General features: G+C 43.8%; 2 protein-coding genes across 7 annotated transcripts; both read left to right on the plus strand.

Annotated features, from left to right (window-relative positions):
- The first annotated feature begins 613 nt into the window (after positions 1-613).
- On the plus strand, positions 614-24,593 carry HAS2 (hyaluronan synthase 2). Its single transcript, XM_069959834.1, has 4 exons — positions 614-702; positions 16,508-17,134; positions 21,447-21,548; positions 23,145-24,593. The coding sequence occupies exons 2-4, from the start codon at positions 16,508-16,510 to the stop codon at positions 24,072-24,074; spliced, it is 1,659 nt and encodes a 552-aa protein (XP_069815935.1). The 5' UTR covers positions 614-702; the 3' UTR covers positions 24,075-24,593.
- Positions 24,594-51,318: 26,725 nt separating this feature from the next.
- LOC138783022 (uncharacterized) lies at positions 51,319-57,422 on the plus strand. Of its 6 annotated transcripts, none has more exons than XM_069957143.1 (5): positions 51,319-51,696; positions 52,219-52,557; positions 54,886-55,017; positions 55,871-56,089; positions 57,162-57,422. In XM_069957143.1, the coding sequence occupies exons 1-5, from the start codon at positions 51,588-51,590 to the stop codon at positions 57,218-57,220; spliced, it is 858 nt and encodes a 285-aa protein (XP_069813244.1). In that variant the 5' UTR covers positions 51,319-51,587; the 3' UTR covers positions 57,221-57,422. The 6 variants fall into 6 exon arrangements, 4 of the variants coding, with proteins under 4 accessions (XP_069813244.1, XP_069813245.1, XP_069813243.1 ...); XM_069957144.1 differs by having other exon boundaries at positions 57,168-57,422; XR_011361615.1 differs by having other exon boundaries at positions 54,886-56,089.
- The last annotated feature ends 14,667 nt before the right edge of the window (positions 57,423-72,089 follow it).

Raw genomic sequence — 72,089 nt, forward strand, 5'->3', positions numbered from 1 at the left:
GAAATCAGGTGGTGACAACATATGTGTATTGCCTGGTTGCAATTATGTTAATGGAATTGGGAGTCAAGAAAATCTTTGAATGAGCGACTTTTTTTTTTTTTTTTTTTTTTTCCTTCTTCACAAGGCAAGAAAGTCCCCACCTCCTAAAAGCCTGGTCCCTCCGCCCCTATTAAAGACAGCATCCCCACCAGCATTTGCACTGGTTTAAAGACCCCCTTAACTTGAAGGAGGAAGAAAGCCTACAGAGCAAAGAGAAAGAGAAGGGGGGAAACGTCAGAAAGGAGGTCTGGAAAAAATTACATCTACTTCAAGCGGAGTCCGGAGCAGCAGCAGCAGAGAGTGCAGGGCTCCCACTGATGCTCCAGCACATCTGGATTGGCCACTTGGATCCAGGCTCTCCCTCCACCAGCACTGGCCAATGACAAACAATAAGCTCCTTTAAGACACTCATTTTCTACTTATTTTTATTTTTACATTTTTTTTTACAGAACTTGGACACAAGTGGAAACATTTCTATTTTTTGTGACTTTTTTACCACTTGAAGTGATTTTTGCATTGATTTTTTTATTATTATTATTATTTTTAATTATTATTACTGCCTCAACATTGCTGACCAAAAGCTGATCACTTCCTATTACCTCAGTGTTGGAAACTGAAGACCACCCAGCAGACTGCAGCTCACAGGACCCTGGGTGCCTCAAGGTAAGAAGAGAAAAAAAAACTCCTGCAAAAGTTTTTTTTTAAAGTTTCTTAAGATGCTTGTTAAGCTGTTTGCTGAGTGACAAGTCTTAGCCTGCCATGTAAATAGTGGTGGTCAGGACAGGCTGAGATGTGTAGTACTATAGGGGGGAACTACAAGTCCCAGCATGCTCTGACAGCCTGCAGCTAAGAGTTGTCCATGCACTGCAACTGGTGATCAGGGCTGGCTGAGATTTGTAGTTCTCTAGGATTGAGCACTAATCCCCTGCTGTTGCAAAACTACAACTCCCAACATGCTGCTGCAGGGCAGGCTGAGATTTGCAGTACTATAGAAAAGACCTGTGAAGCTGTTGAAAAAGTAAATGATGGGAGTTGTAGTTTTTTAACACTGAAGAGCCACTGCTTGAGGGGGGCACTTCTGTGATAGGATGGGAGTTGTAGTTTTGTAACATGGAAGAGCCTCAGCTTGGGGAAGATTGCTCTCTAATATGATGGGAGTTGTAGTTTTGCACACAGCTGCAGAGGGACAACTTAAGGAACACTGTTCTAATATATGATGAGAGTTGTAGTTTTCTAACAGTTACAGAGGAACAGTTTTTGGAACACTGCTTTAATATATGATGAGAGTTGTAGTTCTGGAGCTTGGAGAACACAGCTCTATGATATGATCTCACATAGTATTATACAGGGTAATAATATAATGTAATAGGGAAGGTGCTGCCTGCCCTCATACACTGCTATATTGTATGATGAGAGTTGTAGTTAGGATGACATATAGTATTATATAGGGTAATATTATAATGTAATAGGGAAGGTGCTGCCTGCCCTCATACACTGCTATATTATATGATGAGAGTTGTAGTTAGGATGACATATAGTATTATATAAGGAAGGTTCTGCCCTCATACACTGCTATATTATAAGATGAGAGTTGTAGTTAGGATGACATATAGTATTATATAAGGAAGGTGCTGCCCTCATACACTGCTATATTATATGATGAGAGTTGTAGTTAGGATGACATATAGTATTATATAGGGAAGGTGCTGCCCTCATACACTGCTAGAATACATCCATTCATTGTACTCCATGTCTTCCGTTAGAAGTGGGAAGTTGCAGGAGGGGAGGAGGGGGCTGTGGCCACTTATAGCCTGCAGGGATAGAGGAGTACGTGCCAGGGTCTTGTCTAAGCATGGGGGGTGTCAAGTCCAACCTCAGAGACAATGACAAAAGGGGTTAGGGTGAAGTGACACAGACACCTCCACTGCACAGGGTGGGCTCTGTCAGGGGGTCTGTGGATTGGGCAGCAGCCACTTCACACCTCACCAGCTCAGCATTTCAATGAGAGAGGTGATGGCTGTGACACCATTCTATCTGAAGGGGATGGGGAGACATGATCACATGGTGGGGAATCTGCAGGGGGACACTGTATAAGTGCTGGGGGCAGGCTGGGATACAATGTGCAAGACAGTGGATACATCTTATTGCATCATGCATGAAGGAGATACTGGATACTACATGCACCAAGTGTTAAATACATGAGATACTGGATACTACATGCACCAAGTGTTAGATACATGAGATACTGCATACTACATGCACCAAGTGTTAGATACATGAGAAATTGGATACATCTTTATGAATTGTATAAAAAATGCATGGTGTTAGATACACTGTATGAAGTATGCACTATTGGATACATCTGTATGAACGGTTAGATACCTCTGTATACACCTATTAAGTATGCAATATTGGATATATATTTGTATGAATTGTATCAAACATGCATAGTGTTAGATACACTGCATGAAGCATGCAATATTGGATACATCTTTATATTCTCTTTATAACTACTGGATACATCTTTGCATTTATTATTAAATATTAAGCATGCATGAACTGTTAGATACAACTTTATACACTGTATCTTAGTGGATGTATCCTTGTATAGATTGCATGAAGCAGACACTAGATGACAGATACATTCTAGGATACAATTCTTGTCCATTGGATACATCTTTGTATAAATTGTATCAGTCGTGCATGGCCTACTGGATACATAGTGGTATACACTGTATCAGTCTTGCATGGCCTATTGGATACATAGTGGTATACACTGTATCAGTCGTGCATGGCCTATTGGATACATAGTGGTATACACTGTATCAGTCGTGCATGGCCTATTGGATACATAGTTTTATATACTGTATCAGTCGTGCATGGCCTATTGGATACATAGTGGTATACACTATATCAGTCATGCATGGCCTATTGGATACATAGTGGTATACACTGTATCAGTCATGCATGGCCTATTGGATACATAGTGGTATACACTGTATCAGTGATGCATGGCCTATTGGATACATAGTGGTATATACTGTATCAGTCATGCATGGCCTATTGGATACATAGTGGTATACACTATATCAGTCATGCATGGCCTATTGGATACATAGTGGTATACACTGTATCAGTGATGCATGGCCTATTGGATACATAGTGGTATACACTATATCAGTCATGCATGGCCTATTGGATACATAGTGGTATACACTGTATCAGTCATGCATTGCCTATTGGATACATAGTGGTATACACTGTATCAGTGATGCATGGCCTATTGGATACATAGTGGTATACACTATATCAGTCATGCATGGCCTATTGGATACATAGTGGTATACACTGTATCAGGACTGTAGCTTACATTGTATCCAGCATGGTAATCCCTAGATTACATTGTATCAATCCTGTGTCCTAGTATCTATCATGCAGGGGTAGGGAACCTTGGCTCTCCAGCTGTTACAAAACTACAACCCCCATCATGCCTGGCTTTAGCTTTGGCTGTCCAGGCATGATGGGAGTTGTAGTTTTGCAACAGCTTTAAGGCCACAGGTTCCATACCCCTATTCTAATGTATTCCTCCTTGCTGGGTTAGGATACATTGTATCAGGCATCCCAGCTGATGTTGCTACAGCTCCTTGTCATGTTCTCCAGTATCACATGACCTGAAAAAGTTGGATACAGCCTTGCTTTGGCTGAGATACAGCTCATGTAGGATTTGTGCAGATGTTGCTGGGAGACGTGGCAGATGTTGTACCCACTTCTTCATGTGGACCAGGGAGAGGTTCCTGGCAGATCCTCAGCCTCTTAGATAGTCCCAGTGTATTAGAAAACCTCATGGCTACTCCCTCCCTGCTGGGCTCAGAACCAGACCTGGGCTGAGGATGTAACATTGTGCTGATCCAGTGTGCTGGGCCTGGATGTCCCTGTCACCTAGGCCTGGATGTCCCTGTCACCTAGGCCTGGATGTCCCCGTCACCTAGGCCTGGATATCCCTGTCACCTAGGCCCAGATGTCCCTGTCACCTAGGCCTGGATGTCCCTGTCACCTTGGCCTGGATGTCCCTGTCACCTAGGCCTGGATGTCCCCGTCACCTAGGCCTGGATGTCCCCGTCACCTTGGCCTGGATGTCACCGTCACCTAGGCCTGGATATCCCCGTCACCTAGGCCTGAATGTCCCTGTCACCTAGGCCTGGATATCCCGTCACCTAGGCCTGGATATCCCCGTCACCTAGGCCTGGATGTCCCCGTCACCTAGGCCTGGATGTCCCCGTCACCTAGGCCTGGATGTCCCCGTCACCTAGGCCTGGATGTCCCTGTCACCTAGGCCTGGATGTCCCCGTCACCTAGGCCTGGATGTCACCGTCACCTAGGCCTGGATGTCCCCGTCACCTAGGCCTGGATGTCCCTGTCACCTAGGCCCGGCTCCCAGCACATTGGCCTCTGTGCACTCAGCCCTGTGCTCCTCGCTGTTTGCTCAGCTCAGCACTGACTTGGACCATTTAATGCTGATATTCACTATACACAGAGGCCAGTGTATGAGACTTGGCTCCGCTCCTGCATTGCAAGCAATGAAGTTGCCTCTTGTCCTCCCTCATCCATGTGATCCATGTGGGGAAATACCTTTGACGTCAGGGGGGTGTAGACTTCTGGCAGTGACGCAATAGCCCCGCTGCCTGGGATTGGATGGAGGGCTGTAGGCCGGGGTTCCCTCTCCTTTCTAGGTCTGCAGCTGCAGGCAGAGATAGTAGAGGAGCACGGAGAGCCCTCCTATAGTGATGACAGCTCCCAGGGGCCCCTCAGCCTGGGGACGGCTCTTATCTGGACACACAGTTTCCATTAGACATTTGTGGGACATTTTCCTGAGCTGTGAAGGCGTCATGGCGGCCTCTCCTGTTATCTGTCACCTGGCTAGGAATAGAACTTGTCTGGGTGATTTCCTTCTATAGACTCCAGGCAGGAAGATAGTGATGGAGAATGTATGGACCAGAGGGGTGCAAGATATAGCAGGCCATCTGTCATCTATGTACTAATCCATCCGTATCTCATCCATCTACAGTATCTATCTATCTATCTATCTATCTATCTATCTATCTATCTATCTATCTATATCATATCATATCATATCTATCAGGGGCGTAACTAGAAATGGCTGGGCCCCATAGCAAACTTGATTGGGGCCTTCCATTCTTGAATGACCACTAAGCCGTCACGTTTATTCAAAACTGCAAGGGCTTGTCAGGAGTGGTTGCAGTTAAACAGACATTTGAAGAACCTGGGAGGCCCACTTGGCCACCTAATGCTTCAAATGATGACAGCTCAGGGGGCCCAGTGTACTGCAGGAGCAGGCAACAGGGCCCCCTGATGTGTTGGGCCCCATAGCAACTGCTATGGCTGCTACAGTGGTAGTTACGCCTCTGCTATCTATCTATCTATCTATCTATCTATCTATCTATCTATCTATCTATCTATCTATCTATCTATCTATTTATCTATCTCCTATTATCTATCTATCTATCTCCTATCTATCTATCTATCTATCTATCTATCTATCTATCTATCTATCTCCCTATCTATCTATCTATCTATCTATCTATCTATCTATCTATCTATCTATCTCCCTATCTCCTATTATCTATCTGTCTATCTATCTATCTGTCTATCTGTCTGTCTGTCTGTCTATCTATCTCCTATCTATCTATCTATCTATCTATCTCCTATCTATCTATCTATCTATCTATCTATCTGTCTGTCTGTCTGTCTGTCTGTCTGTCTGTCTATCCATCCATCCATCCATCCATCTATCTATCTATCCATCCATCCCTCTTATATTTTTCTATAAACAATGTTATCCATCCATCTGTATCTCTTCTATGTTTCTATCTTTGTATCCGCCTCCTCTGTATCTAACTCTGTTCCATCTTTCTATTTTCTATCGATATATTCATCCTTCCTTCCACCTCTTTCTTCTCTCTCTCTATATATATATTGCCTATAGGTACTTTAGTGACTTGATAGATGTAACATCACTTTGCTATATTAATATATATGTTACAGTATAACGCTTAGATCCATGCATAACACGCCAGTTCAGCGACTTATAATAAATAAACACTAAATAACCGACTCAGCTCTGCTACACTAGATATTGTAGACACATTTGTTATATTACCAGGACTGATGAGTCTCAGAGCCCAAAGCCCCACCGTCAGCTCCATTGCTTATTTATCAGCCCTCCCATCCCCCAACCGCATCATTGATCATCTCTCATCAGTTCCTTTAGTGCTTGGCTTTTATTATCTCTCAGTATATTACAGCTCTGCTATTCGGCTACCATCATCGCTATTACTGCTGGTGTTACCACACTCCGCATAGTCAGGTTAGGATCCTGTATATTGTATTACATTCTCTCTCTAGTTGTCATGTCCTTTGCCAAGCCACAATATGCAGCTACTCCCCTAGTGGTCACTTGGGACAATTACAATTTGAGGGTGGTCCGTTGTCTGTTTCCAAGGAGAGTAAATGGAAGCTTATTATTTTTAAGGCTTTTTTAATTTTTATTTTGGAAAAGGAAATGTTTTACATTTTTTGGAGATGGGAAACTCGCTAGACGGCCGCAATGACGTTTTCTATGTTTTTCCCATGTAACCAGCTCTAAGAATCAATTTATTACACATTGGGGGAGATTCATCAAACATGGTGTAAAGTAGAATTGGCCCAGTTGCCCCTAGCAACCAATCAGATTCTACCTTTCATTTTCCAAAGAGTCTGTGAGGAATGAGAAGTGGAATCTGATTGGTTTCTAGGGGCAACTGGACTAGTTTCACTTTACACCATGTTTGATCAATCTCCCCCATTGAGTCTTACAAACCCCAAAGTGGACGTGAAGAACGGGAGAACATGTCAGCTCAATTATTATACACATAGGGGGAGATTTATCAAACATGGTGTAAAGTGAAACTGTCTCAGTTGCCCCTAGCAACCAATCAGATTCCAGATTTCTCACAGACTCTTTGGAAAATGAAAGGTGGAATCTGATTGGTTGCTAGGGGCAACTGAGCCAGGTTCACTTTACACCATGTTTGATTAATCTCCCCCATAATATACAGTAGTTATAGGGCCGATGTAGCAAAGCTGAGTTTGTCAATGATGTAGAGTCAAGTTTGAACTCCTGATATCTAGTTATACATCGCTCCTTCTTATGGCAGAATATATATATATATATATATATATATATATATATATATATATGCCCAATATGGAGGGCATCTCCCATATTACGTATTCTAGGACTGGTATTACTTTCTGGGGTTACCAGCGTGAAATGCGTTGACAGGTTTACAGGCCAGCCATAGCCCTCTAAGAAACATGTGCGGAGCAGTTGAGTGATGTAACATATGGCTGACACTCCTTAACTGTCACGTCCTCCTCGTCACCTCTTTGACCTAGGAAAACTCTTACTTGTCAGCGGGGGTCATTAGTCGTTGTGTCATAGCCAGCTGTAGAAGTCAACGCATCTGTATGCTCAATGGCAAAAGTTTTAAAGGGATTCTCCTCTTTCGACAATTCCTACAAGTTATAAGAATCTCTGAGTGTATTCCTGATCCTCTGCGATCAGCTGTAATCTGTGGCAGTAAGAGTTTGATTTCCCTGCAGCTCCCCCACAGGTGAAATGAAGCATTACACATTAAAATTAATGGGTTGTCTGTGTAATGCAGGACGGACAGGTCCTCCAAGGTGGGAGACACTCTATTGTGCTCGTTTTAGAAACCGGTGGGAGACTGATCGAAAATTTGGATACATCTCTGCGATACGTCAAAAGTTTTTTTCTAATGACAGGGACACATTTAAAGTCACTGTAAAAAAGTTGACATGACTGTCAGGAACTGGACAGCAGGACAAGACAAGACAGTGAGCCCTAAGCTCAGCCCCGCCCACTGTCCTCTACCTACTTGCCCCCCTAGGCTAAACCCTAGGGCAGCAACTGGGCGGCGGTCCCTGTACTGGCTTGGTGGGACACAAAGACAAGACAGACAGACAAAACACAATAAAGAATAGTCAACAGTCCGGGTCACAACAATCGGGCAGAAAAGTACAAAATCACAATCCAAGAAGCGAGGTCAATAAACAGGCAATATGGTCAGGGGCAGGCAGCAAGCAGGGATAGTCAGAATACAAGGCAAAATTGTCAGAATAAACAGAGCTAAACAGAGGCAGAAGCAGGCTGAGACAAGCTCAATAACCGGCACCAGAATGAGCCTCAGCCAAACACTTATAGGGAATAAGGAGAAACTCCCAGCCCCTATTGGACAAGGCTCCTGGTATCAACTAAATCACCTGTGCACAGAACTGGAGCAGTGTAACTCCTACATGGCCAGAGCACACAGCAAACAGGTGGGGCTGAACATCCTGATAGAAACAGGCCAGTGTTCAGACAGGGTTCAGGTTACAGCACAACACATACAAAACACTGAGTATCAGCGCCATCTTAGTCGCACAGTACCAGCCGAGGGGCGCACGGAACTCAGCACAGGCACATTCATGACAATGACATGTCATAAGTAATAATCAATCGGGTCTGGGTGTTTAGAACCCCACTACTCACTAGAAGAGCAGGGAGAAGAGCTCAGCTTAGCACTTCTGTCTCTGCATGAATGACACAAGATAGTCCCATAGAGTAACATTAGGAATCCGTCTGGGTTATGTGCACAGAGCGGCGGAGAGAATGGACATAGCCCGCTCTTCTAGCTTTATGAAATCTAAACACCCAAATTCTGACCAATCAAAACTTTTGACATGTTCATCCACTGTTGACAGCACCCTTTTAAATGTTATGCTCCTTGTGCATTGTGTCATATGTAGTACTTGTTTTTGGACAACACTTGACTCTAATGAGCAAAGCCCCTATGGCCCCCATACACATTAGTTACAAGTCATCCAACCATGCTGGACCAGCTAATATGCATGAACAGGGCCGGCTCCAGGTTTTTGTGGGCCCTTGGGCGACAGAGCCTTAGCGGGCCCCTCATCCATCCACTATGTAAAATTACCTGAGACACCACTAACATACACACTTACTCATTGACACACATTACTTACAAACATCACTGACTGACACACACACACACAAAAACTTACTGACACACCCATTACTGATTGACAGAAATTTCTGACTGACACACACACAAATTGTTGACTCACACACACACACACACACACACATTACTGACTGACAGGCATTACTGACTGACACATACACTTACTGACTGACTGACACACACACACACACACGAACGCACGTACTGTACAGCTCAGTCTTCTCCCTCTCTGCCCAGCTGATCACTACACTGTAGTATTGAGAACTTGCGGGATATGTGATCATGTCCTTCATCTCTATAAAGTTGGGAGGTCTCCCAACTTTACAGAACAGAGGATGTTGGAGGAGAGTAGCATCACACATTGAACTTCAAGTGTACTTCATTTTTCGGGGAAATAAGCCACTATCAGTGGAGTCTGGCAGGGTTTTAGACACCCGCTCTGCATTTATAACATATGAGTGTATTCAGTTGAATTGACTGTTCATGTGGGGGGGGGGGGGGGATCAGTTGAGATACCAATTAGTTGAATGAACATCCGACCAACTACTATTGAAGGTCTATGAGCCTTTAGATTGGTCATACATGAGTAGTGTTGAGTGGACTTGCCAAACTGTTTGGGTTCGGCCACATTCTCTGAACTCAAACTCTTGGCAATTGACTTCTGGTGGCTAAAGAAGATGGATGTCACCTCAGGACGTCCTGGAAAACATGGATACAGCTATCGTGAAATGCAGAACGTTCGTAGAATGTTACCAAACCCAAACAATTTGGCAAGTCCGCTCAACACTATACATGGGTACCAGTGGTTATTGATGTTCTTGTCCATTTGTAAATCATATGCTATCTTATCACTATCATTCACAATGCAATTCAATCCCAGGACATCCATATTCAACCTAATTGTGGTCACTCGTGGCCCATGCATGTCTGGTCTTTTTGAATTGCTTTGTAGAACGAGGAAGAACACAATGAAGCCCAATAGATTAAGCAATAATGGCATCTATAGGATTTAGGGAAACCCCCAGCTTGGTCCTTAGTTGAACCAATAACCCGCGGTGGCTTTGCCTACAGTCATAGACTACTATCGGAGAAGAGTTTAGTTCTTGTCTTGCTCATCTCTATTGGGCAGTTCCCTTCATTCCCAGACCTTTCTGTTTTAATCCTAATTCTATAATTCCTGGCCTCTATAACACTTGGCAGGCGAAGGATCTTTGGGACCACTGCAGACATGATATAATTTTCCACAGTGAGATTGTGCATGTATCCAGCCCCACAGGCTCTGGTGGGTAATCAAGTTAAGTCTACATTCTTTATATTAATCCATCCCTTCCTATTCATTTTATGGGTTTGCGCTCTACAAGGATTATCGCCTAACCTCTTTCACTGAAAACAGTGCAGCATTGTTTCGAACCAAGGCAACGAAAAACGGAACTCTTTAGCTCTCTGTGGCTAGAGGTGTGGTTAGTGGTCTACGTTTTAGGGGTGTGGGAAATGTGGGGAAAGTTCTCTCTCCCGATGCTGGTCTATCTGTACCCCAAGCCTAGAATGGGAAGGTCCTTCCATACTTTATACAAGAGAAAAGGGATGTGACCATTACCCTGATCCTATCTGCCTTGCTGTCTCATTGCCGAAGAGGATAAGGCCAATCCGAGGTGGGCCCTATCTTCTTATGGCCAATCTCATCCCCAAGGGGATGAATGCCATGTGGTTCTCTAAGTTTTACGTCTTCATGGTTCAAGTAACTCTCAGTAGATATGATTAACTGACAACATAGCACTAGTCTAGTGGCAGCTTACCCTTCTACATACCCCAGGCTGGGGATGTGAAGGTCCACTAGGCATTTATTGAACTACGCCTTCCGAGACAGATATATTTGGCTCTGTTCCTTCTTTCATGATAAGAGAATGGGGTCAATCTTAGCTTGATTCATCCATTCTTGGGCCCAACCATAGCCATGAATTCCCTTTGGGTGCTCTAAGTTCCAGATCTTCATATAGTAGAGGTAATGGAAAGCAGTTTATGGGAAAGGATAGAAAGTCTTAGCAAATCTTCGCACAGACCCAGGGAAAGTCCCCTTTTTTTAATAGCAGGAAAGCACCCCCAACCCCTGACTGAATGTGTTAATTGTGCAAAAATGTATTAAGCCTCGAGTGCCATCCTACACGTCAATATTTCTGGACATATTGTCATTTGCAATGGTGACACTTGTCCAGCTGCCCATTACAACCTGCTCAGTAAGGAGCCATAATGGTTCGAAGTGTTGTCTTCTATGATATCAAGGGGACCAAATTAAATTTTATTATAAAGTTTATTCTGATTGCAATCATAAAAGGAAAAGTTTTGGACCAATATGGTCCTTTATGAAGCAGGTTGCAAAGTGTTTACGAGACAAGAACCTTCATGAGAGACAACCAGTATGTCCCAAAATCTTGGCTTCTATGATGGCTTCTATGATTTTGCATTCAATTGGGTGAGGTTTGTCCCGTTGTTACAAAATTGATCTATCTTAGAGACTGTGACTATCCTTTCTAGTCAGCATCCTTCTTGAGTGTGTCCTGTCAATATAGAAGAGATCGCCCTGTTGAGTGATGAACCAGTACAAGACGTCAGCCTTCACATGAGTGGGGCTATTGTCGATCCTATCCCCAGACATGTAACAGTCCTGAATACCGCGTCGCTGGATTTATTTACTCCAATGAATAAGGGAGAAATAGCTGAGTATGTCGGGAATTACACAATTTTACGAGTCCATTAATGGCAATGTTGGTGGCAAGATCAATTCCCGGCTGTTTTTCCATAATCACCTTGTGGGTGACTGGATACCAGCGCAGTCGTGAGGTCATAGTCTGAGACCTGTCAGCTGTGTTTTTGATTTAAGTAAATATTACACCTCCATTACAGCTCCCTCGGGGGTTGTCACCTAGCTTTCATGGATATTATCTAATGATCCCTCCTGCAGGGTATATGGGTTATTTGGGATCTGGAAAACCTCTGTTGGAGCTGTAGTGGTGGCCATATTGACTTCAGTCATGTCTCTTCTGGGACTAGAGAGACATTTATCATAGGTGTATGTCAAGTCCAGTTGTGGAGAATTGGAACCAACATGGCTGACCCCTTTCAAAAACAGCACCATACCGGTCATTGGGGTATGTTTCTTATTACAGCATGACTTATAGCACTGAGTTGCAGTACTTCACATGCCCTGTGCATGGGGTGGCAGTGTTTTGGGCTTGCCGAACTGTTCGGGATGTGACAACATTCTCCAAACCCGAACACTCAACATTTGACTTGCGGCAGCTGGAGAAGTTGGATGCCACCCTAGGAAAGCATATATACAGCTGTTTCCAAACAGTTCGGCAAGTCGATTACAGTATCGGACAAGTACAAGGGGACAAGTGAACTCAGTTTGTTCTATTTTGCTCTATTTTTCGCCCAGATGTGGTCTGACTAGAGACTGTGTTCCATAACATAACATCTCCCAGCCCCGATGTTAATGACATTATATTAGTGTATGGCACACCGGCTCTTTGATGGATGACCCTGCCCAGCTCTAATGTTTACTATAACCATACCTTTGATATACATTGGGCACTTTCCATAACAGGGGCCGGTCTTGTGGCCGCTCCGTTCTTTTTCCCAGGATTATAGCTTATCCTGAAAGGCTATTTTGTCATATTCAATGAAAGTACAGGCCTTTTTTTGTGAAAAAACATGTGCTACTTGAGGTAAATTCATCACATTCCAGTAACACAGTGAGGCCTTTAAATATCCTGGCGTTCTGGCACAGAACAAGTCATATGTGTACGGTTCCTTCTTCTCAGCCCTTAGGAAGGCTTCTGTAATGTACTGTACGGAGCAGCTGCAACTCACGGTTACCAAACAACGCCACCAAAGAGTAACAACTAATGTTTGTGCAATGCCCTGCAAGCCTCCCTGTCCCAGATAGCTCATTGGTGCCTTAGAGAGTCTTTGGTGGCTTTACGAATGCCTTCTGCTTGCATGGGAAGAAAGTCGGGTAGATTCCAGGATGCTTTCCTAACTCCCTATGACCTCATCATGTGTCCACCTGTAGTGGTCGTACACATCTGACCAGGAAAATGTATTTGAGTTTGTCATGTGTTCCCTATGGTTAAGTGTAAGCTGGACCCCAGACAACCATGGTGGTGGTGGTCTATTCCTCTGGGAATATAAGGGTAAGACATTGATCTCATTGATATCATTTGTCGGTGGAGAGTTGGGAGGCCTCCATACACTTTACTCTGTCGACTGTGGCGGGTTCTAGTATTAAGTGTATGGGGGCCTTAAAGGTGCCCATCAACATAACAGAGGAGTAGAACCCATTGGTGGGACTGGCTAACTATTTTTTCCATAAAGTGTTTGCTCGCTCTTCCCCAAGACATTATATTGAGAAAAAGAAGGATCAGCAATAACAATGTTTACCATCTCTGATCCTTTTTACTGTTAGATATGTCTAAACACATGGGAGAAAACTCATGTCCAACGTTGGAACATTGTCCAACCCAACTGTTCCGGTGGGGCTGACAGGTTTGTCTTATAGGGGTTATCCTGCACTACAAAAACATAGCCACTTTCTTCCAGAGACAACACAACTCTGGTCTCCAATTCAGGTGTGGTCTGCAATTAAAGGGGTACTCCTGCCCGGACGTATTTTTCCGATATGGCCGGGAAGGGGGTGCTTATGGATGGAGGTCACTTACCTACCCGGTTCCAGCGCCGGGTCCTGGATTGCGGCGCCCAGTACCCCCGTCGCTTCCTGGTCTGAGCTGCCGCACGAGACGTGACGTGTCAAGGCAGCCGATTGGCTGAGCTGCCTTGAGATGTTACGTCTCGTGCAGCAGCTCAGACCAGGAAGCAGCCACAGGATGGGGCTACGGGGCGCCGCAATCCGGGACCCGGCGCTGGAACGGGAAGGTAAGTGATCTCCGCCATCCATAACCACCCCCTCCCCGGCCATATCTGAAAAATACAGCCAGGCCGGAGTACCCCTTTAAGCTCTATTCACTTCAATAGAACTGAGTTACAAAACCTGCACCCAAACTGGAGACAAGAGTGGTGTTGTCTCTGGAAGAAAGTGGTCATGTTTTTGTAGTGGTGGATAACCCCTTTAAGTGTACGGAGGTGTGCTGCCTTTCACTTGACAGATCATTTTGAAGGATTAAGGTTGTTGAATTTCAGGAAGTGTTTGGCAGCAGTGTATTGGTCTCTTCCCACTGAGAACCTGCGCACACCCAGCTGAACCGTACATCATGACTGTGTGAGAGAAAGATGGAAGAGGTAGTTGTTGGTCAAACAACTGTTTGACCATCAGCTATTGAAAGTGTTTATCAATATTGGCTCATGTATATGGGGTGGTCAGGAATGGTAGTGAAGAATGGTAGTGGAATAAGAGTAAACATCTTTGAGCAATTGAATGAAGCATTTGTCCACTATTTTTCTGCAGTCTCAAGTGAGGAACTTCAGAAAACGTAATGAATTTTCCTACGTAAGGTTAATGGTAATAATAAGATACAATTTAATACAGGACACAACTTTGATTCTTCCATTTCGAGTCACGTGACTAGCTATTAAATATGCATTGACGTCTCTCTCTTCCGGCATTCAAACGACTTCAGCATGTGCTTCGAGCTGGAAGAAGTCGTCTCGAGTCAAAGCTAATCCTACGAAGGACATTGTAACACTCCAGTCAGCCTGCGTCTAAGTAATGTTTGGGCTGGTTCTAGCTGTACAGGAAAGGCAGAATTTGCAGTTGCATGATGTAACAGGGTGGTGTTCCAAAATCCAGATGAAGCCAAGAGATGATGTGAGGGGAGAGAAATCAGCGAATGCTCGGTTAGCTGATACAACACAAAGGAAAGAAAGGCCAGAGGCAGTTTATCATACCGTTCCCAGGACCTTAATCTTTACCCGTGAATAAAAACAAACTGGCACCTAAGCCTATAATCTGGGCTGTCCCAGAGTTCTTGAGACTGGTGGAAAGAATTACCTATCAGATCTTTGTTAGGTCAGCAACCCTTGTACATGGAGGCTACACCCAATTTTAACAACTAGAATGGATATTTATTGGACGCCGTAACACGGTGATTTGTAAAGTAAGGTCAGATAGACATGGAACAGCCAAACACGTAACTGTGCGCCAATGGAAGATCTGTAAAGTTGCCCATACACAGGCAAAAGTCTGAGCAGGTTTGGCCCCCATACCGTGTACTGTATACTAGAGTTGGCAAGAGCCGCCATTGGCAGGTGGCCTCTCGAGAGTAGTGTTTTGCGGATCTTTTAAAATGTTTGTGTTCGGCAATGTTATCTGAACCCAAATGCTCAACGTTTAATTTCCCACAGCTAAAAAAAAGTTGGATGCCGCCCTGTGGCTGCCAGGAACACATGGATACAGCCTATGGCTGTGTTCACCTTTTCTATGACTCCTTAGGGCTGCATCCAACTTCTGCAGCCACGGGGATTCAGACACCAAATGATCACGTTCAGATAACGTTGCCGGAACTGAAAACTTTGACAGATCCGCTCAACGCTACTCTTGAGACTCCAACAACGGATGATGTTGGTGCAGAAAGGGGTCAGGTGTGATGGATTATCACTGCTTAACTCCTTTGTTCTCAGAAGGAGTAGCCATTTCAGAAAAAGGGTTTGCTGTGGCTTAACAGTGTCAACATCACTCTACTAGGATGTTAACAAAGATATGTCTTCCTCATGTTGCTACAGGACTGAAGCTGGCCAAATGTTTGTTTTGTGTGTACTCCATATCCACCTATTGCTGTTGGTGGTATTTCGTCACCTGCCCAAATCTTAATCTGATGGGTTGGATGTTTTTGGTCATTGGTTTTTACGTTAGACGTACAGTATTTGCTAAAGAATAGAAGAGCAACACTAAGTGCTGTTATAGTCCTTACATATAGTCATAAGGAAGTTCTACCCTACGACATGTAATCTATCTAGACGTCAATCCATGGTCTTTTAGTGGAGGACATGGTCTACCAACTTCATACCTGATTAATGTACATTGGTCCCTCTCTGCCATTGACCTAGACAGATATCAACGTTGTTCTTTGACCTTGAGTCAGATTGACTATGAAAAACTAGTTGTACACTTCTAAATCACGATTGTATGGCTGACTTAAGTCCTGAAGCCTTCCTGAAAAATCAATTTTTAATGATTGTTTTCTATGGTCATAAGTGTTTGTAACATTGTCTCTTGTTGATTGATACTAGAAGCCACCATGTATTGATATCCCAATGTAGGGTCGTGGATCTATATGGTGGCTTCTGGTATCCATATATTCGAGAATAAGCCATATGACTTACACTTTCTGTATTTTTTTTTTTCATTTCAGATGCATTGTGAACGATTTATATGTATCCTACGAATACTTGGAACTACCCTCTTCGGAGTGTCCCTCTTACTAGGAATCACAGCTGCTTATATTGTAGGGTATCAGTTTATCCAAACGGACAACTACTACTTTTCTTTTGGACTATACGGTGCCATATTAGCACTACATCTTCTCATCCAAAGCCTCTTTGCTTACCTAGAGCACAGGAAGATGAGGAGATCTCTTGAAACCCCTATCAAACTGAATAAATCAGTTGCCCTTTGTATTGCTGCATATCAAGAGGACCCTGACTACTTACGAAAATGTTTACTGTCTGTGAAACGGTTGACCTATCCCGGAATGAAGGTCATCATGGTCATCGATGGTAACGCCGACGATGACCTCTACATGATGGATATATTTAGCGAGATTATGGGGAACGATCGAAGTGCCACTTATGTTTGGAAAAATAACTTCCACGAAAAAGGACCCGGGGAAACCGATGAGTCGCACAAAGAGACTATACAACAAGTCACTCAGTTGGTTCTTAACAACAGATACGTGTGTATCATGCAAAAATGGGGAGGAAAACGTGAAGTGATGTACACCGCCTTCAAAGCTCTGGGGCGAAGCGTGGATTATGTGCAGGTAAGTAATAAGTCGCTGCATGTTCGCCAACACAAACATGTCCTAAATAAAGGGCCCTTTGTAGAAAGTGCGGAGAGTGTTATAGGATATGCCAGGCTCTCGTCGAAACAGTGAACCATTCAGACTATTTAAAACATCATGCTCCATGAAAGTTGATTTCTCCCTTGTATAAAGAGGCCGAAGAAACTGTAAAGTGAAATGAAAGTGGATAACGTCATCCAGAGAACTGACAGGGTGTCACCTTTAACCATAGTCCTCCCTCTCCTCCCCCTCCAAGCACATGTGTTCCTAGAAAGCCATGACACTCCTAGAAGGTGCAGAAGAGTATGTATGCCTTCACTCTATTATAGCTAGAATGAACCAACCGAATAGTCACCTGTAGTCTGACCAGGTTAAAATAATACTTACGTGGGGGGGGGGGGGTACTTTATTTTTAATATCCTGATGGCAAGTGGGCCATTGGCCTTATAAAAAAACAAAATGACCTATAGTGGTACAATGTGAGCTCAGACATAACACAGCTGGTTGGCAGCATTAGGTAATGGTGGAAAATACATCATCAAATACAAGTTTAGAACCATCTTGTAGACCCCCCCCCCCCTCTTTAATTTTCCTTAAAATATAATTAATCATTTCTAAAGTAAAACATAAAAAAATAAAAAATCATACAGAACTATATCACACCTATGGACTCATTATACCATATGTTAGTTGTCCTTGGATAATTTGTTTTATCCCTTATTCAATGATAGCCTTGTTTTTAGGGAACTGTATTTTTTAAGCTTTTTCCAAAAAGTTTTTTTTTTTAAATATATGTACGCACTGTGAATAAAAGACAGGCCACCAAGAGAGTCTCCTTCAACTCAATGATGCAAGGGTATAGCCTTAGGGGATGGAAAGGCAGCAGTCTCTCCAAAGCCTTGTGGTGCCTAAACACCTTCTATAACTGTCGACTGACTGATCGTTTAGCTGAAAGTTGTCTTTCTAGTCATATCCATACACAGGTATGGTTCAACGTTTATGTGTTCCCTATGGAGAAGAGGGGGAGTAATCCACAGGTAGACGGTTCTGGCACGGGCCTTTTCCTCTGAGAACAAAAAGGGACAGGCAGAGACATTCCAACATGCGGAGAAACAGGAGACCCCCATACACTTTATATTGTTGGCCAAGGGGGCCAAAGACCCCTTTGCTACCATGTAATAAATACGACAGAGTAAGTGGAGGCTCTATACTAGATTTTGCACTAGGGCCCAGAAGCTTCACAATACCACTTAGCTATGATGAATACACTAAAGAAGTCCATACACCTTAGAGCAAAGTTGGTCGAACCATCCACCTTTGGCAAGATCAGCGAACTAACTAACCTACTGATTCTCCACTGACAGGTGTTGTTAGTGGGGGTGAAGGGTTCAGAGTGTTTGATTTTCACGATTGACCCTATGGTTCTATTGTCTGGCTGTGCCTTACTCCTCTTCTTCCCATAGAGAAAACATGAACACTTGGCCATGTCAAACATTCATGTGTATGAGAAGGCCGGAAGAGACAACTGTCAGTAATTGAAAATCTATGCTCATCTTTAATGGCCTTAAAATATCAGTAAGGGTTTCTCATAAAGCAAACCTTTCCTCCATTTTCAGCACTGCTGAAAAGTTTGTACCATACCTAAACATGATCGAATTGATAAGGTGTGATTTGCTTTGGTTGAATCCACTCCAGTGATTCTTTTGACAGGAGTCCTTGTCCCGTCCTTATCCAAGTAAATTCTCCTCAAAATACATTTTTGGTAGATTCACTTGTCTCTTAATACACCCATCTTTGTCCTATTAGATAGCCAAGCAGGCTTACATACAGGTTATTGTTTATGTTGTTGGGGGGGTGTAACTTATATTAGCTGCATGCTGATAAGATTGCAAAACTTTTTCAAAACTATGGCTTTCCATGGACCTCAACGGGAATGTGTCAAGAGATCAGATCCAGAAATGCTGCAGTCGGCATTTTTGGCTAGACTACCATACTAGTCCAACATGTGCTGAAAACAAAAACCAGATATATGAGACTAGGGGTACTCTTAAATGGGCACTGTCACTTTAAAAAACTTTTGACAAGTCAAAAAGTTTTGATTGGTCAGGGTCTAAATATTCTGACCACAACCAATCTCAAAAACAAGCCAAGAGAAGTGTGCGGTAAGCGCATTTTCTTCCAGCTTTTGACCCATGACCAAGACAACCCCAATGTAAGTCTATGGGATTGACAAGACCCCCCCCCCCCCCATTGTAAAGCCCCCATTTTCTATTGATTTAAAATATTTCTTATAATTTATTCCTTGTTGATATTAATATTTTACTTATAGCCTTTCACTAGGTTAATATTTCAGTTCCTCGCCTCACCTCGGCTTACTCTTGGCCCACGAGACTAAACCTCCAGCTCCAGTTGTAGAAATTAGACAAAAATATTTTCCCACATTTGCAACAAAGCTGTCCTTATATTTCACCAAAAAAAAAGAAAAAACTCTGCAAAGACGAAACACATGTAGGGAATGTTTTCCTGCGCTATACATATGGCCTCCACTCTTCTCTTTTAACTCCTCGACACCTGAGGTTTGGCTGCATCTTGTAATGTAAATTAAGGTCAAGTCGATTTAACCCCATAAACCCCGGAGCCTAGAGCTTCTGCAGCCACAACTAGAACACGACACGGTAGATTTGCCGGTTGTTGGCAGCGGTGTAATAGAAAATATCTTCTCCTGAGAAAGTCATCACTCTAGAATTCCCCGGCGTGTATCACCTTCCAAATCCATTTGACTGTCTCTTAACTATGAGTCAGGCGGGTCTTCTTATCCCCTAGGATCCCGTTGTATAGGGAGGGTCTCCTTGCCCCAGCACACAGAGTACATCTGGTGAAAGTTTTTTCAGTCTTTGACGTTAAATCTGTGAGTTTTCTAATCCCAAAACAGTCTAGTGGCATTCTTCCAGGAAAACTAGGTTTCTCGATGTAAGGCAGGTTTTGATTATTCTTTTTTCTTTTCCTGCCTCAACAGCTGATCATCTCATGAATAGTTATGTGTAAGAGTGACTTTTTGAGCGAAAAATTTTGGAATTACCCATGAAAAGTTATAGAATTTAAGACCTGTGGTTAAATCCTTCCATAAAATTAGGACATGAAGAAAATTTGCAAAATGTTTTGATGAAAAGTCTTGTTTTGTGTATGCAGCTACCATGCAGATTTATAAATGTCTCTTGGTTACAAGTTATAAAGTAATTGTGTTGAGTCCCAATCCCTGACCAATTAGAAGTACCATGAGTAGAGATGAGCGCAACTGGAGCATGCTCGAGTCTGATACAATTGATTGTTTATCCTCAAGAGAGGTCGTCAATCTCTGTTCAGCCAAATTCTGGCATCTGATCAACAGCAACACTAACAAACGCAGTAAACAGGGCCACGATCAGTTGGCAACTAACCAACTCTTGTTATTTTGAGGCCACCACTACTCAGTGAATGAAGCCAAAGTCTTCTGGCCCCATTAACTGTGTATTGTGAGCGCCAATCTGCTGATCCATGGGGATACCTTGCTGATCAGTGATTAATGGCCCATCCTGGGCATAGATAATCATTCATTTTTGCCTTGAAAATCCCTTTAAATTACATGGAAGATTGGTCCTTGGGTTCTCATAGTTCCCATAATTAAGACCTTACTGTTTGGTTGCAAATTTTACCAAAATTTAGTTAATTTGAGAGTTTTGGGTTTTTTTTGTCTTCTTTTACTGCTCATTTCTGCTTTCTGTCCCTGGCCGGGACTGACTGATTTCATTTATTTATTACAACTCGATATTCTGTTCCTTTCAGCCAACAGCTGCAAATATTCTATTTGCTGAGCAATAAAAGTGATACAATAAGAGCCTGTTGCTGAAAGCCGAGTTATCCCATCAGAGAAACGAGTCATAGAGACCGATGTAAAAGTTTGTGTTTGTGTTCATCTTCCACTGCGACGCGGAGATGTTCCCACAATACGCAGCACCTGCGGCGTCCAAGTGTCTGTGTCATAGCTGGAGTGTTTTTGGGCTTCGGCCATACTTAACTCTTTAGAGCCTGGCACATCAGAAATAAAGGGAAAACTACTTCCAGCAAAAAGAAAAAAGAGAAAAAAAACCCTATCATATAAATTTAAACAAAAAAGTAATAAACAATAAATTAAACTATGACGTAAAAATGTAACCTTTAAATATTTTTTGTATATTTCTTTACTTTTTGTTTTTATGGATTAATTTTTTTTTTAATCATTACTTATATGTGTTCTCTCTTTTTTTTTAATCAGGTGTGCGATTCTGATACTGTGCTAGATCCAGCTTCATCTGTCGAGATGGTTAAAGTTCTGGAAGAAGACCACATGGTCGGAGGAGTGGGTGGAGATGTGCAGGTAAATGAATAGTCTGGGTGTTTTTCACCAAAAATTGATATTTCTGTATATATGTATACACATGCATAGTACCTCCATCTGGGACAAGGATTCAGTTTGCTGCCCTTGCCCCATATCTAAGTACTCTAGCCAAGTAAAAGTGACTTCCCAGGAGGGACAAGGCTAGGAAGGGGAATTGATGATCCTAAGTCTTGGATACCAGTAGTGGTGACAACAAGCTACTTGTCTTGATCAGAGTATCAAGGATACAATAGATTGGCATCCAATGTCTTGGCAAAAAGAGAACCATGATGGCTTGTGGTGCCCCCCTAGCACTTGGTCCTTGCCAGATACCCAGCTATGCCACTGTACATCCTAACTGTTTAGCAAGAACATTAGGTAAGGCAAAGCTTGGATGGCAAGACATGCATGGGGCCAGTGGAGGTGACAACAAGCCATGTTCCCATAGCCAGGATATTTATATACAGTGCTAGGGCATTAAATTTATTCTTAACTTAACTTACCTGTTAGGCTCCCAACAATGCCCCAGTATGCCGGTACGCCCCGGAACATATTCCTAAATTTGGAGACAAGTTGGGTTTCATCAAGGAGGAGAGAGTAAAGCATAGTACATCATACAGCGACGGCCTGTTTCACGCCTATCCCGCTCTTTGTCTGGCTGCATCACGCTTACAAAGGGCAAACTAGTGCTTTAAAGGGCCCATAATAATCAAAGAGGCCTGTTCTAAAGTTGGGCCTTTGGTCCAATCAAATTCCACAGCACATTCTCAACATCTCAATGATGCGATTCTTAGCTGTCTAGAATAACATGGTCTGATATAGATTTATACGTCTTCTTACCAAACAAAAAGCTGCCAGCTGTCTATTGCCTATGGAGATGTCTGAGCGTAACCCCAGCCAGACTGTAGCCTGTCATTTCCAGGAGCTCCTTGCTGGTTTTGGCTAGCTCTATCCCTTTGAAAGCAATACTGCTTGTAGTCACTTGGATGACATGGGGCTTGCTGAAATTCTAATTTATGATTATCCTGAGGACTGGCAGGAAGTCCAAGCCCCGCTAGACAAGCGTTTGTGCTTTTACAATTACAATAAAATATGACCAACGAACGAGAAACACTTAGATGTTCCTTTTGATGTTCAGCTCACTGCCCTATTGTTCCTTCGCTTCATACGTATAATTTAGTCTGATGTCGTTTTCAACCGGAGTCATTATTTCTGTATTAAATCCCATCCATGTATTTAGATAGGATACTGATGTATACCGCCTTTGTGTATTTTTAGATATCTTTTAGTTTAATTTGCAAATTATACCTTTCAACTTTTTCATAGTTTTTGTATCATGGATACCAGTCAAACACTATGTAAAACTAAGAAAAAAAAATTAAAGGGCAGGATAACAAAAAAAAGTGTGGCTCTTCCTACCGACACGTAGGTTATCTCTAGTATTCAACTCAATTCAATGTACTTTAAGAGTTGCAATACCACAATCAACTTGTGGTAAGGAGGCGCTGTTTTAGAAGACTATAGTTATATTTTTTCGAATCTGACACAATCCCTGATCTTCCCATATATTAATAATTTTTATCTTCTGCCATACAGATTTTGAATAAATACGACTCATGGATCTCCTTTCTAAGTAGCGTGAGATATTGGATGGCCTTCAACATCGAGAGAGCCTGCCAGTCCTACTTTGGCTGTGTCCAGTGCATTAGCGGACCTCTTGGGATGTACAGAAACTCGTTGCTTCATGAATTCTTAGAAGATTGGTACAATCAAGAATTTTTGGGTTCCCAGTGTAGCTTTGGAGATGACAGGCATCTAACCAACCGAGTTTTGAGTCTTGGCTATGCAACCAAATACACAGCACGATCCAAATGCCTTACCGAAACCCCCATTGAGTATCTACGGTGGCTTAATCAGCAGACACGATGGAGCAAGTCCTACTTCCGTGAGTGGTTATACAATGCCATGTGGTTCCACAAACACCATCTATGGATGACCTATGAAGCTGTGATCACCGGATTCTTCCCATTTTTCCTTATAGCCACTGTAATCCAATTATTCTACCGAGGACGCATTTGGAACATCTTGCTCTTTTTGTTGACTGTACAATTTGTTGGCCTCATCAAGTCTTCTTTCGCTAGCGCCCTTCGGGGGAATATTGTTATGGTTTTTATGTCGCTCTACTCAGTGCTTTACATGTCCAGTTTACTACCTGCCAAGATGTTTGCCATCGCGACCATCAACAAAGCAGGTTGGGGCACATCGGGAAGAAAAACTATCGTCGTCAACTTTATAGGGTTGATTCCTATAACCGTTTGGTTTACAATCCTTTTAGGTGGTGTCATTTACACCATATGGAGGGAAACAAAAAAGCCATTTGCAGAATCTGAACAGACAGTTCTCATAATCGGTGCAATACTTTACGCCTGCTACTGGGTGATGCTATTGACTTTGTACGTGGCGCTAATCACCAAATGTGGCAGGCGGAAGAAGGAACAGCAATACGACTTGGTGCTTGACGTATGATGATACTCAAGAGTATGCAAACTTATCAGAAATGATCGAAAAAGCCTTAAGAGACTTATATTTCTCTAGGAGTATTACGGACATGGATTCATGTCTTTAAGGGAATTGCAATACTGCTGCTGGGACTTGAACAAACACTATTTGTGGCTCGTTTTCACTTATCCAATGCCAAATAGATGAACACTTTCGCGAAAATGAAACACAGGCTTATCCTCGATTTTCGAGGCAGGGCTAATTTTGTGCACTTTTTAAATTGTGCATATGCCTGACAGTGTTATGTTCTATATACCTCACTGGTCATGCTTATGTCTGGGTGGTCAAGGTGGAAAGGAGTCGGAAAGATTTCTAGGCCTCATACACTATAGGATCTTTTCTATTTTTTTTTTTCCTCTGGAAAAGTTCCTAGTAAGTGGGCCAATCGGCTCGAGCAATACAATACAACTTTATTTATAAACTTCCTTTTTTATTTTATTTTAGTGATGGCTCTTTGGTCATCAATTTTAAATGCCAGGTGGGCTTTAGATAAAGCCTAATGGCTATGCTGTATTTTTATATTATTGTATTAATTATGGTTTTTTTATTTGTATGCCAATGTTTAAAGTTTTTACATATTTTATATTTTACATATCTGATAAATCAATTGGTTCTTTATTCGTTTTTTTATGTGTTTTTTTTTTTTAACTGATACTGGCCAAAATGTGAAACTTTATAATAGTTCATATTGTTCACCAAGAAAAGAATAAAATAATTATTTGTACATTTATGTCTGATTGTATTTATGATGTCAAATACGATTTAGCTACACGTTAAGGGGTCCTTAGTAGAGATGAGCGGAACTAGAGCATGCTCGAGTTGGATCGCTCGGTATTCGAATACCAGTGCAGATGAAGTTGGAAGCAGTCCTGAAAAACATAGATACAGCATATGGCCTATGGCTATATCCATGTTTTCCCGGACTTTCTAGGGCTGCATCCAACTTCTCCAGGCACTGGTATTTAAATGCTGAGTGACCCAACCCAAGCTGCTCATCTTTAGTCCTTAGATATATATTATTTCTGTTTTGTCAGTTACAGGGAAACTAACAGCAGGTTAGAAGACAGTCGCGGGACGCTGAGGATTCTTAACTTTTTCTTTTGCGTTGTTTTCACAAAATCATCTCTTTAATCAATATGTAAATTAGGCGGTTTGGTTCAGATGAATATTGAGGCTGTAGTGGCATCACTCCGGTGCACAATACTGCAGAGTGATGGGGCACATAGGTTTACTGTGGGCTGTAGTACCTCCCTTAGTGCACCAAACTGCTAAATTCACATATTTATTAGATATTGAAGATTTAACAAAAACAGTGCTGAGGATGAAAGTAAGACAATGACCTTCTTCCTCAGCGTCCCCGGCCCTATGAGAAACATAACAGCAAGCTAGAGACTTCAAACCTGCTGTTAGTTTCCCTTTAATAGTTTGGAAAATTTAGATTTTGAAAAGGTACTAAAAAAAAAAAAATACTTTTTCAAATTACTTCTATTTAAAAATCTCATGTCTTCTAGTACTTATTAGCTGCTGTATGTCCTGCAGGAAGTGGAGTATTCTTTCCAGTCTGACACAGTGCTCTTTGCTGCCACCTCTGTCCGTGTCAGGAACTGTCCAGAGCAGTAGCAAATCCCCATAGAAAACCTTTCCTGCTCTGGGCTGTTCCAGTCATGGACAGAGGTGGCAGCAGAGAGCACTGTGTCAGACTGGAAAGAATACACCACTTCCTGCAGGACGTACAGCGGCTGATAAGTACTAGAAGACTTGAAATTTTTAAATAGTAGTTTCAAATTATTTTTTGAAACCAGTTGATGATTTTTTTTTGTTGTCCTCGGTTTACACCAGATTAACAAACTGAATAACTGCTTCATTATTTTAATTAATTCCATCACACAAGTTTTATTCACAGTCTGGGCCCTTTTACATGACTCAACCTCATGCCCAGCCCTTAGAAGGTATAACCAATTCTGCAGCTTGGCCACACGAACCATTGGTAGATCCTATTAACTTCATCATAGTCGGCAACAATTTACACGGAAAGTGGTGCGCCCAACGAGTGGTGCTTTAAATGTCTGCACAAAAGATGCTGATAAAAAAAAAAAAAGTTTTCTTGTATGTTGGTTGATCGCTGGCCCTTTTACATGGGTTGTTTATCCAGGTTAAAACCCCCTAAAACTAACAGCTCATAATTATAAATTACTTAGAATTACTTCTCAGTACTCCGTAAAGGAATGCCAATCTAACGTATTAGTGCTTGTTCGCTATTACACGGAAAGATTATTGTGTGAAAAATCGTTATATCGTTAAACTTTAATCGATAATCTTTCCGTGTGTATGCAAGCAACCATCAAACAATTTATGAAAGTTGTTTGTATGTCGTTGATCACATCTTTTGAGTAGAGATGATCGAACTGCGGAAAATCTTTGGTTCTATAGAACTCGAACCTTGTTGAACCTTCTGCATTTGATTCCCGATGCCTTCTTGTGACCCCGATGCTATTACCTAGGCTGAATCCCGGAATTCCAGGCAGTACCCAGGCTGACTCCTCCTTCCCCATGGACCGGGAAAGCATCGGGAATCAAATGCTGCACGTCCGAAAATGTTTGAGTTCGATGGAACTTAAGATTTTCCGCTGTTCGGTCATCTCTACTTTTGAGCTGACCATAAAATTGATGTTAATGGTTCGCTAATCGCTTGCAAATCTTTCGGTTTATATACAGTACACATCATTTGTTTGTAATTACGATAATTTGTATACCAGACCAATCGTAACTTACGATTGTTTTATGTATTGTGGTGAATGACTTCAGATTGTTCCCAAAAGTGTTCATTTGCAATCGCTTATCGTAAATCACTGGAAACGAAAAAAATTTTGCCCAATAGGACCCTTACACGGCAGGCCGGGTCATCTAACATGGCCTTAAGTGTTTACTTAACGGTAAGACAACCCATTTAGGCCCCATGCATATGTCTTTGGCCGTTTTTACATTCAGGAAATACTGATCAGGAAGCCTTACAGGAAACTTCAGGAAATACTTCAGTATTTCCTGACTGCAAAAACGATAAGGAAAAAAAAAAAAATTAATAAAAGCCCACACTTATCTGCCGCACAGTAGCTACAGTGCTCTCCAGTAGGTTTTCTCTATTGGTGTACCAGAGTACGGGGGAGAGAGTGGCCTCATGTGGCTGGAAGCACAATGCTGCCTCCAGCAAGAAGAGTTGTTGGCAGGGCAGGGAGCCAATGGCTCCCGGCCCTGTCAATCACAGTGCCACTTTAACTGCATGCAGGTGATGACAATGATCATCGGCTGATCGTGTCTTTAGGTCCTGACCTAAAATGATCAGCCACCAACCGCACATAGCTGCGTGTAATAGCGATTAGTGATGAGCGAATACTGTTCGATCGAATAGATATTCGATCGAAAAGTGAGATATTCGAATATTTGATATTCGTACGAATATCCCACGAATATTCGATAAATATTCGATAAGCGTTCAAATCCCCCAGCTTCCGGTTTTACCCTCCAAATGGTCAAATAGATGTTTTTCAATAATTGAATACTTGTTCCCATAGACTTTAATGGGATCGAATATTCGAATATTCGCAGGATATTCGTACGAATATCGAATATTCGAATATCTCACTATTCGCTCATCACTAATAGCGATGTATGGCCGACGGCTAACCATTGAATAAACTGTTAATACAATATCTCTCCTCCTGAACTGAACTCTTGAAAAGCTGGCTAATCTCTAATGCTTACCCTTAAATATACAAACATTAGAAAGATTAGATGACAAACATTTTAAAGGGAATCTGTCACATCCAAAATGCACATGTAGCCAGAAATGCCGCTATATAGTGTATGGTGCAAACATTGTAACACATGACACATTCACAGCTCCAAAAAGAAAAGTGTGTTCTACCCCATTTCATAGTAACAAAGAGGCGTGTATTTAACACCGATCCTTCTACCTACTCTGCCGCCAACCTTTTTGATTGACAAACAGGGGTCTCTAAGCTTTGCTTGAATTCCTGAGCATTTAATATGAATGTACCATCAGGTCCATTGCTTTGAGTTTTATTTACTTGAATGAATCTGCGCTGCCGTGGGGATGCAAGTGGCGCTGTCCTTTTTTTGAGCCGCCATGTGATTCTCGCACACATTGTCGGTCTATTTCTGAGCACCGGCCCAGTATGAAGCACTGGGGGCTGCCCTGGGGGGGGAGGGGGCGCCTTCAATGTGACGATCTCCCCTCCCCTCTGTGGCACGGATCCATTTGAAACAAAGGAATGGGGTTTCATCACACTTGGGGCCGGCGGGCCCTCCTCCAGAGATTCATGCCAGAATACACCGGCGCCAGGCCGCGGTTCAAAAAAAGGACTGCGCCACGGGCATCCCCTCACCAGCGCCAATCCATTCATGTAAAAAACTCAAAGCTATGTACTGTACCTGATGGTACATTCACTTTAAGTGGGATTCTAAGAGACTTTAAGAGAACCCTACTTGTCAATCAACAAGGCCAGGATTGGAAGGGGCAGCATTTCAAAGAAGGATAGGCATAGCAGAGAAAAATACTGGGGTAGATTTATCAAACTGGTGTAAAATAGAACTGGCCCAGTTGCCCCTAGCAACCAATCAAATTCTACTTTACATTCCTCACAGATTCTTAGGAAACTGAAAGGTGGAATCTCATTGGTTGCCAGGGGCAACTAAGACAATTCTACTTTACACCATGTTTTATAAATCTACCCCACTCTCTTTGACGCCTTGAAAAAAGGAATAAAGGAGACTTTTTGAAGGGATAAAACAAGGGTTTTAGAGGGGCAAACCAGAAAAATGTGGGTGCTGTTATAATATACAGCATGCACCATACACATGTGGTGGAATTCGTAACTACATTTGAGTTTTGGACCTGACAGATTCCCTTTAAGAATTACCAAATTGCCAATTTGCACAAAGTAAAAAATTTTCACAGAAAAAACAAAACAACACCTCCAGGGGATGCAATCTTGTTAGCAATGTTCAGAAGGAGCAAAGAACCATTTCAAAGCTGATCAGGGCTTAGACATGTCAGCGGGGGCAGTGATGCTTGGGGAGTAATGAATGGCAGATCTTAGCCTGGAGATCTCAAGCCTTCAAAGACCTTCAGAGCCGTCACATTTGTTTTGCTTGGTGTCTGAGTCTGTTGATAAGTTTTTGTAGCTTTAATTAGCGCGAAGGACAAAAAGATCGGACATGGAGTCAAGAGGTCGTGATCTCCCTGCACTCAATACATTGACCAAACATCCCTAATAGCATCCCACCACCCAACATGTCACCTTCTCCATTGAAGCCAAAAGCATCTTAACGTGACTCATATCACCAGCTGGACGCCTGCCTGTCCTATTCATTGGAGCCATTACATGTTGACACAACCTAATTAGCAGAGAATTTGCCCAAATGGTCATCATCTTGTAAGATAAATATAAAAGGACAAAAAAAAATTCTAAAATAATCACCATTAAATTGTATCTTTGGTGCCCTGTTGCTTGCCTTCTGTGGCCTCAATAAGAGGGCTTGGACAACACAACCATGTAAATTCACATCCCTATAGCGGAAACATCACTCTGAGCTCACTTTTCCAGAGAAAATTTTCGATTTTTTTTTTTTTAAATATCTAAAGTTCTTTACCCTGATAATGTTAATGAAAAAAAAGGGGGGCGATGGTTGCAATTACCAATGATACTTACCTATGCTTTTTTATCCATTAAACTAGAAATTAGCAAACTTGCCGAAAGTTTTTTCCTTTTTTTTTTTTTACAAATTGTTATACATTGAGGCAAAGTTGCATGAAGGCTTCCATGGCATTTCAAATAATCACCCCTGTGAATAATTAGGCTACAGTATATGTCAAGTATATGTTATCGTACTGGTATCTGGTTTGCAGAGAGGTTTGGTCTGGAGTCTTTTGAGTTTTGATGGTTTTGATATAGCTATGAGGACCCATCCACAACCGATTCATCCAAGGAATATGTTAGGATACTGGCAGAAGGGTATGCAGGAAGAACCATTGAGTTTAAAGTGTCCCTGTCGTTATAACTTTCAAAATCTAAACCATCAGTAGATGTGATACAAAGCAAGTTTGCATTAATACATTCATTATTTTTGTTGTTATCATGCTGTAAAGCTGTACTTACCAGAAATCCAGGTCCAGTCTCCTGAAGGCAGATTTTCTGACTTGTGCTGGTTGTAAAAAAAAAAAAAGACTAAACCCAGGAATTCCAGACAGTACAGAGAGTCACTGCTCAATATATTCATCAATCACATGACTGCCTTCTCTCTGTGAGCACTCAGATGGCCTGGGGTACACAGGACTTCCTGTTTTCTGACTGTTTCCTGTTTTTTGAGGGGGAAAAAAGAGTCAAAAAACAGGAAGTGCCGTGTTTTCCATTATAACTAAAAAATAAATAATGAATGTAAATTGCAAACTTGCTTTATATCACATCTACTGCTGATTTACATTTTGAAAGTTATAACGACAGTGACACTTAAATGGAGCATAGTTCACTAATGACTACATATGGTCTAAATGGACCTGCTGTACGTTATGCTATGTGTCAGTTTTAACCAATATATAGAACTTAGAGGTTTCGGCAAAAAACAACCTACAACTTTTATTTTTAGGAGGTGTTGTGTATCTGAAAGCTCAGCTTAGGTTGAACTTAAAGCCACAATCATTCATTTTTATGCCCCACAATATGATTATGCTTTGATGCAAAGTTGCATGAAGGTGTCCAGAATGTGAACTTTAAAATTCAAGTTTTAGTTATGCAAAAAGAAACTGTGAAAATGACCTCAAAGCCCTAGGCAGAAAAAGGATTAGAGCCTGGCTGGTAGCTGCAGATGATCTAGTTCTGAAAAGCGGTCGTGATCTCCCGTCTGTAAAGATGGAAGGGTTAAATGTATTTGGTTTAATATAAAGGCGACCGATTGCGTGAGCTTGGATGGGATGATGGTCACTTATGTTGTCGCATTGACAGCACAATTAAACCCTCTGTATTTCTTGCATGTAAACGTATAGACAGTTTTGAGTATTAGGGGTGTGTGTCATTATCACAAGTGACCAGGTAAGCTGCACAATGGACTGGCACAATGTTGGGGAGTGATGATGGTAGTGTGAGGGGTCTGGTGGTGACTAGGCTTGATCAAACATCGGGAAAAGCTAGGTTCGATTGAACTTGAACCTAGCCTGACCTTCCGAATTTGATTGCTGATGTCTTCACGGTCCGTGTGGAAGGAGGAGACATCCCGGGGACCGCCTGGAATTCCGGAATTAAGCCTAGGTAATAGGCTGTAACCCAGAATTCTAGGCGGTCCCTGGGATGTCTCCTCCTTCCGCACGGACCGTGAAGGCTTCAGCAACCAAATACGGAAGGTCCTGCTAGGTTCGAGTTCGATCGGTGACCACCTCATTGGAGGGGATAGGACAGCAATACATGGATTGACACAATCCTTTGGATACACGTCATTTGCAAGTCACAAATTTTCATTCTCCTGACAGGTCGCTTCAAGACATGAAATGTGTGAGAAAACAGCAGAATTCGGCACCATGAATGAAGCTAATTAACATTCAAATCCACAACTTATCCAAGTACAACACAGCACCTTGTCATTTCGGTCCACGATTTATGGTGCCGCTTTGTCACATAGAGTCTTAAAGAGTTACTGTTATTTGAAGTCACTTTTGACATGTCATCAGATGACATGACTGTCATCAGATCACATGACGGTCATGTCAAAAGGTCTCACTTTCCCGGGACTCACTTTTTTCCTGAGATGCATTCCGCATTCCACTCTAGTGCATTCCTCTGGACATCCAACTCTTTCTCTCCATAGACTGTAATAAAGTTAAGAAGTTGGACTTAAGTGACAGCCGGGGAGAGACACACACTGCCCCCCCCCACCCCATGGCTGTATCTCTGGATCAGATGTGAGACCTGGTGCAGTCCTGAGATTTAACTGGGGGAGTGCGCCGCAGTGTACTCCATTCCCTGGCCAGCCAAATATCTCTCCATAGACTGCAATGGAGTCAAGAAGTTGAACTTGAGTGACAGCCGGAGAGAGATGCATGCTACCGCTCCGCTCCCCCCCCCCACCTACCCACCCACCCATTGCTATACCTCCTGTACCTATAGATCAGACATGAGACCTGGTGCAGTCCTGAGATTCAACTAGAGCGAGTGTGCGGAAGTGTACTCCATTCTCTGGCCAGCCAAACATCCAACTCATTTTTGTTGTAAAGAAGTGAAGGAGTCAGATTTGATTGAAGACGCTCACTCCCCCCAGCCGTTCTCTGGATCAGCAATAAGACCCGGTACGATCAGTAACTTTTGACACCTCTAATGACCTGCTTAAAGTTACTACAAACCAGGCCCGGATTGGTAATCTGGCAAAGCGGGCAAATGCCCGCTGGGCTGCCAGGATTACCAGTCCGGGGGCCGCCGGTCCTGCCCCCCATGTGCACCGGCCCTCAGCAAAGGCTGCAAGAATAGCGCAGCCGGCCGCTGCGCTATTCATTCAGCCTCTGCAGAGGGCCGGTGACCTGGCCCTTTAACTGTGAGCGTTCAAGATGAACGCTCACAGTCTGCAGTGGCCGGGCTCTGACTGACAGAGCCAGGGAGCCATAATTGGCCCCCGGCCCTGCCAGTCACTCCTGTGGCATGTGCCCCCCCGGGCCGGTTTTCGCGGCTGAAAGTTGTCAGGGCCAGCCCGGGGTCGCAGACGTGCCGCGCGCAGGCACGTCTGCAGGCACCTCTGCCAGGCCCCCAGCGGTGACGTCACTTCCCTGACGCGCCGCTGAGGGCCTGTGAGGAGAGCCGCCGCCGCCGCGCTGCAGCATAGAGAAGAAGCTGCAGACTGAAGATCCGGGACCAGGAGGAAGAAGCTGCTGGGAGCGAGGTGAGGTGAGAATGTTCTTCTTTTTTTTTTTTTTTTTTTTAACCCCTTCACATGTGGCCATATGGGGGGGTCTCCACAGGGGGGCTATTCTATATGGGGGGATGGCTGTCTGGGGCTTTACAGGGGCTATTCTCTATGAGGGGATGCAGGGGGGCTATTATTTATGCGGTGATACAGGGGGGGGTGGCTGGCTGTCTGGGGCTTTACAGGGGGGCTATTCTATATGGGGGTTGCAGGGGGGCTATTCTCTATGAGGGGATGCAGGGGGGCTATTCTATATGGGGGGATGCAGGGGGGATATTCTATATGGGGGGATGCAGGGGGGATATTCTATATGGGGGGTGCAGGGGGGCTATTCTCTATGAGGGGATGCAGGGGGGCTATTATTTATGCGGTGATGCAGGGGGGTGGTGGCTGTCTGTCTGGGGCTTTACAGGGGGGCTATTCTATATGAGGGGATGCAGGGGGGCTATTCTATATGGGGGGATGCAGGGGGGGCTATTCTCTATGAGGGGATGCAGGGGGGCTATTCTCTATGGGGGGATGCAGGGGGGCTATTCTATATGGGGGGATGTACAGCAGGGGGGCTATTCTATATGGGGGGATGTACAGCAGGGGGGCTATTCTATATGGGGGATGCAGGGGGGCTATTCTATATGGGAGGGGGATGCAGGGGGGCTATTCTATATGGGGGATGCAGGGGGGCTATTATATATGGGGGATGCAGGGGGGGCTATTCTATATGGGGGGGGGATGTATAGATGAGGATGTTGCTGGAGCATGAAGCCTAAAATGTCTGTCTGGCAGATCCGGTGGAGAGGAGTCATGGCCAGAGAAGCCTTCATGATGGCCGGAGCCAGATGGAGAAGAAAAGGAAAAGTGGACGTCTCTTCATGCAGAGAAGATGCCTACTGTGAGTCACATGATGTAACTGCACTATAATCACTTACAAAGTCTGCAGAACCTTTACACAGCTGGGATCTACCTCTATATCGGGGTGTCAAACTCAAGCCCTCCAGGTGTTGCAAAACTACAATTCCCAACATGCTTTAGCTGTCCAGGCATGCTGGGATTTGTAGTGATGTAACAGCTGGAGGGCCGGAGTGTGACACCTGTGTTCTATGGTCACTGCTGTGGTAGAATATTGGTCTTTATATAGTGGCTATTATTTGATGACAGTATAGTGGTATTGTCCAGTCACACTATGGTGGGAGTAGTGGGCATGGTGTGATGGTATAGTGGTATTATCCAGTCACTGTATGGTGAGGGTAGGTATGGTATGGTATTTCTCGTCCTGTGTATTCTGGTATTATTGGTAATATAAGTGTTGCATATAGTGGATTGTATTCAGTCACAGTGTAGCGGTATTAGTCATTATGTGGTGGTAATGGCAGTGCTCATGGTGTGGTGATATTATTTGTTGCTTATATACTGGTAGTATAGGCAATATTGGTGGGTTTGCTTAGTAACAGTATGGCAGTAACGTGTACAGTGTGTTGATATTTGCTTACTGGTGTTATTAACTATGAGAGTATCATGCACAGAAAGTTCTTACCTATGTTTCCAATATGTATCCTAAAACTTGTCCTGGGGCCCTACTGATAATGTAGAGATAGATAGATAGATACCCAGTAGGAAATGTCTATCTAGCAGCTTATTATGTAGCTTTGATTACACAAGAGATCACAACCAGCAGACACATTTTAATAATTAAAACCTTACTACTTATACCACCATTATATGGAGTGCAGATATAGTCAGGATAAAAGAGATTTAAAAAATATAGTAACTTTTGTCCAAAAACAGCACCACCCCTGTCCTCAGACTGTGTGTGGTATTACAGCTTGGCTCCATTCACTTCAATGGAACTGAGCTGCAATACCTTACACAAACTGAAAAAGAGTGTGGGGCTGTTTCTGGAAGAAAGTGGCCATGTTTTTCTCCTTTAAAGGGAATCTGTGAGGTCCATACCTGGTCTAGGGCTATAGATCTCAGTAGACAGATGTGAGGGAGATATCACTGAACTTTAGTCCAGTGTAAACTTTTATAATTGTCCTTTTCATTACTAACTAACGTTTCAGAACAGCAGCGGCAGCAGCAGCACCCTATATGTCCATCAGTCAGAGCAGGCAGGGGCGGGGCAGAAGGTGCTGCTGTGGCTCCACCTCTGTGACACTTCAGCTGGTAATGAAAATAATGATTATAGAAGTTTACACTGGACTAAAGATCCAGTCCCTTATCTGTACGCTGGGATCTACAGCTGTGTACCTGGTATAGACCCCACAGGTTCCCTTTAACGGCTAAATGAAGCAGAATTTGCTACATCGCATATTTTACACGGCTATCCATGATATGGTATGTGGGCTGCTGGGGTTTGATTGCCAGGGCTGATTTTAAGTCCCAGTCCGGCCCTGCTACAAACACTACTACTTTCCCATTTCAGGCAGAAAGGACGCGTCCAACAAATTCGCTTCCCGTAAGATAATAAAATTCAATGAAAACACATGAAAAAACTTCACGATATGTGCTTAAAGTGCTTAAAGTGTTTCAAAGAGAAGACAATATGAAATGGTCATCATTACAACTTCATGCAGTTTGTCTAGCTAAATGAATGCCGATTCAATACAATGAGCGCCAGGTAAATATTATAATATGGGGTTAAATAAAGACATTGTAAAAGAGAAGAAAAAAAAACTCTCAGCTCTGTTATATCTGTTAAGCTCCAGGAGCCTCTGAGACTTTTTATGCCATTTTTATAGCCCTTACGAAAAAAAAGTGCGCCCTGTGCATGCTTATCCTATTACGTGAAATTTGACAGCTTGCCACGGTCAGCTTTCACTTGGGAAGTTGGCAAAGATCTGCGTCGTCCTTGACGTTACAACTTATTCTAACCAGCAGACCGGCGTTTTACTATAACACAACAGGACTCATTCTTTAAAACGGAAAAAGAATAGCACTAGAGCTAAGACTGCAAAGCATCACAATGGACGTCTTGACATTGATAGTGGCATGTAATGAATGTAGCCGGCCGGAGAAGAGCCAGATCGTTTTTGAGCCGGCAAGAGCCACGGGACTTGGGGGTTCCATTGGAGGGGAAATTTATTTTTCTTTCTGTGGATTTTCAATGTCGATGTGACCACCACTCCTGGCTTCTCACCATACAGAACATTTCTCTACTTTTCATTCCTGGATCCCGTCTGCCAATCATCAGAGATCCCACACAGGAAGGGTCGTTCACTGTTGTATGTTCTGCTGGGAGGAAGTGATGTCAGCTCATCCACATTTCCTATTTACAATTTAAAGTGGGAAATTCTTAAAGAAATGTTAACTTTAGCGAAGGGGACAGGTTGTCCAGTTTGTTTCATGAGACTGTCGAGACACCATGCTAATCCGTTGGCCTTACCCATATGTAGCATGGGCCAAACTGCATAATGTCTCTATTCTGGCCATTTGCTTACACCTCATATGTCCCTGTCGTTGACCTTGAGACTTGAGATTTCTAGAAGTATAAAGAAATTGGAGCTGTGGTAAGGTGGAACCTAGAACATTGTGATGTCATGATCTGAAGCTTGAGAAGGTCAGAGAAACAACTGCAATATTTTTAAAGGCGGCCATACAACTTCAATAGCTGGTGGCCGAATAAACATTTGCCTGCAGCTATGCCCAATATACATGGTTTCTCCCGATTGTGTATGTGATCTCAATGGGTAAAGAAGAACAAATTGAGGGCTTATATTACGCCAGATACTTTGTTACCTTGACGTCTTCCATGCACCCAAAATGGTCTAACATTCCTGCCGAAATCCTTGGGTTTGGCCATCTTTGCATTTGTATGCATGGACACCTTGTAGGCTGTCATTGCAATAACTTGATTGTTATTTAATACCACTTGGTTTATCCATGATCCTTTACTGGATATTAACCCTTTGAGGACTAGGCCCAAAATGACCCAGTGGACCACGCAAATTTTGATCATTGCGCTTTCGTTTTTCCCTCCTCCCCTTCTAAGAGCTCCAGGACTTTCAGTTTTCTATCTACAAGGCCATGTAAGGGCTTGATTGTTACAGGAATAGTTGTTTTTTGTAATGGCATCTTTCATTTTACCATAACATGTATGATGGAACCCCAAATATATTATTTATGAAGATATAAATAGGTGAAATCGTAAAAAAGAATGCAATATGGTAACGTTTGGGGGGTTCCTGTGTCTACGTAATGCACTATATGGTAAAAGCGACATGATACTATTACTCTATAGGTCAGTCCGAACACAACCACATGCAGGTTACACAGATTCTCTAATGTTATATATATTTTTTTTATGAAATCCTTTTTTTTGGCAATTAGTTAATAATATAATGGCCCTATTGTGACGCTTATAACGGTTTTATTTTTTCACCTATGGGGCTGTATGGGGCGTCATTTTTTCCGCCATGATCTCTAGTTTTTACTAATACCATATTTGTGAAGATCGGACGTTTTGATCACTTTTTATGAATTTTTTAATATATATAATGTAACATAAAATCGGTAATCCGTGCACTTTTTTCCCTCTTTTCGTCTACGCAGTTCACCGTTCGCAATGACACTTGTTATATTTTAATAGATCGGACAATTACGCACGCTACGGTATATTATATGTTTATTTATTTATTTTTTTTTCTATGTTTTATTTATTTAATGGGAAAGGGGGTGATTTAAACTTTTATTGGGGGAGGGGCTTTGGGGTAGTGTATTAGTGTTTTTAACTTTTTTTTTTTTACACATTTGAAGTCCCTTTGGGGGACTTGTACATACAGTACTTTGATTTTTACACTGATCATTGCTATGCCATAGGCACAGCATTGATCAGTGTTATCGGCGATCTGCTCATTGAGCCTGCCTGTGCAGGCTCAGTGTAGCAGATCGCCGATCAGACCGCACGGAGGCAGGTGAGAGACCTCCAGCGGTCCGTTTTAACGATCGGGACCCCCGCAGTCACACTGCGGGGGTCCCGATCAGTAAGTGACAGGGGACTCCGCCTGTCACTTACACACTTAAACGCTGCGATCGCGGTGTTTAAGGGGTTAATGACACGCGGCAGCGCGATCGCTGCAGCGTGTCATTACCGGTGAGGTCCCGGCTGATGATTGCAGCCGGCCCCCACCTGCTATGAAGCGCGCTCCGCTCCGGAGCATGCTTCATAGCGGGAGAAACACCCAGGACGTAGAGTTACGTCCAGGGTCGTCTGGTGACAGACTTCCATGATGTAACTCTACGTCCTGGGTCATCTAGGGGTTAAAGGGGTTATCCAGCGCTACAAAAACATGAACACTTTTGCACCACTCTTGTCTCCAGTTCAGATATGGTTTGCAATTAGGCTTTACTTCAATTTACTTCAATGGAACTGAGTTTCAACAAGAGTGGTGCAAAAGTCGCCATGCATTTGTAGTGCTGGATAACCCCTTTAATGCAACTGGAGCATGCTCGAGTCTAATCGTATGACATTTGAATACTGGTGGGCTGAAGAAGTTGGATGCAGCCCTAGGGAGTCCTGAAATACATGAATACATCCTATGGCTTATAGCTGTATCCATGTTTTCCAGGACTCCCTAGGGCTGCATCCAAATTCTTCAGTCATCGGTATTCAAATGCCAAATTCTGTAGGTCCTATGCATTGGGTGTAACAAGCTGAGATAGGAATTCCCCTTTAAGGAAGTTTTGATATCATGGAGACCAAGCAAACCAACTTACTTTATATTGATAGAATTATTTTGCTACTGCAGCTAGTGATGTAACCCCATGGTTAATTGTTTTACCCCATTCTACCTACAGTTTTGGAGGATATGTTAAACCTTTGTGGACTGGATGGAGTAATTAGTGAATACTATAGAGTAGATGAAATTCAAGACCCACAATGCTGTGCGGTTTACTATTTCAGAATTTCCCCCTTTTTTTCTGTGCACGACAAATTGGAAGTCATATGGCTGCCAAAATCTCTACTGGATAAACCCCAAAAGTAAGGGTTATTATTACAGAAGAATGTAAAGCATCATTTTTTTGGTTCTAGTAAGACAAAGAAGTATATAACTGGCTATCCTAGGTGTAGAGATAATACTTTCTTCTGAAAGGGGGGCATATAGAGGTAAAGACCTAGGACTGATCCCCAAAGAGCCCCAACAGTAAAGAGGACAAGAAGTCGGCAAATGAAAGAAAGAGATCCAGAAGAATTATTCTCCTAAATCATTCATCCAATGGGAGATCATTTTGGACTTTTGTAAAGTTCCGGTAAAGTTTTGGAATTGTTTCTGTAAAGTGCGGAAACCATAATGTAAGGGGTTTCATGAGGAGAATTAGCCGAGAAATAGCCGACTACCTATATTATTTTTTTCTTCTTCATTCCATCGGAAACTTAGAATAGTTATACTATTTTTGGATGGTTCTAGGCCCCATGTCCTTTCTTGAGCATAGGTAACACTTGACCCATCTATATAGAAGTCTCACATACTTGTGACTCCGTTAATAGACAGAACTTGGTGCGAGTGAATTAGTCCATTATGTCAGGTCTCTTTTCTGCTCGCTCGCTGTTCCTTTAGTGCCCAGATGCTATTCTTGTCTCCAAATCTTCACTAAAGTGACAGGTGCGGTAAGCATGGCATCCCATAGCTTTCAAAAAACCAGGCTGTTATTGTGCTTTCCGCACTTGTATGGTGTTTGTTTTCCTTTTATAGCCCTAGAGCTTAAGGCGATGATGACTCAACAATCGGGCAAACAAGACGTCTGGCAGAAGAGGCCCAGAATTCTCACGTGTCCTGTAATGCAAGTACCAGAAAAGTCTTTATTAGAAGAAAAATGTGGACAATGGTTTACGTATTGACTGGAAAGTCTTAGAATTTATATGTAATTTTTTGGACCTCATTAAAGTAAAAAAGAACAAAACATTGATATTAATTTTACAAATTCTAAACCTTTCCTCTCTGAAGAGTTGGACCAGCCGGCCAGGGGATCCTCCATTGGACATGAGTTTTTACACAATGTAGGGCTCTAATTAGCTTTTACCCTGTCATTGAATGATTGAAAAATTGTTATCAATGCTAATCTATTGCTTAACCCCTTCCCTCCTGGGCCAATTTTCGTTTTTGCTTGTTTTTTTTCCTCCTCATGTTTAAAAGGACATAGCAGTTGCATTTTTTTTACCCACACAAGCCCCCATTTTTTGCACCACTAATTGTTCTTTGCAATGACAGACTTAATTTTTGCATAAAATATGCTACAAAACCAGAAAAAAAATGATATGCACAGTGAAATTTAAAATAAATCGCAATATGTTTTATTTCGGGTGGTTTTGTGTTTACGCCATTTGCCCTTTGGTAAAACTGACATGTTATCTATGTTCCTCAAGTCGGTGCAATTACATTACGATTATTTTTTTTTGGCAGCTTTCAAAAAACTAATACCTTTAAAAAAAACGAAATGTTTCTTAAAATAGCTCTATTTTCATCCTTATAACGGTTTTATAGTTTGGTCTATGGGGCTATGTGCAGTGTCATTTTTTGCGCCATGATCTGTACTTTCAATCGTTACCTTACTTGCGTATATGCAACTTTTTGAACACTTTTTATCAAATTTATTCTGGATTTGATGCGTCCAAAAATGCGCAATTTCGCACTTTGGAATTTTTTTGGCACTTACGCTTTTTTGATACAAACAAAATGCCCCTTTTTATGGAAATGTTTATGGAAGATAGCACCTGAAGTGTCCGGAGGATTAATCATCTTATGTCACCAAACAGCCCAAAGATGGAATCAGTCGGAGTTGTTAGATTTGTTAGAATAACTGTTTGGTTTGTGTTTGTTTTAGTAAAAGGTTCGTCTGCTCTTGTGTGAGAGAAAGTGCTTGGTGTCAGACAGTAACATCCTCTCTAGGAGTCTGGGTGGTCTGGTCCTTCTGACAGGAGGGGCAGCTGACTACATCCATGACTGCCATCCCCACCGGTGCAGATCACAACAGCATTTATCTGAATAAAGAGCTGATGGTGCACTAAAGCATGAGAAAGACAAAGAAAAAACATTGGGACATTTTCCTTCTTCTCTTCCTTCAGTCTATCTTTTCCTCTTTCCCTCCCTAACTCCCTCTTTTTTTTTTTAAATCCTTATTCCATACCTTCCTAAATTCCTTCCTTCTATCACTCCTAACTTTCATCCCTCCTAAACTCACTCCATCCCTCATCCTTCCTCCCTCCTTCATTCATTATTTACTTCCTCCTTCTTTTCTAAACTCACTTTCTTCCCGACTCCCTTCTATCCCTTCCGTCTCCCTTTCTCCATCTTTCCCTCCCTAATGCCCTCTTTTCCTCCCAAACTTCATTCCTCTCCTTTCTTCTTTTCCTTTATCTCCTTCGTTCCTCCCCTCCCCTCCCTTCCTTCCTCCTCTTCCTTCCTTCTTTCCTTCCTCTCCTTCCTTCCTTCCTCTCCTTCTTTCCCTTTCTTCCTTCTACTTCCTTCCTTCTCCTTTTTCCATACTTCCTTCCTTCTCTCTCCTTCTTTCCTTGTTTTCCTTTCTTCCTTCCTTCCTCTCCTTCCTTCCTTCCCTCTCCTCTCCTTCCTTCCTACAATTCTTCCCTCCTTCTTTTCCTCCCTTACTTCCTCCTTCCTTTCTAAACTCACTTCCTTCCTAAACTTTTTCCTTCTATCCTTCCTTCCATTCGTCCCTCCATCTTTCCCTTACAACTATGTATGGTGACTGCTGAGGCCTGAGTGACCTTGCATCTTGGTGGGTTCCATTGTTTTGTACCTCTGTACAGTAGTGGAGAGCCTACGGATCCTATTAGATGAAGCGATTTTTAACGAGAAACAATCACAAACTAGATTGTTTATCGTTAACCTGAAATCGTTCACCATATTAGGGCCCGGAATCTTTGCCCCGGAATCCAACTCTTCTGTCGCTTTCCCCTCAAAGAATATCAATTCATGTCAGTGCGAACATACCCTCACACAGAACGATGGTCGTTACTGCGATCTGATCTGATCCTAGCAAATGAAGGAATGATGTGGAATTTCACCAAATGATTCGTTAACGAATGCGGAATTACAGTGGACGATTGCGCAATTACAACAAACAATTAATGAACTATCAACAATGATTTTGATTGGTCAGCACCAAATGAACAATGAACAATTTGTTGTTAAATTAACGTTTTGAATGATTCGATAAACGTTTTGAATGAATGATATAACAATAATTCGCACAATAGTCGTCCCATGTATTAGGCCCTTAAGGTCCCCACACGCCTTATACTTTAGTCAGTTGTACTCACCACTCACGGCTGTTTGACCACGACAGAAGATGTTAGTGGCGCTAGGGGTTGGGCATGATGGGAAATCAATGCCAGACCCCTTTTTGTTCTGGGAAAGATAAGCCGTAACCAGATCCACGACCATTTGGCCGTCAGTTGTTAAAGGCATATGACTTTTAGAGTCTAAAAAGACCACCATACACATTAGATGGTTGGCAATTGCCACTTAACTCAGTTGGTTTGGCCTACCATCTAACCTCTATGGAGGACTTTGGTCCCTACCCCTTGTCCTGGGTTGATAATTATTATTTGGACACTGGCATTATTATTATTTGTTATTTAACTTTTTTAGACATTTATTGTCGCATTTTTCGTAATTGCTTTACGTTACATAGAGCAAACAATATCATTGTTACCGTCTCTTTAAATGACCATCAAGGCCCACCCCAGGACACATGGCAGTATTTGCCTCCATTCAGAGCACTTTCATACTACAAGGCCATTTGGTCATCATCATTATACTTTAAGCAAGCCAACCCTAATTGACTTTTTGTAATGGAACGTGTTAAAGTCAATATGTGCGCGGGCTTGGATGGCAAACATCTCGCCCTGTTCCTACATGGAGGCCATTGACACCAGCCCGGACTCTGTTTTACATGCTAATTTGATGGTTTGTTTTGATGTTTGAAGCAATTGCCGCACAATGGAGGGAAATGAAGGGCTCCTCTTATTTACAGGACAGAGTTAAGCTTTTCATGAACAGCTGAGTAAGCACAGGAGAGCTCTAGGGCTGTTCTCCCCAACCTGGGGCTCTACAGCTGTTGCTAAAATTCTACTCCCATCATGCACTGGGAGTCTTAATTTTTAAAAAGCTGAAGGGCCATAGGTTAGAGAATACTTCTCTAGAGTGGGGGTAAGAAACCTTTGGCTCTCCAGGTGTTGCAAGCTACAATTCCCATCATGCCTGGACAGCAAAAGCTAAAGATAACAATATCTTTCTTGTTCCGATATGTGAATTAAGCTGTTAGGTGCCTTGGGGGTGTGGCTTCATGTGCAGGAGTCCTGTGAGGCTGAGCTACCCCAGTACTGTGGCCTATAGGAAGTCTTGTACATGGACAGTACTCCCAAGATTTTGCATAGGATTATGTGGGCTGTCACAGCATTGGGGCAGCTCAGCCTTACAGGATGGGTGTGGCTAAAGGAGTAGAGGGGAAGGATGTGAGTGAAACCACGACTCCTAAAAGCCTATTTTGCATATTGTTGAAAACTATTACGTAAAATCAGATTGAAAAAAGCAAGTTAGCATAATGTTCACTGTAACATGAACCATTCGCCCATATAAATGTTCATTTAAAAAGTAATTTTAACTTAGAGTATTATTCCCTATTGACATAATGGGACCTGATATCATTCATGCAGCCCGAACCACCAGTCACCTAGCTGATGGCTTTGTGCACAGTTATATATTTATTTCTCAGCTCAAGTTATAAAGGCTGGGCTGAGCTGCAGCATGCAGGCCTCCTCCCTCCCCCACCTGTTCGAGGTTCAGTGCTGGAAGACAAGCAGGGGGGTCAGCCGGCCTCTATGACTCATGAAAACTTGATTTCATAACTTTGCACCATGCACCAATCTGACCATGTCTGCAGCTTTGGTCATTGGCCACTTTGCCCTTGTGACCTTTTCTCCACATTTTCAACTCAATTTCCTTCCCAAAACTATTGAGTTCTATGTTAAGTTTATGAAACTATAAAAAATCTACAACAATTCTTTGAGATGGAACATGGAATGTCAATTAATGAGAAGATATCACCGCCCGTGTTAAGCCAATGTGTGGTTTGGCAGGCACCAAAAGATTGTAAACTGGTGGAAAATTCAATGCCAAGGGTCACGTTGTCATGGCTGGAGCTATGACGTACTACATTTAGATGTGCTTTACTGTTTTTTTCATTCTATGTACTTTTTTGGTGTCATTTTTCAGCATTAAACTTTATTATCTTAATTTTAAAAAATCACCATTATTTAAACTTCACGCCTAGGTAACAAACAATACTGTTGTGTCCAGGAACATAGTAATAAGGGCTATAAAGATGAGGATCTGCCTCTCCTCCCTTGTCTATGCCAAATAGACACTAGGGGAGATTTATCAAGCTGGTGTAAAGTAGAACTGGCCCAGTTGCCCCTAGCAACCAATCAGATTCCACCTTTCATTCCTCACAGACTCTTTGAAAAATGAAAGGTGGAATCTGATTGGTTGCTAGGGGCAACTGAGCCAGTTTCTCTTTACACCATGTTTATAAATCTCCCTAGCATTATAAATGACCCATAGTGCAATGAGCAATGGGTGAGGGCCCAATGTGCCACAGAACCAGTATGGCTTTAATCCCCCTCTATAAGAGGGCCAACCATCAAAAGATTAGTGCTGTGACTATGGTAAATTAAAGGTGAGCACAATTCTGGAACGGAGGATTCAGGCGGTCAGCATGAAATGGCCGTTCCAGGATTGCGTTCATTTGTTTATTGCATGCATCCGCATGATTCTTGTGATATGAATATGGTGACTTTTTTGTCTTTCATTTATCATATTGCATGTCTTACCTTCGATCAGAGCACCCCAGCCTGCACGCAGTAGCAGATTATAATAGGTCCTTTTTGGGCGGTAGCCCGGGGCCCTAAGCTCCTGGGGGCCCATGGCCACCCAAACAGACTTATACCTTTAGTGGTGTATTATCTCCTGGCTACAGTTCTGCCATGATTTGCAAAAATCGCTGTTTTTTTACCACAGTTTTGCACAAATCAGGGCATGATGACATTATCTATCCTGTACTATGAACACCACGCTAGTGCTGCCATAGTTACAGTAGAGTTGGGGGGTCCAAGCTTGGTCAACAGCCTGGGGCCTATAGTGAAGTTAATCCGCCCCTGCCTGCACGTACCGCACAGTGCCGGCTCTGTCCATTATACTATACACCTGTGGATGATTGACACGTTTGGTGTATTAAATGGCGGCGGCCATCTGTTTCTTCACACTAGTGTTATGACTATACTCCAGGCTCTTATAGCATTCACCAAGACAAAAAGTCAAAAAGCTATTGGGCAATCAAGGTCAAGGGCAGCAGAAAAATTAAAGTTGATATCTGATTGGTCGGTTTAGGTAACAAGTGAAATTTTTTTTATCTTAAAGGGGTTGGCCACTTTATAGTAAAACAGTTCAGTGTACAGTATTAGTAAGTGTACTCACTGCACTTACTGACAGCAGCTCCCTGTGTACCTCATAGAGCTAAAACCAGACTGGAGGGGTCCTCCAGTGTCTAAAATTTTGCCAGTATATGCCGGAGGTGGACACTGGGGGTGGGGCATGGTCACATGCTCCTCCATGTCGGCCATCTTATGGACAGACTCACCACAGAGCAGGACAGCAGGGAAGAGTGTCTGATTTCATCTCTGAGGTACATAGGGAGCTGCTGTCAGTATATACAGTGAGTACACTTACTAATATTGTATACTGGACAATAAGTTGCCAACCCCTTTAATTACCAAAGAAATCCACAAATATAAGGAACCTATCTTGATGAGGATTCTTAAATAAAATATTAGGGAAGGGTCTTCTTTTAGGACCCTGATCTTGAGTACCATGTATGTCCATGGTTAACAGATTCATTCTAATGAGAACTGTGTAATACTTTGTTAGCCCTGTTGGGGCACTGTAGGAAATTTGGACATTTGCTGTCTGTCAAGGCCCTGTACAAGTTACTTACAGTGATCATTTAAGGATCAACATCACACAGTGGGTCATTTCTTTTATCACTGTGGGACCCTTCTAATTGAAAAGGCGTATTCAAAGTAGAGAAGCCAGTAGTGGGTATATAAGGGGTGCAATCTTCTGCACATATACTGTATCCCTTGATGCTGTGGGGTAAAAATACAGGACTAAAGGTTCTTTATCTTTACATTCGCCCCAAAGTATTTATTGTTAGGACCCTTTAAGAAAATTGTACCTTTGACAAGTTTGGGCTGTTTCAATGGAGGAAATGTTCTCCATGTATTCCAGGTACACGCTGAATCTTATATAAGAGCGTTCTTCTTTATGTAAATCAATGTGAAAACTATAAATGGATTGGTTGCACTTGGGCCGGAGATCAATGCCGGGGCCTTCCATTGATGCCTTTCCTTGGGTTGTGGTAAATCATGTTCAGACATGCTCCTTAGAGCGAAAACGGGGAAGAGATGACATCAAAGGGTCCCATGTGTTTCTCATAAGGAGTTAATATATTCAGAGCTCTCCTGTATTTTAATGGAGACCCACCACGGCTAGAAACATTTACTGTTGGATATCAAGACAAAAAACTAAATGCAATAAAAAAAAATCTTCCCAATACCATCAGTGCCATTGACCTCGAGCAATCCCGGATATTGACATGTGGAGAATTTACTATTATCAGTTCAATGTTATCAGCACCACAAAGGTCCGTAAATTGTCCGTATCCAGGCTATCCTTCAAATGAGACTTAAAGGAGAAGTCCCGCGAAATGTAAAACTCACCCGAAGGCAGGGGGGGGGGGGGGGTTGCGGGAACATGATAAAGATTGTATACTTACCCATCCCTATTCCAGTGCAGTGCTGCCTTACCAATAGTAATAGTAATAATGTTATTTATATAGCGCCAACCAGATGCTGCAGCACTTTTCATTTCTGGGGGTACCTAAATGGACAAGAAAAGACATAACAGAGATACACATGTAGTTAACACACAATACATGATAAGTAAGGTCCCTGTTTGGAAGAGCTTACAGACTATGAGGAAAGGATGGAGTCAAAAGGATAAGAGATAAGTCATAATGTGGTGTCCCACCATTGGTGTTTTTTTCTTCTCCTATGCACCTGTCAAAAAGCTTTTTCTCTAAGGTTAAGTGGTAAATAAAGTATATTAAGTTTCCCCACAAGGTGTCAGTATTTTTTATGTACTTATATGTATTGCACAGATGGTTAGTAATGGGTTAAGGATTTTTGTACCATGTGTTTTGTGCTGACCTATCACAGTTTGCTGTTTCCTTCTGACCTATCATTTGTCTTCTTTCTCCTGCACACATGCACACCCACCACTTGCAGGCAGGCATACAGAAGGCCCTGTAGGAGGAGTTTCACTGGTGGAGGAAGTACAGTAAGTCTTATGCAGATTCTCAGTGAGATAGGACACAAAAGACAACAGTTTCTGCTGTAGTTAAGCCAGGGCTGGACCCCTGACAGGAACCAAGTGCAGATGCAGCTAAAGACTTATTTCTTTCTACAAGCAACCTTTTCTACTATGCAGTGCTAAGCACATCCAAGGGAGAGTAGTAGACAAGGAACACATCTAAAAAGAGAAGGGCAGTATCCTGAACACGAGGAACTGGCCTTCCTAGGACGAAGCTACCGTAAAGAAGGTCTACGTATCCTATTGCACAGTGCAGGTAACTAGGAAACCTCGGAAACTTAGCCACGCCCAGATAACCATGGCTGGGGTTTGTACTATCCTACTGGGACTGGTTCTACTATACCAGTCAGACACAGTCTAAACACAAGTACAAGTAACACTTTACTATTAAAGATATATTTACAAAAAGTTTCATCTGAGTACTCAGCTACACTGCGTTATGGCTCCTCTGGCAAACTCCTCTACACTTTCTACTTTCTACTCTACAAGTACCACTACAACTTCCTCTCTTACTTATCTCAAGCACTAAGATTCAGCAGTCAAGAGTGTGTCAAGATTTATTTACTTGTAAAACATGTACTATTATAATAAAAAGCTATACAGTAAAGCTGTTATATTTTTATACTAATGGGACTCTGTCATCCTCTGTTTGCACCAGCACCTTGGGTTATTTTTCCCCCTTCTGTGGGTGGCAGTACAGACAGTTTGGGTGGGTCAGTTGCCACCCAGGACTGCCGTGACAAGCAGGGCCGCCATCAGGAATTTCGGGGCCCCATACAACCAAAGTGTCTGGGCCCCCCACATTAATAAAAAAAAAAAAAAAATTGTGTGTTCGACCCACGCCTTGCTGGGAGGTATAATTTGGTTCAGATCAATTCTAGAGAACTGGCTCATATACCCCATTTTCCCCAGTGGCTTAAAATGTAACCTCTGTTATACAGTTATAAAATTGTAGAAATTAAATGTGAACAAGGTGCAATTCAAATAGACACTTACTTGTATAGCTGTCTCTTGTGCTCTGTATGCAGTGCATTATATTCACCCCTGCAACGTACAATTTATAGCGTGTCTACAAGCCCAGCGGGGCTCATTATGATGGAGACTAAAACTTATACAAGAGTGGGGTAGGGGTTCCCCTGTATTCAGAATGCTGTTGAGTACTAGGCAATGCCCCGTTTGGGGTTATTGAATTTCGAGGGTCTGGGGGGCTGTTTGATTTGTATATGTTCACCAATATCCCCCCCGGTATGCTCACTAACATAGAATATGTTGATAAGGCTAATATAATGAGGCTGTTCCATGTTAGTGATCATATACAAATCACACACACCCCCAGGCAGACTAGTTTAGCTCACCCAAGCCAGTGATAGCGAATACATGGCGGTGAGAACGCTTTCTAGGAGATCCTGTTTGTGCAGCAGAGGTGTCTTTATCCTGCTCTGCATAGACCCTCGAAATTCAATAATCCCAGACGGGGCATTGCCGAGCACTCAACAGCATTCTGAATACAGGGGAACCCCTACCACACTCTTGTATAAGTTTTAGTCTCCATCATAATGAGCCCCGCTGGGCTTGTAGACACGCTATAAATTGTACGTTGCAAGGGTGAGTATAATGCACTGCATACAGAGCACAAGAGGCAGCTATACAAGTAAGTGTCTATTTGAATTGCACCTTGTTCACATTTAATTTCTACAATTTTATAACTGTATAACAGAGGTTACATTTTAAGCCACTGGGGAAAATGGGATATATGAGCCAGTTCTCTAGAATTGATCTCACAAACAGACACCAGCACACATGTATACAGACACCAGCACACATGTATACACACATACAGACACCAGCACACATGTATACAGACACCAGTACACCAGGGCACAATGAAGTTTGAACTTCTGCAACCTGGAGAAATCACCTGATATCACCTGCAGTCCTATGTAACACCACATAACACAGTGATATCTCTGAGTACAGATAATGTAGTAGATTTCACCTGCAGTCCTATGTAACAGCACAGATAACACAGTGATATCTCTGAGTATAGATCATGTAGTAGATGTCACCTGCAGTCCTATGTAACAGCACAGATAACACAGTGATATCCCTCTGAGTACAGATAATGTAGATGTCACCTGCAGTCCTATGTAACACCACAGATAACACAGTGATATCTCTGAGTACAGATAATGTAGTAGTCACCTGCAGTCCTATGTAACACCACAGATAACACAGTGATATCTCTGAGTACAGATAATGTAGTAGTTGTCACCTGCAGTCCTATGTAACACCACAGATAGCACAGTGATATCTCTGAGTACAGATAATGTAGTAGATGTCACCTGCAGTCCTATGTAACACAACAGATAACACAGTGATATCTCTGAGTACAGATAATGTAGTAGCTGTCACCTCGGGGCACCCCTACTAAATGATGTTCTACAAAATCAAAAAAGTGTCATACAGGGACTCACAGGTGACGTCTTCTTTGATCTGAGTCTTCTTTGATCTGAGGCGTCACTTTCCCTTTTCCTCTCCATCCGGCCCAGACCTCCATGATGATTCCTTCCAGATACATTTCATCCCCTTAGAACCTGCGAGACAAACAATTTAGGCTCCGCACATTTCTAGCAACTTCCTTTCCTTTCTCCCCCCTGTAGGCTCCCATAGTAACTGCGCTGTGTGGGATGCCCCCTGTATGTAGGATCCCCTGCTGTGCCCCCTGTATGTAGGATTCCCAGCTGTGCCCCCATGAGCTAATAATGCCCCTAGAGGTGGCCCCCATGAACTAATAATGCCCCCAGAGGTGCCCCCATGAACTAATAATGCCCCCAGAGGTACCCCCATGCACTAATAATGCCCCCAGAGATGCCCCCATATACTAATAATGCCCCCAGAGGTACCCCCATGCACTAATAATGCCCCCAGAGATGCCCCCATATACTAATAATGCCCCCAGAGGTGCCCCCATGAGCTAATAATGCCCCCAGAGGTGCCCCCATATACTAATAATGCCCCCAGAGGTGCCCCCATATACTAATAATGCCCCCAGAGGTGCCCCCATATACTAATAATGCCCCCAGAGGTGCCCCCATATACTAATAATGCCCCCAGAGGTGCCCCCATATACTAATAATGCCCCCAGAGGTGCCCCCATGAACTAATAATGCCCCCAGAGGTGCCCCCATATACTAATAATGCCCCCAGAGGTGCCCCCATATACTAATAATGCCCCCAGAGGTGCCCCCATGAACTAATAATGCCCCCAGAGGTGCCCCCATGAACTAATAATGCCCCCAGAGGTGCCCCTATGAACTAATAATGCCCCCAGAGGTGCCCCCATACACTAATAATGCCCCCAGAGGTGCCCCCATGAGCTAATAATGCCCCCAGAGGTGCCCCCATATACTAATAATGCCCCCAGAGGTGCCCCCATACACTAATAATGCCCCCATACACTAATAATGCCCCCAAAGGTGCCCCCATACACTAATAATGCCCCCAGAGGTGCCCCCATACACTAATAACGCCCCCAGAGGTGCCCCTAAAAAAAACAAACATCCTACTCACCTAATCCGCGCTGTGCAGGCAGCAGCTCTCCTCCACCTCTTCGGGCTCCATCTTGCGAGCCGCAGGGACGGGACTTCCGGCAGACGTGATGACGTCACATCATCACGCCTGCCGGAGGGGCACATGATCACGGCCCGGCCTCCTATAGGCTGCTGGTATGAAGTGCCGGCAGCCTATGGGAGAGAATACAGGAGGAGGACGCTGACAGGTCCTTCTCCTGTATTTTGGGGACGTACAGGCGCTTAGACTGTGTGACCAGGGACTGCAGTGGTTTTGGGAGGCATTCGCACAGGCATGGCTATCTAGGCATAATGTGTTTTCCCTTGTTTTGCTTCCTGGTTCTCGGGGTGGTGTTAAGACTGCCTATGCTGCATCATGAGGGGTTAACCAATGGGAGGCGTCTATGTTCCCGCCAAAGGAGTCTATATATCCCCCTCTCACACTCACCACTTCCTCTTGTTGTTCCGGAAGCGAGCTGTGAACACCGCTTGCTGTCTGTGATTCAGAGATGTCGGATGACCAGCTGCTGCAGCTTCTTACTGCCCGCCTCCAGAGTGCGGATGAGGAGTTCCTGGGCCGTCTGAGGACTGCTCTGTCTCCTCCAGCGACCTCCGCTGGTAATGTTCCTCCCCCGGTCACTGCTAAGAGCTCAGGGAGCCGCCGGTCCGCACGTGTCTCGCGGCCACCAGCGAGACTCAGCCCCAGCTCTATCCCTCTGTATGCTAAACGCAGCAACAGCTTGCGTTCTGGCTCCGCCCCTCCGCCCCCTTACCCCGGAAGTTCATCCTCTGCCCCTGTTTTCCGGCCCCCTGCTCCTCGTGGTCCGTTGGTCTCAGAGACTGCAGACATGGGTGCTCAGCAGAGCCACAGCTCCTCTTCAGAGCATCCCCCCTCCCCTCCTGCCCAGCAGCCTGTAACTGCCTCTGCTTCTCCTCCCGTCCAGCAGGCTGCAGCAGCCTCTCCCTCTCCTCCCGTCCAGCAGGCTGCCTTATCTCAGCCATCAGCTCTGTCTGTGGCTCAAGTTACAGTGCCTCACACTGTCCCCCCTCCCCCTCCCTCCTCTTTCACTGCTGCCGTTGTGCCTGCTAATGTCCCCAGCACTAATCTCACCTCCTCCTCTCCCACTCCTCTGCCGGCAGCTGTCGCTCCTAATGAAGCCCCCCCGGCCAGGAGGTCCCAGAGGATCCGCAATCGCTCTGGTTCCTCTTCCTCCTCCCATGATTCCCCTGGGCACAGTCGCCACGGACGTCACAGGCGTCACTCCCGCCGCTGCTCACGCAGTTCGAGATGCTCCAGAAGATCCAGATCGTCTCGATGGCGCTCTCCCTCTACTTCAGAGTGGTCCTCCGGCGAAAGCGGCCGGCGCAGCATTCGTATGAGGCCGGAGCCTCCGCCGTCCAGGTCGCTTAGCCTGGTACATTGTGAAGTTCCTCCGGTCGTCGTCCCTCCTCCTCCTCCAACGATACCATCGGGATTGGGTGAGTTCAATTATGCGGGTGCTTGGGGGGCGGGATCCGGGAAAGACGGTGAGGTGTTAGCGTTGCTTAGAACACTGTTAGATAAGCACCCCCTCCCTCCCCCTAACCCAGGTACATCTCAGGATAATACTTCTAACCTTCCTCGCCATCATGCGGGGGTCCATAAAGACGTTTTCTTTTGTGGTGTTAGCCCCCTGGGTTCCCATGTGGATAGCGACACAAAAGACAAGATATGGGCCAATCAATACATAGACATATGGTCTTTAATTTCCGTCGAGCAGCCATCTATAGACAGAGAGCGGCGTTTCCCTGATAGCAGACCCTATGACCGCAGGCCTAAGCCAGCAAAAACTATGAACAACTGGATACAGGCTTTTGCTGTTATGGGATGTGTTATGGGGCAAAGGCACCCTGAGCGTTGTCAGGAGCTCTTCATTTATTTTGACACCATTTACAATGCTTATAAATCCCATGGTGGTTCAGCTTGGTGGCGTTACGACGAAGAATTTCGTCGTCGCCTAAGCCTTCATCCTGATATCGGGTGGGGGGTAAAAGCTACAGACGTATGGCTGCGCCTTATGACAGCCCCACAAAGGAGTTACTCCTTTCCCTCAGCGGCCACTGCTGCCGGTGCACCTGCTGCGCAGGGGGCAGTGGCCGTACGCAGACCAGGAGCCTGCTGGCTCTACAATGAAGGGCACTGCAGATTCGCAGGTCTTTGTAAATACCGGCATGAGTGCTCCTCTTGTGGGGGCACTCATCCCGCGCTGCGATGCCGTTCAAACTCGGGAAAATCTACACGCCCAAGTACCAGTGACCCAAAGGACCCCGGTGTGCGCGGCCGCGATGGAACCCTGGCTAAATCTATACCCCAATAAGCAGGAGGCAGATCAATTACGTTTTGGTTTTACTTTTGGTTTTTTCATCCCCTTCATTCTCAGCCGCAACCCCTTATTCGCTGACAATTTGAAATCCGCTAGGGATCACCCGGAAGTTTTAAAAGAAAAAATGCGGAAAGAGGTATCTCTCGGCAGGGTAGAGGGCCCTTTCCCTTCTCCACCCTTCACTAACCTACGAGTTTCCCCACTCGGAGTAGTCCCAAAAAAGGACCCAGGAAAGTTCCGTCTTATCCACCACCTGTCACATCCGAAGGGCGTTTCGGTTAATGACGGGATTTCTCCTGAGGATGCCTCAGTCTCATATGTATCCTTTGACCGTGCGGTAGCATTGGTCAGAGATGCGGGCCGTGGCGCATTAATGGCTAAATCCGACATTGAGTCGGCTTTCCGTTTATTACCAGTACACCCGGACTGTTACCACCTTCTCGGCTGCCACGTGGAGGGGAAATTCTATTATGACACCTGTCTCCCTATGGGCTGCTCCATATCTTGCCATTATTTCGAGATGTTCAGCACTTTCTTGGAATGGTCGGTAAGATATGAGACCGGCGCCAGGTCCATCATTCATTATCTGGATGATTTCCTCTTTGTGGCCCCCGCAAACAGTGGTTTATGTCGTTTTCTTCTTGACACTTTCCGATTCATGATGGACCGGTTTGGTGTCCCGGTTTCTGCTGAAAAAACGGAAGGTCCACTTACAACATTGTCATTCTTAGGCATTGAAATTGACACCATGGAAATGGTTTTCAGATTGCCCCCGGATAAGCTCTCCAGGCTTGCAGATTTGATAGAGGGTTTTTGTTCGGTCCACAAGGTCACCTTAAGACAAATGCAGTCCCTTCTCGGTCTCCTGGTCTTTGCCTGCCGGGTTATGCCCATGGGCAGAGTTTTCTCTCGCCGCCTGTCTTTAGCGACACGGGGGGTAAAGTCTCCGGGACACCGAATTCGCCTAACAAGGCAATTAAAATTAGATTTGGAAGTCTGGAAAGCTTTTCTAGCCAATTACAACGGCAGGACTTACATGAGGTGCCTAGAATGCAGCAGTGATGAAATCGAACTGTTCACTGATGCATCTGGTTCCTGTGGCTTTGGGGCTGTTTTCCAGAAATCTTGGTGTTCTGCCCCTTGGCCAGTACATTGGTCCACGGCTGGTTTGTGCAAAAATCTCACACTACTCGAGCTATTTCCCATCATAGTAGCCATCGAAATTTGGGGTTCGAAATTCAGTAACCGTCATATCTGTTTTTGGACTGACAATTTGGGGGTTGTGTATTGTGTTAACAACCTTTCTTCTTCTTCTCCTCCTGTGCTGGCTCTCCTTCGTCACCTGGTGTTGAGATGTCTGGACCTGAACATCCTTTTTAGAGCACGTCATGTCCCAGGTAAGATGAATTCGGTCGCTGACTCCCTCTCCCGTTTCCGTTGGCAGGAGTTTCGGTCCCTCCTGCCCGGGGCGGACGACCATGGCCATTTATGCCCGGATCACATTTGGGACATAGTGGACAGCAATTGATGGCTTTGATCAGTTCTTCAGTGACACCACCCACCTGGCAACGGCATGGTAAGGCGTGGGAGGACTGGGTAAGGTTGGCGGTTCCTAGGGATGTCTCCTCCTCCGCGGAGGTCAGATTGCATGTCACCATTGATTTTCTGTTACAATTGCGCGATAAGGGTGTCTCTAGCATAGTAGCGCAGCGATCGCTGTCTGGTGTGGCATTTTTTCTAAAGCTCAACGGTTGGGAGGACTCTACGAAGCATTTCGCCATACGTCAAGCCCTCAAAGGTTGGAAAAAACATCACATCCGGAAAGAATCCAGGCGTCCTGTTTCGTATAGTCTTCTCAACAAGCTGGTATCGGCATGCCCCTCTGTTTGCTCCTCCCCTTATGAGTCAACCCTTTTTTTCAGCATGTTTTTGCACAGCATTTTTTGGTGCGCTGCGTGTTGGGGAGCTTCTCCCCCCTTCTAAGCATAAACCTGGAGGCTTACTTTATGAGGATGTGGTCGTTGCCAACGACGTTCTACGGATCCGGGTGCGCTCCTCAAAGACTGATCAGTTTGGTCGGGGTGCCTGGTTGCCCATAAGGCAAGTGCAGGGCTCGCTTTGCCCAGTACAACAGGTTTCTGATTACTTGGCGCTTAGGCCTGCGGGCTCGCATTTTTTCGTACATGTTGACTCTACTCCGGTCACACAATTCCAATTTCTGTCAGTGTTTAGGCGCTGTTTATCTGCAGTAGGGGCTCCTCCTGACCAATTCGCTACCCACTCATTTCGTATCGGGGCGGCCACAGAGGCGGCAAGGGCGGGCCTCTCCGAGGCCGAGGTTCAGCGTATAGGCCGTTGGCGCTCCGCATGCTTCGCTGGCTACATCCGTCCCGATCTTTTATTATGAGGCTAACGTTTATTTCTTTTAGGCACCGTCAAACCAGTAATTTGGCTATTAGGTCATTCTTACATAGTCCGCGCTTCTCAGCGAGCTGAATTTCGCCCTGGGGGGCTCAATTTGGGTTTTCGGGACCTGGACGTCAATTGGCGTGGAATTCGGGGACTCAGATGGCCGCAGGTCTTACCGGAAGTGGTCGATATAGGCCGTGGAGCAACTAGTCCGGTGATCTTAGTATTACACGCCGGTGGTAATGATCTATGTTCTATGCGCATGGCAGAGTTAATGACCCTAATGAGGGCAGACATAGAGCGTTTTCAGAATTTTTTCACTGAAATGATTTTTGTCTGGTCGGAAATTATCTCCAGAGTGGCCTGGCAGGGAGCGCGAGACTCGGAGGCTGTTGAAAGGGCCCGCAGGTCCGTCAACTCTCGGGTTTCCCGGTTCGTCCGCTCTCGAGCTGGTGTGGTGGTACGCCACCGCCAATTGGAAGGCGACAATAGTCGCCTCATGGTTTCCGACGGCACACATTTGACCGACATAGGATCTGACATCTTCCTCTCAGGTATACAAGACGGCATAGAGCAGGCCATATACTTGCTGGGCGGGGGTCGGAGTCCTGTTTAGGTGTAACAGTCCTCCTCCGTGGCGGCTTTGGTGGATTTAAAGTTATGGAGCAGTTATGGTTTAGCCAGTAAGAACGATGTGCCCGTTGGGAGTCCAGCGGCCGGCACACCGCTTCCGGCTCGAGTTTGATATCTGCAAGTTGAAGTTAAGTGCCTTATAGTTACTTGGAGAAGTAATCTAATAAAAGCTGTGGCCGACCACCGTCCAGCAAAGATTTAACCTGTGTCATGTCTTCATTATGCCTACCCGGGTTCAAGGGGTTATAGCTCACCTTACTGCAGTCTTGGGGACGTACAGGCGCTTAGACTGTGTGACCAGGGACTGCAGTGGTTTTGGGAGGCATTCGCACAGGCATGGCTATCTAGGCATAATGTGTTTTCCCTTGTTTTGCTTCCTGGTTCTCGGGGTGGTGTTAAGACTGCCTATGCTGCATCATGAGGGGTTAACCAATGGGAGGCGTCTATGTTCCCGCCAAAGGAGTCTATATATCCCCCTCTCACACTCACCACTTCCTCTTGTTGTTCCGGAAGCGAGCTGTCCCTCCCTCCCTCCCTTGTTGTTAAAAAAAAAAAAAAAAAAAAAAAAAAAAAAATTAAAAAAAAATAATAATAAAAAAAAAAAAAAAAAACACACCCTATATATATTGTCATATGATGTTCATATGTCTACTGTGTTCTCAACTATTTCTCTTTAAGTCACAGCTGGCGGCTTTGGTGGATTTAAAGTTATGGAGCAGTTATGGTTTAGCCAGTAAGAACGATGTGCCCGTTGGGAGTCCAGCGGCCGGCACACCGCTTCCGGCTCGAGTTTGATATCTGCAAGTTGAAGTTAAGTGCCTTATAGTTACTTGGAGAAGTAATCTAATAAAAGCTGTGGCCGACCACCGTCCAGCAAAGATTTAACCTGTGTCGTGTCTTCATTATGCCTACCCGGGTTCAAGGGGTTATAGCTCACCTTACTGCAGTCCTGATCGCTTTAATGTTCCGCCCGCTGTGCGGGCGGAACATTAAAGCGATCAGTGCATCCCGAGAAGCTGCGTCGCCGCAGCTTCTCAGGATGCTCAAAAACAGGTGGCAAGGGGGGCCGTGCGGGCACCCCTAGCGTAGCGGTCGGGGGGCGGCGGCCGGCGGGCCCGCCGGGCCCCCCCCCCGTGTCTCTTAGGGTCCGGGCCCCATACGGCAGTACCAGTCGTACTGCCCTATCGGCGGCCCTGGTGACAAGAGTGCAAGAAACCTGCAACAACCCGGCAAGTTACTGACCATTTGGGGAACACAGCCAGCCAAACTACAGAAGCAGGTACCAACATCACACCTGTGTGCTTGACTACGACTGGCGTCACAACACTAACATCACTAGCTGTGCTAACAAACACCAGTAGTAACATCACCTGGTGGCATGCCACAATATGGGCTGGAATACTCCTCTAAAACGTACAGAGCAAGAAATAAGAACGAGATCACAGATATATAAATATGCTTGAGGAATATTTATTGTAATGCCATTGACTTTTAGAACAAAGAGAATTTCGTAGCCGTTTCATATACAGTATATGTATTATATAAAATAAGAAATAAAGGAAGAAGGGTTTATTCCCTCGGAGACACAATGACCTTAGTTTCATCTTGCAGAATTTACACTCTACGCAGCTGGAAGCAATAAGACCGGATCAGGAGTTTGAGATGACACAGTTACCTTAGTCAAATGCCGCAATCCATAAACTATAGACTATTACATAATATATACACCTGTATGAAATCAATTATAGGATGGATATTTCTTGCGGAGTTCAAAGCTTCTAAGGTCTCCTTCTTATTGAGCATTAGTCATGGACTCACCTATAGAAAAAGTTTCATATGAACTCTGTTATAAATCATCCAAACTTTATAGAGGAGCATTCACCATCCAATAGTCTGAAGAGTCCAGAGGGTCACAATTTTTGTAGGAAATCAAGGACAAGGCTGGGTTCACACTAGGTTTTTGCAATCCTTTTATATTTTCATCAGTTTAAAAAAAAAAAAAAAAAAAAAAAAAAAGGGATGAAAAAACATTTGTGTGCATCAGTTTTGATCCATTATTCCTTTGACTTCCATTATAAAGAATAAAATAAAAAAAAAACAACGGATCAAAACGCATCAGTTTTTTAACGTACAGTACATGAAAAATTTGGTCGGCCATATTTTTTGTGTATGTTAAAAAGGGTGCATTTTGATCCGTTTTATATATATATATATATATATATATATATATATATATATATATATATATATATATATGCATCCATTTTCCATCCATCTTTTGCAAAAACGGATGAAAAAAATGGATTACAAAGCCATAGTGTGAACCCAGCCTAACCTTAAAATCCCACCTCATATTATATCAATAGAACATGACTTTACTTTATGACCACTTAGGACCCATCTCTCCCAATAATGAAGGAGGTGCAGCCCCTTAACCAGTCCAGCAGCCCCCCTGGCCATTGAAACCAAGGGAAACTACAGTTCAGCTCCATCCAATGGTCTTTAAAAAAAAAATTTTTAAATGATTTTATTTTATTTTAGGCATTACACGATCTGTAACATATGACGATGGGAGCCGGCACGTTAAGCAGTTCATGTTTCGATCCCATGATCTTTGGTCCGTGTAATGTAGACTTTTGTGTAGGACTTGCACATGACCTTCCCTCCATGTGTGGTCTCACTTGCTCCCGTGTTGACTTGTAGCTTTCAACCTCGTCGGAAGTCGGAGTTTTTCATATAATCCATTGAGGTTCATGATTTTGCATCTATTCCTTGTTTCCTTCCTTCCACTTGACGAAAGATTCTTTGTAGGGGTATTCCCATCTGTTTTATCTACAGGAAAATGGAGAACTGGCTAATCGTAGGGGGTGGGATTTCGACTACTGGGACCTTGCATGATCTTGACATTTGGAACTCCAGTCTCCTATTAGAACAGGACCCCTCCGTATCCATTCTTTATAGGAGCTGGTGATAACAGCCAAACATTGTACTCTGTGACCCCCATAGACAATGAATAAAGAGGAGGTGGTCATGCGTGACCCACTGCTCCATTCTAATGGGGGGCTAGGGTTCCCGTTCTTGAAATCACAGGCATCCCAGTGTGTCAGACTTCTGAGATCTTCTAGTTATCCACGGGATAGGGAATAACTTTCTCAGCTGGGAATACTGCTAATGGAACTAGTGAGCGTTAAAGGGGTTATCCAGTGCTACAAAAAGACGGCCACTTTCGTCCAGAAACAACACGACTCTTGTCTCCAGGTCAGGTGTGGTTGGCAATTAAGATCCATTCACTTCAATGGAACTAAGCAGAAAAACAGACAAGAGCGAGGCTGTTTTTGGAAGAAAGTGTCCATGTTTTTGTAGCGCTGGATAACCCCTTTAAGTTACTCATGTACATGTAATGGTGTCAAATAAACATTTTCTCATTTGCCTACACAACATATCTGCCAATACTTCCACACACATGCTCACATGTGTATGGAATGGAGAGAGGAGTGGTAAGCTGCTGTCAGACTGCTGTAGCAGTGGCTTATCTCTTCAAGAACAAAACAGTCGGGCTATTGAAATACAACATGACATGCCCAAACCCTCTCTACTCTGACTTCATCCGTCGTGAACAGTCAGGAGGTCCCCAAACACATTAGACCACTAGCCAACTTGGCCAACTTTTTTTCTAAGGTGTATACAGGCCAACAATTTCAAACATTGCTATCTATCTATCTATCTATCTATCTATCTATCTATCTATCCTTAGTCTTCCAGTACTTCTCAGCTGCTGTATGTCCTGCAGGAAGTGATGTATTCGTTTCAGTCTAGAAATAATTTAGAAATCTTACTGTATAACTTTCTGGCAGTTGATACGGAAATCCTTTTAAAAAAGGGGGAAAAAAACATCCAGAATACCCCTTTAAGGCTTTACACCTCAGAGTTGAAATAGCCAACACGTTTACACAATTAATGGGGAAGCACTGGGTAAAATGTAAGTAATAATACTTGGAGATAGCAATGATAGTTATCAAAAGTGTGGCAGTGTCAGGCAGCTTCTTCCAGGGCAAATAATAAATGAGATACATAAAGATGAACCTAGAGTTTTACATTTGTTTTATCTCATTCCCTGCCTTGACCGGACATGGAGTATTGTGTGTATTGTGAGGCAGCAGTGTATAACTAGGACATGGCCGGAACTGGAGCCAATTCAGTAGCCAAAACCGAAGTAATAAAGGAAAGGCATACACAAAAAAAGATTATCAAAATCCAGGATATAAATTTTGCGGTTATTAAAGAAGGATTAGAAGTGACCTGACAGCTATGTAAAATATACGGTATAAAAGGTCAATACAAAGATCTGATTAACAAGAAAGGACATGTGAGTAACACCAGGCTACTACTCACCCTCTTAATTCCTATGGAAACAGCATCAGTATTCTGAATTTTCCCACTCTATTTTTGCATTTTAGTCTTGTTCTTTTGAGAAGTTAGAGTCTCCGGAGAATCCCTTTAAGGATTGCAATTTCTCATGAAACCAATTCTACACAATATCACAATACGCTATGAGTTCTTTCCTGCAGGGACCACACGTCAGAGGAGACACGAAGAACCGGAAAACAGCGAGGACTGAGAGCGATCGGGAAGGACCTGCAGAGATCGGGGCAGGTGACTATGCTTTCCTATTACATTGTGATACATCTTATATCCCTAGATCTCTGCTATATACCCTCTGTATACTCCCCCTAGGCTGATCAGCGCTCACACATCAGCAGTATCGGGTTATATTATTATCATAATTCTCCACTCTCTGTAAATATCCTGATATTAGGATTTGGTGAAACAAAGATGAAGAGCTATATGTATACTATATGTATACCTGTAGAAGAAACTGCGCAGTGTCTAGTATACAGTTTTATATCCCAGTACATGTAGAACCACAGTCAGCTGCTGCAGAACCTCCTAATACACACCTGAGCTGCTGCAGAACCTCATCATACACCCCAGTTGCTGCGGAACATCATAATAGACCTTAGCTGCTGCAGAACATCATAATACACCTCAGCTGCTACAGAACCTCATCATACACCCCAGTTGCTGCGGAACATCATAATAGACCTTAGCTGCTGCAGAACATCATAATACACCTCAGCTGCTGCAGAACATCATAATACACCCCAGCTGCTGCAGAACCTCATCCTACACTTCAGATGCTGCAGAACCTCATAATACACCTCAGCTGCTGCAGAACATAATAGACCTTAGCTGCTGCAGAACATCATAATGGACCTCACCTGCTGCAGAACCTCATAATACCCCCCAGCTGCTGCAGAACCTCACTATACACCTCAGCTGCTGCAGAACCTCATTATACACCTCAGCTGCTGCAGAACTTCATTATCCACCTCAGCTGCTGAAGAACCTCGTAATACACCTCAGCTGCTTCAGAACCTCATAATACATCTAAGCTGTTGCAGAACCTCATAATACACCTCAGCTGCTTCAGAACCTCATAATACATCTAAGCTGTTGCAGAACCTCATAATACACCTCAGCTGCTTCAGAACCTCATAATACATCTAAGCTGTTGCAGAACCTCATAATACACCTCAGCTGCTTCAGAACCTTGTAATACACCTCAGCTGCTTCAGAACCTTGTAATACACCTCAGCTGCTGCAGAACATCATAATACACCTCAGCTGCTTCAGAACCTCATAATACACCTCAGCTGCTACAGAACCTCATAATACACCTCAGCTGCTTCAGAACCTCATAATACACCTCAGCTGCTACAGAACCTCATAATACACCTCAGCTGCTTCAGAACCTCATAATATACCTCAGCTGCTGCAGAACATCATAATACACCTCAGCTGCTTCAGAACCTCATAATACACCTCAGCTGCTGCAGAACATCATAATTCAGACCTCCACTGTGTATGATGTCCATTCTATTATTAGCCACTTACAGTTTCAGGACCTGTATGACTGTGTATATGCTGCATAGTAATGTGCGGTGGGGGAGGGGGTATTATCCCAGCTATATCCCCTCTTTATATAGTGTATACACCATTGTAGCTGACATTATAGCAGCACATGAGCTCTGCACCACCTGGCTCACCTCTTCGTCTCTCACTTGTCTGGATACATCTGTTCCCATACCTTCATAGTGCAGACAGCGCACCCTGCACACCTGGTTCACTGCTATTTGCATGAAGTTACAGGAAGTTCATAGCAATCAGTCCATTGTATATAGAGCGGAGGGGCTGACACAGTGTCCATACAGGTAACTCACACAGCATTCGGCTTCCATCAACATAAAGAGGGTTGTTATCCCCTTAGAAGATCCAGGTGTAACCGTCGCTTATTAGAGGACTTGTAATGACATCTAATGGATGCAGACACTTCCCATAGGTATTAGAGGAGAAGCTGGGCACTTTGCACTTTGTTGTAGACATCTTTTTCCTCGCAGCAGCAGAAGAAGAAGAGTGTGCTGATCCTGGGCGGAAGCAGTGACCTGACCATATACCTGGCTACAGGTGAGCAAAGACATAGGAAAACATCAGACAGGGGCAGGGACATAGTCAGGCCCAGACAGGACAAACTAACCAGACTGAGGGAGTATATAGCAGCAGGAGAGGAGTATGTTAAACTTAAGAGAGACAATGGGGGACATTTATAATTTGCACCTTTTTTTGCGAATATTTTTATCAGTGTGCACTGGCTTATATGTTTGCAGCCTAGTAAAGTATTTATGAACATTCAAATGTTGCAAACACACAAAAACACAAAAAAAATGCAATGGCTCACCGCAATGGCAAGATACAGACCCACTACAGACATGAAAATAGTTAAAAGCAGCCCCCCCAACTGCCAAAAAAAACTTCCATAAAAATAATGAGGCTCTTGGTTACCATTTGAAAATGGTGCAAACTACCCCACCACGTTACGGTGGCCTCATGCTCGGGACAGTCCTACACTGTACTATGGCCTCTCCATGGCATGAGATACGCCTCTGCTCATATGTTGGTTCATAAATCACCTGCTATAGCTTCCCTGGCGTTGTGCATTTTACTGCAGGTGTTCATGAATTGACCTTGGTTAGAAAAGTTCCGCTACCCTGGGACAGATGCGAACGAAAATGTGAAAATTTCAAAATTCTCACATGATAAATCATAGTTACATAGTTAATACGGTTGAAAATAGACACATGTCCATCAAATTTAACCAAGGAGGGGATGGATACAGGGAAGGGGGAGGGATGATAGGTTCTATACATATACATTTGAATGGGAACTCTGGATAAGAAAAACTTGTTTTCTATTAAAAGTACATTAAAAGTTATATAGATGTGTCTATATAATGTATTACCGTATCTGTACGGTTCTGCCACACTGGTAGCTGATAGACATCCAGGAAGTGAAAAAAAATGGCCTCTGTGCCAATCCACATTGTCTCCTGCTCCTGCTGCTATCCTACCTTAGGAGACAGATGTTCCAGGCCTCTTTCTCACATTGTGTGTGTTCGCTGAGATCAGGCTGATGATGCAGACAGGGGGCAGGGCGTGATTCACCATCTCTGACCGGCCAGAAGCAGGTGTATCAGCTTCGCTGATTGTGCAAAAGTTTACAGCTAAATTAGGGCTGTGTTCACACATGTTGGAGCGTCATTGCAGTACTGCAGCATCTGCACAAAAATGATGCAGTAACACAATGAGATAAAGCTAAACAGCAGAGAGGATAAGAGCTGGCACTGCCAATCCCACCTGCACAAAAAACAAGGCATAAACAGTATATCCCATGTAATATAATGCCGGATAAACTCCTTTTTGTGGGAATCAACTTCAAAGATAAAAGATGCTCGATCATATGTGCGTGGAGATTAAAAGAAAAAAAAAAAGAGAAGAAATTAATTTAAAAAGTTCTTTGCTTTATTCCAATACCAGCATTACAGGTAGAGAATACAGCGTGCTGTGCGGGTGGGACCACAATGAAATGATAAAGTACTGCAAATAATTCAGTAACACAATGAAACTGCAATGTGTGAACATAGCCTAGATGTTCTGCAACAGCTTTGGGGGGGGGGGGGGGGGTAATAGGCAGGGTGGGGGGCTGTGATGGAACAGCTGAGGGAAAGCATTGCATTCTGGAACCTGTAGTACTGAGTACATCTGCGATGCCCGTGGCCCCTAAGGGCCACTCCGCAGTGTGGATAGTGCTAACAGGCAGGAACCGGGGCAGCTGTAGGGTATAGGGTTGTCACGGTGTAGGCACGAGGGTGATACAGCTGGAAACCGGGCTCCTGACCATGCGGGAATACTGGGCATGCGATTCCTCGTTGTCCTTAGTCAGGGCACCAATTATCACACCAATGCCAAGGTTCAGAAACAACGGTAGTTGTATATTTATTGTAACGGTGGTAACTAGTAGCAACAGTCTCTCCGGATGCAACCGGGTGTAAGGCAACCTTGAATAAAGCAGAGTAATGGGGGATGCTGCAATAGGCTGTGAGAGTAGCGTGCTGAATGATGGGAGTAGTAGTGAAACTGAGGTTGAGATGCTGGGTGGAATGAGACTTGAATGAAATACTTGCTGTTGATGATTAGAGAAGATGATGAGAGGAATGACTGAAGAATCGACACCCAGATGAGAATCTTGAGACTTGAGACAGGAACACAGCCAGTGGACTGGAGCAGCAGGCCTCTCTCTTAGCAGGGAGAGAGAACAGACACAGAACTTGTCCCCTGAAGGTGGAGAACAAGACTGAGGTAGAACAGGAAGTCACATGGTAACCCCAGCCAAAGCTCGATGACCATTGGGGGTACCATGGCAACAGGGCACCGTCACGTGACATCCAGCCATTGCATCATCACACCATTAGGCATAAACAGAGAAATATACATGAGAAGTACCATACTTGAACACTGGGAGGCGACATAATACCTTTAGGCACTAATACCTGAATATACATACAAGAAAATGACCTGAATAGCAGATCTGAATACTGAGAAGGGTGACACAACCCACGCAGTTTGCAGTGGACCATAGCTTTCCAGAACAGAACTGGTCATAATAAAAGTGCGAGCATAAGAGGGTCTGTTCTGGGACACTGCACATCTGCTTAACCAGGAAATACAGAAACACAAAACAGAACAAAACCCCCCAAAACAAATGGATTTTTGGTAGTTTCAAAACTGGGATAGATAGGTAAGTATTGTTATATGCTTCTGCAGAATTTTCATTTTGTTTAGTTTTTTTCCTTTACCCGGAGTTCCCCTTTAATTTATTTTGGTCTAAGAACTTGTCTCTGCCTGTTTTGAAGCCCTCTACTGTTGTGACCAGATCCTGGGGTAGACTGTTCCACAGATTCACAGTTCTCATGGTAAAGAATCCCGGCTTAGAATATTCTTACGGATAACAACGCTCACAAATGTCAAGAAGGCAAAAAACTGGAGTAAGCTGTCATATTCACACATACACCAAGCTACACTGTTTAGTAAATCTGACGAAGGTCTGTGCACATCACACATATGCCAAAAAACTGCTTGATACATGTCCCCCAATGACTTTTCTATATAATTTGTATTAGGGTTTCTGGGATAGAGAAGCATCATCATGTGTGATTGGCTAAAATACAATGTAGTTGATGAAATAATGGGAACGATGGGACAGTGTGTTGATCTTGTGAAAGAAAGTGACTCCAGGCTCAAGCACTGGAGGCGGGCCGACCCACCCCCAGTGGGAGGAAACCCCCACCCCTCTATGATACTACTCCATTAGAATCAATGGAGACGAATGAAAGAGGGGCGAGGGTTTCCTCCCACTGGGGGTGTGTCGGCCCGTCTCCAGTGCTTGAGCCTGGGCCTGATGGTACAGTCACTTTAAAGGGGTTGTTCACCCCCCCTCAAAAAACGTGTTCAGATAAACTGGTGTCAAGAAATGCCAGAGATTTGTAATTTACTTCTATTAAAAAAAACTTTCATGTCTTCCATTACTTATCAGCTGTTGTCAGGGGCGTAGCTAATGTCTCTTGGGCCCTGGTGCAAGAGGTCAACTTGGGCCCCCCCCCCTTACCACATACTGACTAACACCACCACTGCTACTGAATAAAATCCTCTGTACATAGACCAATATCACCTCATCCAGTCATATAGAGGTGGCCCCAGCTCTACACAGGCTCTATACACCATATACATTACAGTGCAAATATATCAGGTGACTCACAGGGGACGTCTTCTCTGATCGGAGTTCTTTCCTTTTCATCTTCTCCATCTGCCCAGGGCCATTATGAGAACTTTTTGGAGCCACGAATCCACAGAATCTGCCAGACAAACATATTAGGCTCCTCACACTGACACCATCCTCATCTCTCTACAAACTGCACATCTGTATTGGCCCCTTTACACCCTCATTTAGTGGGTAGCCTGACTCTATGTGACTCCCTTATAGTACATATCCCCCTATTGTATACACCCCCTGTGTAGTCCACCTTAAAGATGGCCCCCCAATGTTTCCCCCTTATAGATGGCCCCCTGTGTTGTCCCTATTATAGATGCCCCCCATGTTATCCCCCATATAGATTGCCCCCATGTTATCAACCATATAGATGCCCCCCATTTTATCCCCCTTACAGATGCCCCCCATGTTGTCCCCTCCTCCTGCCCCTCCATCATCATACTACTACCCCTTTCATCCTCCTGCCCTTTCATCATCATACCACTTCACCCCTCATCATCCTCTTGTTCCATCATCATCATACCACTACATCCTCATCATCCTCTTGTTCCATCATCATCATACCACTACATCCTCATCATCCTCTTGTTCCATCATCATCATACCACTACATCCTCATCATCCTCTTGTTCCTTCATCATAATACCACTACACCCCTCATCATCCTCTTGTTTCATCATCATACCACTACACCCCCCATCATCCTCTTGTTCCATCATCATCATCATCATCATACCACTACACCCCTCATCATCCTCTTGTTCCTTCATAATCCTCTTGTTCCTTCATCATCATACCACTACACCCCCCATCATCCTCTTGTTCCTTCATCATCATACCACTACACCCCCCATCATCCTCTTGTTCCATCATCATCATACCACTACACCCCCCATCATCCTCTTGTTCCTTCATCATCATACCACTACATCCTCATCATCCTCTTGTTCCTTCATCATACCACTACACCCCTCATCATCCTCTTGTTCCTTCATCATCATACCACTACACCCCCCATCATCCTCTTGTTCCATCATCATCATACCACTACATCCTCATCATCCTCTTGTTCCTTCATCATACCACTACACCCCCATCATCCTCTTGTTCCTTCATCATCATAACACTACACCCCTCATCATCCTCTTGTTCCATCATCATACCACTACACCCCTCATCATCCTCTTGTTCCTTCATCATCATAACACTACACCCCTCATCATCCTCTTGTTCCATCATCATACCACTACATCCTCATCATCCTCTTGTTCCTTCATCATACCACTACACCCCTCATCATTCTCTTGTTCCATCATCATCATACCACTACACCCCCATCATCCCCTTAAAAACAAAAAAATCTATACTCACCTGCATGATTTCTGTAGCCCCCAGGTCACACGCGCTGGCGGGCTTCTCCCGGCGGGAGGCGGGGCTTAGCGCGGAGGGGGCGGAGCTTCGCGGGACCTGCGGTCACAAGAGGGAGTGGGAGGCGGGCAGTGCAGTGGTAAGAGGGGGGCCTCGCGGGCCCCCCCTTGGTAGCGGCCCGGTCGCGGCGGCGACCCCTGCGACCGCGGTCGCTACGCCACTGGCTGTTGTATGTCCTGCAGGAAGTAGTGTATTCTTTCCAGTCTGACACAGTGCTCTCTGCTGCCACCTATGTCCATGTCAGGAACTGTCCAGAGCAGTAGCAAATCCCCATGGAAAAATACTCCTGCTCTCCAGACTGGAAAGAATGCCCCTTCCTGCAGGGCATAAAGCAACTGATAAGTACTGGAAGACTGGAAGAAATTTTTTAATTGAAGTAAATTACAAATCTCTGGCACTTTCTGGCACCTGTTGATGATGATGAGGAAGACCTAGATGGGTAAGACTTATGCTGCGTTTACACGGAACGATTATCGTTCGAATTTTCACAATAACAACTGCATTGGAGCGATAATCTGCTCGTGTAAACACAGCGAACGATCAAGCGACGAGTGAGAAATCGTTCATTTTGATCTTTCAACATGTTCTCAAATTGTTGTTGGTCGTTCGCTAAAAATTAGCAGATCGTTCCGTGTAAACAGTCTTTCACCGATTCACCCTATGTGTAAGATAGGCTTAAGCGATCTTAAAATAATCGCAATAACGATTTTTCCAAACGATATTTCGTTCCATCTAAACGCTGATCGTTATAAAAAACACATTGTTACTTTGAAAACGTTAATCGTTCGATTGGGTGTAAACGCACCATTACAAAGTACGTTTTCGGGCCATACAATTAACGCTCATTGCTATTACTTATATAGCTGGAAGGTGTACTAGAGGCCATATAAATGTATAGACAATATGGGGGCAATTTCTTAGTGATTGGTTCCCAGGAGGAACCTACAAAAGTATCGGGATATTATGCCGATCTTGTCCTTGTTCAGATTCCAACCCTGGATTCTATCATTGAAGGGTAACAAGGCCGGTCCACTGGCCACCGATAAACTTTAAAGAGAAGAGACTTGTTCTTCTAGCTTTAGCAGGAGGATGTCCATGGGTCAACCTTGTACCCAGCATGGTAGGATCCTCCAGACAGTGGTGTAACTATAGGGGGTGAACTCATACCCAGTATGATGAGGCCCAAGTGCCCTATGATCAAAGACCATACTACGAATGATGCAATGGAGATGGTCAATCGTGAGACACAGCTGATTTTCTGGTGGGCCTGTCTAACCCTATAGACCCTCATACACCTCTAACATAGCATACAAGCCATTTCCAGTCTCCTGATAGCGTGAGGATAATCCTTTCCTAGTGATCGCTTCCTATGAGGTCAGCTAACGCCACGGACATCTCTTCTTCATGGTATTGACGTTCTTTGATCATCCTTTGCCTTAATCTAATTACGGAGCACATAGCATCAATGGACTAATCCCCTCCATTGACTACAACAGGATTCATCATTCATTTCATGGCTTTTGGACAGGGAATGTTCATTGAAATGGAGAAAATAGCACATTCTTAAAGAGAGGAAACCTATTCGGCTTATGGGGGCTTATGGGTGAGGTAACATAGAGTAGCCATCCATTCTGATTAGGCTGTCATATATCAAGTCTACAGGTTTAACCCCTTCTTACAAAACAGTGCACATGTACATGTCTGTCTTCCTTGATAGTAACATATATATATATATATTTTGTTTTATTTTATTTAATGGTATAGTTCACCAAAACATTTTTTTATCTTTCAAATCAACTGGTGCCAGGAAATGCCAGAGACTTTACTTCTTTACTTTTAAAAAATCTCAAGTCTTCCAGTACTTACCAATTGCTGTATCTCCTGCAGGAAGTGGTGTATTCTTTCCAGTCTAGAAAGCAGGTCATGTTTTCTATGAGGATTTTCTACTGCTCTGGACAGTTCCTGACATGGACAGAGGTGGCAGCAGAGAGCACTGTGTCAGACTGGAAAGAATACACTGCACCCCTGGATCTAGCACTTGAAATCTAACAGGCCCCCATGCTTGCCCTACGGGAAATGATGGGATCAGATGACTTTATTTAAATATGTATGGGTGTCTGTAATTATTAGTGGTTACAACCATTTTAGACTGTTGAGTTTGCAGTGGTCAGGCTCTTGAGTTTGTGGTGGGTGTGATAAGGCTATACTATAACTAAGCTAAATATACAATAACAGAAGGTAAACCTGCCTGCTATATACATATATCTATCCTCTAATAAAAAGAAAGTAATTATTTAAAGTGCAGACTAGATTGAACAAGTGGTCTTTTTCTGCTGACAATCATCTATGTTTCTATTGTTCTAAGGCTCTTAAGTTTAGTGGGTATGGTCAGGATCTTGAGTTTGTGGTAGGTGCGGTCAGGCTCCTACGTTTATGGTGGGTGTGGTCAGGCTCTTTAATTTGTGCTGGTTGTGTTCAGGCTCTTGAGTTTCTAGTGGGTGTGGTCAGGCTCTTAAAAATTGTGGTGGGTGTGGTCAGGCTCTTGAGTTTCTAGTGGGTGTGGTCAGGCTCTTGAGATTGTGGTGGGTGGGGTCAGGTTCTTCAGTTTGTAGTAATTGTAGTCAGGCTTGTGAGTTTGTAGTTGGTGTGGTCAGGATATTGAGTTTGTGGTGGGTGTGGTGAAGCTCTTAGGCTTGTGGTGGTTGCGGTCAGGCTCTTGAGACTCTAATGGGTATAGTCAAGCTATTAATATTGCGGTGGGTGTGGTCAGGGTCTTGAGTTTGTTTTGGGTTTAATCAAGCTCCTGAGCTTCTAGTGGGTGTGGTCAGATTCTTGAGCTTGTGGTGGGTGTAGCCAGGTTCTTGAGTTTGTGTTGGGTGTAGTCAGGCTCTTGAATTTGTGGTGGGAGTGGTCAGGCTCTTGAGTTTGTAGTGTGTGTGGTCAAGTTCTTAGGATTGTGGTGGGTGTGGTCAGTGGGAGCAAGCATAAAGCTGAATAAGGTGGCAGTCTAAAGCTTCACTTGCAGAGATAGACTGAGACCACCCACTTTCTGGCATGTGAGCCATATAAAATCTTTCCTACTTATCCACTTTAAAGCTGAATATCAATGGGGTGATGACTACTGGCCCCATCCTTCCTAGATTACCTGTAAGTGATCCATAAATGTAATGTATCCTGATCCCACCCAGCATCTGCCGCTCTGTCCAACCTTCCAGAGTCCATGAATTACATTACAGATTCTTCTGAGATGAGGCCACTATACACAAGACGCATCACATGTGAAGTCATGTCGTTCTCCTGTGTTAGCTGTAATGACTCCTTAATTCTGGAAATTATAGCTTCTCTAATGTGATGTTTATTGGATTCACCATAGCTGGTATGGACGAAATGCAGAAATATAATGTGATCTGAAAAATACCATCCAATTGCCTATGTGAGTATTTATCATTAGGCATCATAAGCCGTACAGCTTGTGGAGATGGTTAGAAGCTTAAAGTGCACTCAAAAAAAAAAATTCATATGAACCATATTAAAAAACTTTTGATTGGTCTCGGCCTGAGTGTTCACACCCCAAACTTACTACTAAGGTTGTTTTTCCACCTAAACAGCTCCACCCTTATCCAAGAAGTTGAGCTCGGTATCGTAACTGTCTAACTTGTGCAAAGCTACTTCATTTCAGCAGAATAGATGACCCATTGGCTCCTGAGTGTATGCAGATACCAATGTACAATACCTGAGCCATGATACATACTATATGCATCGTCGCTCATACATTCACTTTCCAGTCAATCATGGATAGTCAACGGAGAGATAACTTCTTATAGAGAGATATCACTTCTGTATGGATACCTCTAGGACAGTTATGAGGAACCTTCAGCCCTCTAGCTGTTGCAAAACTACAATCACTATCATGCCTGGGCAGCCGAAGCTTTAGCTTCGGCTGCCCAGGCATGATAG

Source organism: Dendropsophus ebraccatus, chromosome 2 (assembly GCF_027789765.1).
Source record: "Dendropsophus ebraccatus isolate aDenEbr1 chromosome 2, aDenEbr1.pat, whole genome shotgun sequence".
Lineage (NCBI taxonomy): Eukaryota > Metazoa > Chordata > Amphibia > Anura > Hylidae > Dendropsophus > Dendropsophus ebraccatus.

Coding starts and splice junctions, on each gene's coding strand:
- HAS2 (XM_069959834.1), top strand. CDS start 16,508: ATGCATTGTGAACGATTTATATGTATCCTACGAATACTTGGAACTACC. Junction 17,135..21,446: donor GAAGCGTGGATTATGTGCAG/GTAAGTAATAAG, acceptor TTTTTTAATCAG/GTGTGCGATTCTGATACTGT. Junction 21,549..23,144: donor GAGTGGGTGGAGATGTGCAG/GTAAATGAATAG, acceptor TCTGCCATACAG/ATTTTGAATAAATACGACTC.
- LOC138783022 (XM_069957141.1), top strand. CDS start 51,588: ATGTCGGATGACCAGCTGCTGCAGCTTCTTACTGCCCGCCTCCAGAGT. Junction 51,697..52,218: donor TCCTCCAGCGACCTCCGCTG/GTAATGTTCCTC, acceptor CTCTGCCGGCAG/CTGTCGCTCCTAATGAAGCC.